At 42.2% G+C, this 66,332-nt stretch overlaps 1 protein-coding gene across 2 annotated transcripts; it reads right to left on the reverse strand.

The window, feature by feature from the left end:
• Positions 1-429: 429 nt before the first annotated feature.
• Positions 430-33,483, reverse strand: LOC147905043 (uncharacterized). Of its 2 annotated transcripts, none has more exons than XM_087389527.1 (5): positions 33,282-33,483; positions 32,502-33,193; positions 32,251-32,332; positions 11,134-11,236; positions 430-849 (listed from the first exon to the last, which is right to left on the reverse strand). In XM_087389527.1, the coding sequence occupies exons 1-5, from the start codon at positions 33,444-33,446 to the stop codon at positions 734-736; spliced, it is 1,158 nt and encodes a 385-aa protein (XP_087245653.1). In that variant the 5' UTR covers positions 33,447-33,483; the 3' UTR covers positions 430-733. The 2 variants fall into 2 exon arrangements, with proteins under 2 accessions (XP_087245653.1, XP_087245645.1); XM_087389519.1 differs by having other exon boundaries at positions 11,134-11,245; positions 33,282-33,482.
• Between the last annotated feature and the right edge of the window lie 32,849 nt (positions 33,484-66,332).

Genomic DNA, 66,332 nt, shown 5'->3' on the forward strand with positions numbered 1-66,332 from the left:
GGTAAAAACCCTTCTCGCCTTAGATTAGGTTGCATGACCAAACTGAAGACTTTCAGGAGGAAAGACTGACGTCTATTTTTTAACTTCTTTTGCAAAATGACATCTTTGGCTATGATTTTCACAATTACTATGCAGTATTCTAGGACTCATCTTCGTTCAATTCTTGTGGCTTATTCCACGGGCTTTGAAAGCATCAATGTCAATAAAACAGAAGGAATCCAAAAATATGATGGGACATATATAATTTTTCATCACTCGATCAAAAAGCATACTAAAGCACAGCTTTGGGGTCTCCCAAAGGTGAAAAGCAAAGAGAGGAAAGAAGTGAGAAAAAGAAAGAGGATTGGACAAAAGAAAAGGGAGAAGGGGGACATGTGCCAACGTGATTACTTGTCTAACGAAACATTTTAACTAAGACTAGAAAGGTCCTAAATTTTGAAAGTCCCTTAAATATAGCCCAACCAGGATTTTCAAACAAGAGAAACGGTCTTGGGAGCCAAAAATGCAGCATAGACATTATCTAGTATTGATCCAGTACCATGGACCATTCTGAAACCTTCCAGGGCCTCGGATGTATCAAAGGAAGATAAGAAGAAGAATAGAGAAAGAAAAGGGGAAAGGAATGGAGAGAGCAGGGGAAAGCAGGCAGGGGACAAGGGGGTTTAGAGGGGTAGCCATTAGTACGTCCCACCAAATGTAGATTCCCCCATCGCAGAACAGTAAATGACTAACATTAGGCAGTACTAGAAATACTTTCTGAAGATTGGACGTTTTTCAGACATGAAGGCCGACCAGCTCCATGATAGAAGTAAGCAATCATTCTCATTAAATCGTCTGATGTATAGTACCCTGTCAGAGAATGCAGCATCCCTTTTTTAAATCTCTCTCTCTCTCTCTCTCTCTCTCTCCTATATATATATATATATATATATATATATATATATAACAGCCACATACAAACCAAAAATAAAAGCCAGGAAAGTTCCTTTATGTTGTGATGACCAAAACTATGTGCACATGGTCAAGTAGCAAGTAATTGGCCCAAATTACACATAAAAACTGTTATTTTTTATTCTAGATATGTGAGTTTAGACTCTGCAAGACCAAAAAATTGAGCTTACTGCCTTTCAGCTCATTAGACAATAGTCAAGTTGACCCATACCCCATCATTTGACCTTCAAGATTATCCTCAACATGGGCATGTGCATGAGCGCTAGCACCATTATAAACGTAGATGTCCACATAAAGACAAGGATCCAACCAGGGTTGGGTGCGCCAAGAATGGAAGGGGAGAACACAAGCAGGCAGCCAACACACTCATTTTTAACATTGTGTCACTAGAGAATTGCATTAGCAAACACTTGGAAGTCACTTAGTGGTGTGATATTCCACGTCTTTTTATTTAAACTTTGTTCAAGTTATTTATGTTGGAGTCTCTATCTCAAAACTAAGCATCATCTCCCAAGTGAGGCAAAGATGATACCTGACTACGTTCGCACACACTTGGACCCTTAACACCATCACCCCCATTCACAAGGCATGAGATCTCATAAGCCTAGAAAACTACACGACCATTATGATTGGACATGCCGTGTCCAAGATCTATGTATCAGTACTTGACACAGAGGTTAGCTTGGTCGCCGAGCTTCGGGGACTCAAAGCCGTGGGACAAGCAAGCTTTCGGATAGATCACGGAACCATGGATCATATACTTACACTTCAAGGGGGTCATCAAGGAGGCAAGGCACGGAGACAGAGTGCCAAATGTTGCCTTGTGGATTTCAGCAAGGCTTTTGACACGATGCCGAGAGCCCAACTCATCAGATGTCTACAAGAGCTAGGATACGATCAAAAGATTACTTGGGCAGTCACGACACTGTATGAGAGTCTCACATAGGGTTCAAGCAGGTGCAAGGTGGACAGAGGAGATCATGAGCACCATTGGACTCAAACAAGGTTGTCCGTTATAACCAACCTTGTTTGGCCTCTACATAGATGAACTTGAGACCTTTATTGGAACCCTAGGAGGAGCTGGTTGCTCTCTAGCCGCATCCTTGCTCCATATTATCCTATAATGCAGATGACGTGGTCTTACTCTCCTCCACAGCAAAGGGTGTCTGGCAACACTCAAATGGGTTTCATACGTTTTGTGAGACACATCACTTGAAGTTCAACATTGACAAAACCAAGTTCATGATCTTCAACACGTCCCAAGAATCCATGCAAAGAGAGCATTTCACCTTGGACGAGCTGTCGATGGAGGTGGTTGGCATCCCAGACATACTTGGAGGTCCTTTTCTCTGGGCCCAATCTTCACAATATGACCAGCATTACATGGCCGACTAAGCAAGGGGTATGCCGCACTGGTCAGAATCGAGCGGCAGTGCTTTCACTCTCACTTCTTGGAGCAAGACTAGGACCCTTAACACCATCACCCCCATTTACAAGGCATGAGATCCCATGAGCCTAGAAAACTACACTACCATTATGATTGGACATGTCATGTCCAAGATCTATGTATCAATACTTTACACAGAGGTTAGCCTGGTCGTCAAGCTTCGGGGACTCATAGCCGTGGGACAAGCATGCTTTCGGATAGATCACGGAACCATGGATCATATACTACACTTCGGGGGGGCCATCAAGGAGGCCAAGCATGAAGACAGAGAGTCAAATGCTGCCTTGTGGATTTCCACAAGGCTTTTGACACGATGCCGAGAGCCCAACTCATCAGACGTCTACAAGAGCTAGGATACAATCCAAAGATTACTTGGACGGTCACGACACTTTATGAGAGAGTCTCAGAGAGGGTTCGAACAGGTGTAGGGTGGATAGAGGCACCATTGGACTCAAACAAGGTTGTCCGTTATAACCAACCTTGTTTGGCCTCTACATAGATGAACTTGAGACCTTTATTCGGACCCTAGGAGGGGCTGGTTGCTCTCTAGCCGCATCCTTGCTCCATATTCTCCTATATGCAGATGACGTGGTCTTACTCTCCTCCACAGCAGAGGGTGTCTGGCAACACTCGGAAGGGTTTCATACCTTTTGTGAGACACATGACTTGAAGTTCAACATTGGCGAAACCAAGTTCATGATCTTCAACACGTCCCAAGAAGCCATGCAAAGAGAGCATTTCACCTTGGATGGGCTATCGCTGGAGGTGTAGATGATTCACAATAAGCCTTCAGTAGTCCCACATCAAATAGTCCTAGCTAAGTTTGGAGCATCGCCACTATAGCTCGATGCAGCGTTTCAAGCTGAGCCTAAAACTGCCATACCATACTCTTTCTTCTTCTCTTTTGCAAGCCTCTTTGCATGTGCATGTCCAGAACCACTGCTAAAGGTATGACTTGGCTGAACTTTCTTTTTGCCATATACTTTGCCGAAAAAGCATGCTTCCCACCACGAGAGTGTGAAGTCATATTCTTTCACGTATGCTCCTCCTGCAACGAGAGTGCTCCAGAGACAGGTACAAAGCTCGTCTCCTAACAAAGGGCTATGCATAGTGGAAAAGCATAGACTATGATGAAACCTTTGCCCCGCTTCTCATATGACCACCGTTAGGTGTGTGGTTCGGTCCATTGGATTTGTGGAACCTAGCAGGGACGCCAAAGTAAGCAAGCTAAGAAAGGCCATGTATGGTTTTGAAGCAAGCTCCTCGAGCTTGATATGCAAAGATAGATAATTTTTTTGTTGGGAAATCTCAAGGTGTATGCCCTAGGCACACCATGGTTTCTATGTGTGTGTGCTAGAGGCACAGTTAGGTGTCCATAAGCACTCTTAGGTAATAGATGCCACATAGGATGATTGAGAGATTCTAGGAGCTGATTGAGGAGATGATTGTGGAGCTCAGAGGTCATCAATGATGTTAGTGATCATGTTAGAGGTGCCTACATATGGACCTCACCTTTCTTCATTCCATAATCAAGCATTCTCATTTTGTGTTCACTTCATGCTTTCCCTTTAGTTCCTCAACATGGTATCAGAGCACTATGATCCTCCTTGAGCCCATTTGTGCCACATCATCTTCTTCTTCTCCATCTTCTTCTTCTTCTTCATCTTCACCATTTCTTCCCAAAACTTGCTAGAGCTTGTTCTCCCTCGTCTTTCCGCCATTCTCCAAATCCTCTGAGCTGGAGATACCCCTCGTATGGGCGAACTTTCACCTGCAAGGAATTGAAGAAACATTGTCGCTGCTGGTCACCATTCCCCGAAGATCGTCGAAACTCCCTTCTGCGTATTCTATGTTTCTGCTCCACCTTTCTCTAATTCCTTTTAGAGGAAGCTTCTCCATACCTTGGACTATCTTGTGTTGAAATTTGAGCAGCAATGGTTGCATATTCGAGGAGAAAACGCGGAAAAACCAGTCGATCTTCAAGCTGCTAGCTATGGCGACATGACGCGGCATTTCGCCCTTCCTCCTCAGTGGCTCTTCTCAGGTATATGAGCTTTGTTTCTTCCTAGAAAGCCCTGTTTTCTTTGCTCTAAAGAAGGAGATACAAGCCCTCCAAGTTCAGGCCTCTGTTTTGAACAATTTTGACAAGGTTGTGAGCTTAATGCTACATAAGATGCTACTTTAGCATTTCTAATGTTTTAAAGTGTTGAATAGCATCAGTATAACTGTGGCTACAACTTTGCTTTAAGTTGCTATACCTGGATTTGTTTGGAATGCTTTCATTTAGCCACTTCTATGAAGCATGGAAAATGAAGCATCATTTCCATTATGATTTTTAGTATGCAATTTGGTCACAAAATGCTTATACTTTGCAGCTTTTCAGTTTTTTTTTCTAGCCCTGTAAGAGAGTAGACACTGCCCATTCTAGCCTTGTAAGAGAGTAGACACTGCCCGTTCTGAGTTAGACCCTCTCATGGCTACCATCTTGAATATGGATAAGTTCAATGGTAAAGGCTTTCACACATGGCAAATGAAGGTTAAGTTTGCATTGATGAGGGAAAACCTCTGGGGGCTTGTCAAATCGGCTTCAGCTGCTTCTTCAACAGCCTCTAATGCTGGAGAATCCTCAGCTCCGACACACCCGGCAAGAGATCCTGCTAGAGAGGAGAAAGCCTATGGCATCATTGCTCTTGCCTTAGGAGATGACTATATTCATCACATCTCTGACTTAGAGTCTCCTGCAGAAGCTTGGCAGAAGCTTGACATTATTTTTGGTGCTAGCTCTCACATCTCAAAATTGTCACTTAAGATTGCTTTCTTTGAATTGAAGATGGTTAGTGGCACTCCTCTGGCTGCCCATGTCAATTTTATGCGGAGTCTCATGACTCAACTTGCTTCTATCAACTCTCCAATCACTACAGATGATGCAATGACAGTATTGCTCAAAAGTATGCCTGAATATTATGATCATGTTGTTACCACTTTGAAAAATCTTCCTAATCCTAATCTTGAAGGTCTTATTTCTGCTCTTCAAGAAGAAGAAAGGCACATGGAACTCCGGAGAGGCAATGACACAGCATACCAGAGAAGCAATGACACAGGATATGCCATAAAATTTCAAAAGGGCAAGTCTTCACCTTGCAAACATTGTGGGAAGACTAATCACCTCTCAAAAGACTGCTTCAAGATCAATCCATGCAAACACTGTGGCAAAAACAATCACCATGAAAAGTATTGTAGAGCCAAAAAGGAAGCAACTACAAAGTCAGAAACTGCCAATCTACTTTCATTTGATGAGTCTCCACATGATGAAGATTATGCTTTTTGAACCATCTCCATATATGCTCAAGATCTCTCTTTTTATGTTGAGTCAAGGTACTCAGCCTGGATAGTCCTCCAAAATGAATGAAATAAACTATTGTGTTCTTTGTAAACACCTCTGGTCACCATACGATGTAGGCCATGTGTATGTGTTTTGCTCCATGGTACCTCCTGCAGACATTGTGTGCATGTACATGCAAGGGAGATAACCATTGGAAGGTCTTATGTATCCCTTTTGTTTACCTCACACCCTTGGGAACCCCTTGCTAGCATGAGATCCTAGCCATAGATTAATCCTTGACCACCATGAGATGGCATGAGAAACTATGAGACTAGATGAATCCTTGACATAGCCTGAGGCATTCCCTTGAGGGGGGGTTTGTTCGGATATCTCAAGGTGTATGCCCCAAGCACACCTTGGTTTCTATGTGTGTGTGCTAGAGGCACAGTTAGGTGTCCATAAGCACTCTTAGGTAGTAGATGTCACATAGGATGATTGAGAGATTCTAGGAGCTGATTGAGGAGATGATTGTGGAGCTCAGAGGTCATCAGTGATGTCAGTGATCATGTAAGAAGTGCCTACATATGGACCTCACCTTTCTTCATTCCATAATCAAGCATTCTCATTTTGTGTTCACTTCATGCTTTCCCTTTAGTTCCTCAACATTTTTTACCAACCAAGTGGAATGCAGAATAGTCCACATGAGAGTACCCTCTATGTCGGGAAGGGGGGGATTTGCTAATTTGTTCTCTATGTTGATGACATGTTGCTCACTAGTAATGTCGCAAAAATTGCAGACTTTAAGGCTGAATTACAGCAGACAGTTCAATCTCATGATAGTCACTCATAAGGTTGAGAGTCATAAAGTCCCTCATGCATAGCAAGGACTAGCTACTTTGACATCCTTCAATAATGTCATCACTGCCCAACAATGGGTGTAGCCCATAGTATAAACATATGCTCTCACACATACAAATCCACACACCCACACATACTTAAGCATCCATTTATACAAAGGTCTTCATACTGAGTTTCTATCGGCACTCCGGAGGGAAAGGGCAGCCTCAGCCATGACAAAAGCTAGCACTAAAGGCCTTTCTATAGTTTGGACCATTGGCACCATCATCCCAAAGTAGAAGACCCTATGGATGCAAGGAGCTCTCTGACCATTATGGTAGGCCAATTGATGGACAAGGTATGCAAGTTGGCACTAGAGACAAACATCAGTGAGCAAGCAAAGTGGGCATGTATGAGAGTAGAGGGTTAAGCAAGCTACAAACGAGATCACTCTACCTTGGATCATATCTTCAACCCCTGAGCTCTCATAGAACAAGCCAAAATGTGGAAACATAAGGTATATGACTGCTTCATGGAATTTCGAAAGGCCTTTGATTCGGTCCCACAAGCTCGCCCCAAGTATTGTACATGACGTCACAAAATGAAAGAGACTAATGCAATCATCTTGAAGGTGTGGTAGGACGGGAATAGAGGAGCTTCGCATGACTGGCTTGGTAATTTACAAGACGAGAATCCCACTAAGGAGTTTCCTTTGTGGACTATGAGATCGATTTTCCCTATCCAGTTTTCTACAATATAGGCCTGTGAGAGTCTCTCCTATGGGGTTACTGCTGAAGGACAAGGATCCAATGGACGATGTGGCATTGGGGAGTGCTAGAGGATTAGAGTTGAATGACTAGCAAGGAGACATGGGGCTGCCACATGGGCACAACATGGGCTGCCATGTGGGCAGCAGGGAAAGGGAAGTTCCTAGCAGAGAGAAGCCACCATGGAGGGCAGATCTGAGGCGAAGATGCCCAGAGGCTGTCCATGCTTGGAAGGGACGGGTTTCCAACAAGCAAGGCCTGCATGGACAGGGCGATGACATCAGCAGCAGTACAGAACAGGCGTGCTCACATTAGTAAGTGTACAGAGGGGTTCTGCAGGCTGTACCAACCTGAAACTAGGGCTGAATAGAGGGGGCAGAGAACAGGGCTGGATCAGCCTGGGCCACTGGCTGGTTGCCACGTGGCCAAGCGGGCCAATAAGAGCCTTCAAATGGGAGTCCTAGAGGGCATTTATAGCTCTCCCCTTCCAGTCGGCTGGTAGGGGGGATTCCAGTCGGCCCATTAGGGCTGGCTGGTCGGTTTTCTGAAGGGGGCCTTGAGCCCTATAAAACGGGCCCTTTGGGCCTCCACAAGGCATCACTTGAAGCAGCCACTAAACGGCATAACGAAGCATCAAGAACAGCAACAATTGGGCCTATATCTAGGAGGTGAACCAAGCTGAGGAGCTGCAGCCTTAGCTCAGCAAGGGCTCCACACCTAGGCTGACTACTCAGGCAGCAAGGTGGAAGGATCACTAGATAGAGAGTCTACATAAGCTCAGAGGAGCACGCGCGCTTAGAGATCTAGAGGTGCCAAGCACATAGTAGGAGAGCTTTGGTAAGATCGTAGGACCACGGTTTGGTGGGACTTCACATCTCTTTTATATTGTCTCCGGTTTGGACGGAAATATATCATTGTGGATTCTATATTTGTCTTGGATGCATTGTCTATTTACTAGCTTGCACACACATTTATGATTGTAAAGTGCACACAAGTAAAGAAGTTTGATACCGTAGTGAAACACTTCTGCGTGTAATTCCTAGAATGCTCTATCAGTTTTCCACTGCAGGATACCCTCTGATTGGATTTCATTTCTAACAAGACCCTCTTATAAACCAATCAGTTAGACTATTAGTTGGAATAGAGTATTCTATTGAAAGTCTCATGTTATCTCCAAGATATATATCTTTAAGTTTATCCAATGGCTTGATTGACTTAAACCGATCCCATTTGAAGTTCACCTACGTAGATTGCTATTGAATAAAAGCCCAATAAATGGACAAAAATAGTCCATTCTCTCCAAGGAATTCTCGTATTGAGGCCTCAAGAATCGTGATATCTGTGAAAGAAGCCTCCAATCTACTCATCATGCCTCCTAGACCACTACAGGGCCTAGGCCTAGAACTCCTCACGTTGAGTTGCTGTTTGAGGGGTGCCCTCCTCTACCCTAGAAAAGACATGGTCATCTCAAGGATATCCTTATCTTGCCCTCCTTGTCTCATGTGCACTAAAGATGTGTGTCTATCAAACTAGGCCCAGTATTCTGAAAAAAACTATTGAGTCATCCTATCTCCTTGTTGTTGCACCCACCTAGCTCTGGGAGATCGAAATGAGAACTCCACTTGTCTGGAATTTGTCACTTGCAACTCGAGTGTGGCACACTTACACTAGTATGTCAATGAATGGGAGCTAGGCTACTAACTTTCAAGTCTCTAAATGAAGGCATGATCTTGATGCAAAGCTCGCTCACACATGAAGAAGTCACAGACCTCGCTCCCACTTTAGATGGCCTCCACTATCCACTATTGTACTACTTTGGATGGCTTCCCACACACGAACAAGTCGTTGTGTTCCAAATATACTTGTGTACACACATCATTTGTGAGTTCATCTTGCTGCAAGGGCTTGACTACAGCAAGCAAGCCCTATTATCTCTAACAGTGATGTGACCCTCGATTAGGTGAAGGCGACACTCTTTGTAACACTGCCATTTTGGTGGGCAACTAGTTGTGACAAGGAGACCCGGGTCCACTGAATGTATACCTGTCCTATTATCTTTGACAATGATGTATCATGTGACCCTCAGTTAGGTGAAGAAAACACTCTTTGTAAAATTGCCATTTTGGTGGGCAACTAGTTGTGACAAGGAGACCCATGTCCATTGAATGTATACCTACCATAGATCACCCTTGCAGACCCATGAATCTCCTGTTGTATTAGGCATAGAAAAGGAAATTCAAGGACTACTAGTGTGTGTGTGTGTGTGTGTGTGTGTGTGTGTGTGTGTTTGGGGGGGGATCAATAGACTTACCAAGAGAGTGAAACAATTTAGTAGGCCGCATGTAATAATATTTATCATGCCCCTGAGCTACACATTGCATGGGCAATGAAAGAGCCATGTGTTTGTCTACCCACTTCAGTTTAGCTCGATCAAGGTGGGTTAGAATCTAAAAAGAGGAGTCTCTATGTCGATGTCTCGTTGCAAACTTTATGGATATATCATGTATAGTGCATCTCTTATTCTGGATCGCGCATGAGAGCATCATGACATTTAGTCTCCCAAATCAAGCACACTCGACCACTTGTATGTCGCGCTACTAGTTTGACTGGTGAGACAAAAAGGAGGGACTTTGCCTTTTGAAAATGGACCTGACAACATAGCCACTCCAACCTTGCTAAGGAAGCACGTCCTTTGGTCAACCATGCTAGGGTTGTTGGTTTAGGATAAGCTTTGGTCTTGTGAAGCAAACATCGACAATCTCAACGGGCCTTATTGCAAGAATGAATGACTCGTGATGGAGTTCAACCTTGTTAATGTTGAAGACCATAACGTTGGTTTAACAACATTGATTTCATGTTCCAAATGTCACAAAATGCCTGCAAGGCTGCCAAGCAACTCTATAAGCCCTCTACCATATATGAAATCAGCCCTACATCATCAACACAAAACAAGATGGGGATGTGAGGTATGTCAATAATCATCTAGGTCCTCCAAGAGCGTCCTACGAAAGAAGCCAAATCCTCAATGTAGAACCCAAAGAGGGTGGAAGATAGAGGACAGGTGTCGAATTGTGGATCGCTTGGCTCATGATCGTCTCCTTGTCAGCCATGTACACAAGAGAGATAGAAAAGGCATGCCTCTCCTCTATTAAACAGGTTATTATACCCCTAGGCCTCAAAAATTCATAAATATGATCTAACCCCAAAAAATTACCCATAAATCTTTTTGAAAAAATGAAAATGAAATGAAAACTGCCAATATTGCAAGTTGCAACATTGAACTTTCAAGTCAGTAGTAGCTATAATTCACACAAGAGTTGAGACAGGTGATAAAGACAGTATGGAGACTTGTTACTTGGTCCTTGCCCTTCGGCCCTATGTCCTAGATTCCAGGATTCACGTTTCAATCAAGACTATTCAACAAACTACAAACATCTAAGTTCGACCCCATATGAGCTCCCAAATGAGCAGCATAGTAGGATCATGGGCTTGCCTCTTACCATATGAGGCATTGTGGGCATTTCGGGACACCTCTTATCCATAATTGTGTCTATGTCAATGACGTATGCACGTGTAGCTAAGTAAATGTGTGTGCACATGCACGTGTGCATGTGTTTGCATTTGTGCACGCATGTGTATGCACCATTACACCATGTGTGGAGAACTTCATCAACATTTGTATATGCATAAGCATGTGCAACAATGAGTATACTTATCAGTAAAAGCATGGGTGCATGTGCGCATATACCCCACAAAGGAAGTTAATGGCATCTTTCTACAAAGAGTATCAATAAGCTGCAATGACTCACCAGTTTGCCGATGCAAAAGCTTCCCTGCCCTGATAAAGAGAAGCATAGGAAACTCTTTCGCTCCCATAGCTGCAATCAAATCGACTTCTGCTGACGCATTTATCTTGACAATCTACCCCCCCAATGTCAAAATAGACGACATAAGCCTTAAATATTGCAATAGGCATCAAATCATTCTCAAAATACAATTCATGTAGATTCAACTTTTCCACCTAAAACACCAAAATCTCCGATTTCAAATTTATAAATTTTGTAGAATAATAAATCAACAAACATTATTTACAAATGTGGTTTTTGTTGCTTGTAAACAATATGGTGTAACTAGATTACTTATTTTGGCCAAAATATTGGTGATAACTCTCTAGTGTTGTTCACTAAAGGACCCACCTGTGGTAGGCTTTTATAACCTTTTTCCATGGCCACTTTAAGGCCTTCCCCTTTGGTGCTTTGTAGCATCATGCATGAAGAGAAGGTCTCCCACCAAAAGCTCCAAATGAGTGTGAAGAAATGTTCCTAAGTCTTCCGTCTAGGTCATAGTCATCAACTGAGTTCAAAGTTTGAAAGGTGCATTGCACCTTGTGTTGGAAATAGAGGATAGAATCACTCACACCTCACACTCCCGATCGCAGCTCAAACAACACTCAATGAGACGGAGAGAGATAGCAAAAACTCTGATATATTGTTCCACAACAGTGGGCTGACAAAAGCTCAGGAGATGAGCGTACAAAACAGCCAACAGATGCTGTCCCAAATCCTGAGTCTACTCCTCTCCCTGTGCGCTTGCCTATGCAAGGCTTGTCTGTCATGTGCACAGATTGGTATCTGGCGTGTACTGGGTACGATTAGCTCACGTAGCCTGGGGAGGCTTAGGGCTAGGCAAGCTTGATTCTCGGGTTGAGTGGCAAGGGTACAACCAATTAGAGGTCTTCACTATTTTTGGCGCATTGGGCCCGAGTCTATATAAGGGGCCCACAGGTTCAATTCTCAAGGAGCCGATGGGAGCAAGACTCGTTCCCAGGTGCTAGGTCTGATCCTGGATTAAGTTGCCGATGCGCATCTACATCTTAGTGTAGCCCAAGGCCCAGCAGCAGATCCCAAGCTTCACGGCGCCACCTGGTGGTATGGGACACCAGGCTGGTTAGGATCTGGTTGGGAGTTCGTGCCAATAGCTTAGCTCGTGGCTCAGAGGGGACATCTCTTGATTCGGGAACGCATCCCGTAGATGTCATGGTTGGGTGGTGAGCAGCTTGCTTAGATTCCTCACGTTGGTGTGTTCTTGTGTTTGCTTGCAGATCAAAGGTTTCATGAGTGCTGGGGTCGTGTCAGTTGGTATCAAAGCCAACTCCTGAAGTAGGAATCTCTGTTGTGAGAAATCTGGGCGAATTTTTCTCCAGGTATGCCTCAGTTTCAAAATTCATGTTCATTGCCCTGCAAGTGTTTGATTGGTTCATTTGTTAAGGGTTGTGGTTTAGGATTGGGAAAGAAGGAAGGAGAAAGAGAGAGAGGGTGAATTCGAGGCTGATAAGAGGGGTTAGGTGAGAGAGAGTGAGAGGTGTAGCTTGGAGAGAGTGGAGAGGATTGTAGGAGAGGCGTGAGAGGAGCCACTTGGCAAGCGAGGGGCTGAGGAGAACCCTAGGTGATCCCGTGTTCGATCGGGGCTGCGCAAAGGTCAGGTGACGCCATGCAGCAGAGTGTAGAGGGGTGCATCATAGGCTAAAGCAGGATCGCAGCAAGGCTGCTGTTTCAGGGAGGCTGGACGCTAAAAAAAGCACCACCCCTCCAAGATTAGGAGGGTAGGCTTTCTTAGAAAGCTAAGCTTTCTAAAAGATGGACCTCCCACTTTATAGCCTGGCAAAACCACACCTCTGCCCCAACTTATGATTGTGCGCACATGAAGACCCCTCCACGCCCTTATTGCGGATCTCGTCACTTGGTACGGCTTGCAGCAAACGTCCGTACAGCAACTAGCAACGGGTGTACCGTATATCCGGGTTCACTGACTCGTGCTGATCGTAAGCTTCGCACCTCTTTCCATCGGCCAATCTCTCTTCTCTTTCATCACCTCCTATCTGGCCAGCTTTCCTTCTGCTCCAGTCTCCTAGCTCTGATCCCACCTATGGCTTCTCTTCTCTCAGTTTACTTCCTTCATCAAATCAGATTTCAGATATGTCTGATTCCGTAGACCCCGGGCTTGCTATGGGTGATTAGGATATGAACTACCATGCCGATGATGACCAAGGCCTCTACGATGATTTAATTACAAAGACTTCCTTCAGTGAATTCACCACTGCTCTCGATGAAAAGTTCAAGCGAGTTAATGTGAATCAAATGGAGTTGACACAACAACTCCAAGGGATTCAGACTTCACTCTCACTTTTGACTAGCACTGTTCAAGCGCTCACGCATGTGGATGCTTTGGCTTCAGTGTTAGGTCCAAATATCACTCTAGATCCTTTTCTCGGAGATCAGAAGTCCCGTACCAAGGAGGTGGTTCACACTTGGTTGCACAAGTGGCAAGTACACTTCCAGTTTCACCCTTACCCAGATGACAAGAAGATGCAGCTTGCAGCAGGGTATATGTCAGGGAAGGCTTTATTGAGGTGCAAGGAACTCGGACCCAAGCCTGTAACATGGATAGAGTTCGAAGAGGTCTTCAAGAAAGAGTTTCTGAAGGAGGAGGAAGATTACGATATCGTAGGCAAGCTCAAGGCCCTCAATATGTCCAAGCTGAACTCGACTTTTGAGATTTATCTTCAGAGGTTTCAAGATTTGCAGACCACAGCTACAAAGATGGATCAAGTGACCTTGTTAGGTTTCTTTGTAGATGGTTTGCCTAACTCGTACAAGCTTCAAATTAAGAACAACAAGGGTACCACTTTGCAAGAGGCCATGAACTATGCGCGCATCTATGATGATACCATGGCCGGCGCAAAGGGAACCACCATTGCCGACACGAGTGGGAAGAACAAGAGGAAGTTCTTCCAGCCTACCACTGGTACCGGGGAGTCGAAGTCTATAGACAACGCCTCCAAGAAGAACTCAACTCAGACGAAGAATGGAAGTTACAGAAAGGACGTTGCTTCATATGCGAGAAGCGGGGCCACACTCGGAATGATTGTCCTAAGCGCAAGAACCAGATGCAAGCGTCGGGACCGAAGCTCCATGTGGGTCAGGGTACCAAAGCTAAGGAAGCTAATCAAGTTTCAATGACAAGTATTTCTGTAAATGTCATTACATGCCCACTTTCTTGTAATTGCACTTTTAATAATTTGTTATTTGACCCCCATGATCTTTTCCGGGTTTATGGAGAAGTAAGGGACCAAAGAGTTCACATTCTCTTTGACCCGGGCAGCTCTCACAATTTTGTTAATTACAAACTTATGCAGAGGATGCGGCTGTCCACGATACCTAGCGATCACACCTACGAGGTGCAGCTTCCAACTGAAAAGCAGTTTTGGGATCGCAAGATTGACGCAATTTCTATCCGGATTCAAGACTACACAGCTGCTCTTACGTGCTATGTCATGCACTTGGAACATGTGGACTTGTTAATCTGAATAGAGTGGTTTAAAACCCACGATATTCAAATTGGATAAAAAGAACATACACTCTCTTTTCTGGATAAGGACACCCAATTTTGTATTCAGTGTAATAATATTCCCTCTTCTCAGGGACCTATTGTATCTGCGATGCAGCTTCGGAATATAATAAATACTTCTCATTATGATGTGTATCAGTGTGTTTTGATTCCGCTTTCTTCATTTGTTGTCTCTGTTTATAACAAAAATTATTTAAGCGTGTTTGAACACCGTGAATTGAGAACGTTGTTGGATGATTTCATGGATATGTTCCTTGCTCAACTGCCGGAAGGTTTACCTCCAAAACGGGCAGTAGATCATCGCATAGATTTAGTACCTGGGGCTCAACCTATTAGTATTCCACCTTATAGGATGAGCCAGCTTGAGGAGAATGTGTTAGCTTCACAACTACAAGATTATCTAAATATGGGCTATATACGCCCAAGTAAATCACCTTGGGGAACACCTGTCCTCTTAAAAAAAGAAGAAAGATAATTCGTGAAGATTGAATAAAGTGACAATTAAGAATGATAGACCATTTGGCCGGAGCGGAGTATTTTACTAAGATTGATTTGCATACGGGTTATCACCAACTCCGTATCTATGCTAAACACATAGATAGAACCGCATTCCGAACTAGGTATGGCCACTACAAATTTCTCGTATTACCTTTTGGTTTGACCAATGCTTCTGTTACCTTCCAGCAAATGATGAACGATTTGTTTCGAGATTTTTTGGGCAAATTCGTTGTCGTGTTCTTAGATGACATCTTGGTATATAGCCAAATGCTAGAGGATCACATTGGACACCTCCAAATTGTCTTAGTTATACTAAGGCAGCATAAGCTCTATGCCAAGATGAGTAACTGTGACTTCTTTATGAAAGAGATCATTTACTTAGGACACGAGATTTCTTCTGAAGGTATTAGCATTGATCTAGATCGTATCCAGAAGGTTTTGGAATGGCCGATCCCTTAAACTGTGAAACAACTTCGTTCTTTCCTAGGATTCACGGGTTTTCTACGGAAGTCCGTGCGTGATTATTCCAGTATCACGGCACCCTTGACCAACATATTGAAGGTCGTGGACGCAGGTCTACCCAGCCGATCTCTTGGAATGATGCATTGAACAAGACTTTTGAAATACGTTATCGAAAGGGTTCAATGAAGTGTGGCAGATGCCTTAACTCGAGTCAAGTTTATAAATGCTATGCCATTTACGTAAATATCCTCAGACCTCATTCAATCCTTGAGAAAACTTTGCGCAACTAATAGCCATTTCAGTTCTTATTGGCAAAAAGTCTAGGATGGGAGCTCCATGGTTGACCAAGACTCAAGGATTGTGCCACCTACGGTACAGTTGGCGGGAGGTTAGTGGATGATTAGCAAATGGCTTGTTGTTCTGGAATGGAAAGATGTGTGCCAGATGTTTTGGATCTTCGATCCAAGATTCTCTAGGAGTGTCATGATGATCCTAGTGCTGGACAACCAGGTATAAATCAGACTCTGTCTCTTGTGAAACATACATTTTATTGGCCTAAGATGTGTGCTTTATTGAAAACTATGTGGTACATTGCCAGGTTTGTCAAGTTACTAAGGCAGAACGCCTTAGAGGCATGGGGTTATTATAGCCATTGCAAATCCCGAGTAATAAATGAAAAAGTATTTCCATGGATTTTATTACGGGTTTTCCTAGAACACGCAAGGGTCATGACTCCATTTGGGTCATAATGGACCATCTGACAAAAATGGCTAGATTCTTACCTACTAGAACAACCATCTCAACTGTTCAGCTAGCTCACGAGTTTGTGGACCACTTGTTTAAGTTGTATGGTTTGCCGTCCGACATAGTCAGCAACAAGGACTCGAAGTTTACAAGTAACTTCTGGACACTTGTTTTTGAGAAGTTAGAAACTGCTCTAAGTATGAGTTCCTCAGATCATGCACAATCTAAGAAGGTCAACCAATTGATTGAAGATATGTTGTTTCTAAGAGACAGTCTTCATGGGAAGATTATCTCTCTATGATAGAATTTGCTTATAACAATGCAAAGCATTCAAGTACTGGTTACAGTCCTTTTATGCTTATGTATGGGTTTCAACCTAAGTCACCAATTATGGTTGGGTTAAAGGGAATCCAAAATGATGCTGCAAAGACATTCTTGTAAGACATGCAAGAAATGTTGCAGTTTGCCAAGGAGTCTATTAGAAGTGCCCAAGATCGGGACAGATTTTATGCTAATAGGCATCGTTCACCTAGAGAGTTCTGAAGGAACAATGGTATATTTGCATATTCTCAAGGAATCCAAGAGCCGAAGTACTGGTTTGGTTCAAAAGTTATCCGCCAAATATTGTGGCCCTTTCAAGATTATTAAAAGAATTAGACCAGTTGCATATAAACTAGAATTGCCTCCTGATGTTAAAGTACATCCAGTGTTTCATGTCAGCAGACTGAAAGAGTTACTGGGTGCGGATGATCAACTTGTTTCTCCTCAAGAAATAATAGAAGTTACAGATTTGACTATTATTCCACACGAACCTGAGAGTATTCTTGAATTTTGTGAAAGACAGATTCATAATAGCTCGAATAGCATGCTCCTCCTACTCCTCCTCCTCGGGATCTTCAATCGTCTCCTCCTCTTGGATGGTGACCTTGGGTGGGAGTAATGACGGAAGTTCAAGAACCTCTTCTGCAAGCTATGGCTCTGACTCCTCAAAGATCACGTCCCTTCTTCTTCTTTTCCAAGTCAAAAAGGCGATAGGTCTTGATTCTGTTGAGAATGTGAACGGCAGTGTTCATGGCTTAAACCCAGTAAGCTTTCGAGAGATTCCTCCCTCGCAACATGGTCAAACATGTCTCTGTGACCGTCCAATGCGTCCTCTCAGCAACTCTGTTCTACTGAGATTTGCGAGCTGTAGTGAGCGGTCTCTTGATCCCGTGCTTCTTGCAAATTCTATTGAACTCAGTAAAAGTGCGCTTCCCCTCTCTATCAATGTGGAAGGCTTTGATTACCTTTCCGCTCTCCTTCTCTAATTGGGCCTTTCAGTAATTTCTCATAAGCCTGAGACTTCTTGGCTAGGCCAAATACCCACGTCATGCAATTGAAATCATCGACAAATAAAAGAGAATACCGCAAACCTGCGAATGAATTTGTCAACATTGGGCCGCAAATGTCGGCATGAACCCACTCGAGCAGCTTCTTGGCCCGTGATGAGGCCTCCTGTGGATACTTGTCCCTATGTTGCTTGCCCTACAAGCAAGCCCTACAAACACGATCATTGCCTATAATGGGTGGAAGTCCATCCACCATCTTTGACTTCTGCATCTCGGCGAGAGTGCCATAATTGACATGACCGAACCGCTCATGCCACAATTTGGATCTGCCATGGTCCCCGTGCACCAACAGAGTGTTGAGCCGATATAGCGCATGCTCCTCGACTCCTTGAGCCACCACCTTTCCATTTGCCTTGGATGTGACAGTGACTTTGCCGTTGTCGAATAAGACTGACATATTGTGCTTGTCCATTTGAGTGACAAACAAAAGGTTCTTGTACAAGTTTGATACATACAGTATGTCATGACAAGAGAAATCACTAATCCGTGATTAGTAGACATTGAAAACATTCTTATATATTATACGCCAATGGTGTAACATGTATTTGTATTTATGATGGACACCGGCCGCTTTGTTATGGCGGTGGATCATCTGAGTAGATAGGACTAGTCGAGCTGGAGCCACTGCTTCAGACGGCATCAAATTTGGACAAGTGATACTTATTCTATTAATAAAAATGTGCACACACGTGTCTAGGTCCTAGGGGCAATAGGAAGGAAAGGGTGCATTAAGGTGCATTGAATGGTAGATGCATGGGTCATAGGCTAAGGGTAAGTGTAAATGGGAAGATGGAACTTGAGTGATCTCAAGGGACATTAATGAAAGGGTATCACCCTTTCATTGTGAATCTCACGTAGCATTCTTCATTCACATTGCATTCATCCGCCATCTCTCTCCCACCTTGCATGTAGGTCGAAATAGAACCAAGTACTCTCACGAGGGCGCTCTTCCCCATTGGAGGGCCAATTGGCATTCAAATTCTGCATGCATTGCACACGTTTGCATTCTTGAGAAGGTTGTTTCTTCACATTTGGTATCAGTTAAGGGACATTCCTTAACTTTGCCATCAATGTATCCAAACAGAAAATCCCACTGAGAAGGTTGCTAGTGGATAAGTATGTGAGTAAGTGACACATCATAGCAGCCAAGGCTGATTTCCCTGCATAAATTCCAGCATCATCTTGCCTTTATGCGCTAAAATGTGTATGTGAATATTCAGAATATTCAGACCACCATGCATTTTTGGTGAATAGAGGCGCTGCATCGTCGAGAGCAAACTGATGCTCTTACGACCATGTTTTGCTCATCCACTGGCCTTGCAAGAGCCTCAGCGCTCTTATTTTATCAGTTTTAAAGGATTCGGACTGTTGATGATGTTCTTCAACCTGATGATACCTTGCTATCTTTTCCTTCTGCAGTCAGAAAATATGGTTTGGGTCTGCATTATCGAACTTTATGGCAGTACCTTACGCAGATGCTTCAATCTTTCATACCGATTCCAAGCCTTGAACTTCAATATCCTCTTGAAGATTGGGCTTTACACTTCGTAGACAATATGGCCCTTTTCACTGTCACAGATGGCTCGCTCCGCGGGAATCTGTGAGCCACATCTTCCGGCATTGTCCTCACTCCAAAGATTTCTTATTCTTTTTGCAGCGGCTGTTAGTGGCCTGTTTTCCTGGTGCTAATTTTGGTAGGTGTTTCAAGATTTTCGGACGGCACCCTATCAGGCTAGGCTATGAGCATTTCTCCTATTGGGCTCGCTTTTGAGCTCTCCATACTATATGGAAGGATCGCAACCATAGAGTTTTTGGAAACCCTCTCTTTCATACTCTCTTTCTTTAGAGCATCATTAAGCCAATCTTTCTTTGATTGCTTGTGAGCCCATCAGATTAACAGTACTACATATCTATTGTATAATGACCTTTCTAATCTTGTAATTGCTTCCCCCTCCTTTTAAGGGGTTGCAAATTGTAATATAACTCTAATTGGACTTCACCAAAAAAAATGTGTGTGTGTGTGTGTGTGTCATATGACCAATGTAAAGTCTCAGCCCTTAGGGAATTACCATTCACAAAACCACGACCTTGCCATTTAAGATGAGAGAGTCGATTTCCAGTCCGAAACAGTGACAACGGGACAGAAGAGTGTGCGGGACGGAGGTACGAACATCAAGCGCGAGCGTACAAGAAGGCTGCGTGGAAAAGAGTCGTAGAAGGAGGCGGCGCACGGGCAAGGACTGCATGCAAGGCACAAGCCAAGAGAGCGGCAGGAAGGCCACACACGGAGAGCTGTAGGCGGAAGAAAGGGCACGGGAAGCAAGAGGCCTGCGTGGACGCGGAAAGGTAAGGGAGCCTGCAAATCTGTGCGCGAAACAGGCCTTCGGTAGGGACCCGCGCGGAAAATTGCTACAGTCTACTTGACTTTTGCTGTAAAATAAACCCCTTTTCTGAAATTACAGCAAGCCATTTTCTCTTGTATTACTAAAAGGAAAGAATGGAAGGAGGAGGGATATTTAATAATGAACTTGTTTCCTCCACTACCAAAAGGACATAGGGAGAGAACACCATCACCTCCTCCTGAAGAGGATAATGTAGATGAGAGTTACACGCATATTGACTATGATAACCCACGTATAGAATTACCTTCATCTCTCCTTCAAGAATCTCTTGATAGGGAGTTTTCCTTCAAAAATGAAGGGAGAGACGAGTTCATCCAAGAGCAAGGCGCTGAGTTTACGCCTTTAACTCAAAATCCCATACACATGGATTATAATCCAAGTGCAAGAGGAAGAGAGGAGTCTCCCATTGATAAGCTGGTTTCTCAACTTAGCCATATGATTGAACAGTCCATTATGACAAAATTAGGGACTAAGACAGCGCTGAATTTTGGGAATGACGATTTAGGTACCCCCTCAAAGAGAGCTCAATTCCAACCCCGAGAGAGAAAAGAGTTCCCAAAGTATGATGGAGCAAGAGAGGCCAATAAAATCCTCAATTGGATTCGCCATTTTGAGCTATATTTTGCTCATCAAGATAAGACCCACCATGAGAAGCTTGCTCTTGCCACACTGCATCTACAAAAGGATGCTTTAATGTGGTGGTCCTTATCACAAACGGGAAAAGAGCCTATTCTTCAATGGTCCAAATTTGTAGAGCAGATTAAGGCCACTTTCATGCCTCCGAGGCATGAAGAAGAATTGACCTTCCGCTTGAAAAGGTTGAGGCAATTCGAAAACGAGAGTAATGCTGAATTTACAGCTAGGTTTTAGAAACTCTCTTCAGAGTTACCTGAGAAGAGTGAGGATGATAAAAGGAAGAAGTATTTAGCAGCCCTAACCCCGAAAGTTGTAGGCCATCTTCTCCCAGTTCTAGTGATGCCCTATAGGCCCTGGTATGTGCCTTGTAGGCATTGGTATAGGCACTTAGTTTATTGTGTGCCTTTTATGCCACATAGGACACTTAGTCCTATGTGACACCTAGGACACTTAGTCCTAGGTCTAGGTACAAGTACTATGTACTTTGTTTTTACACATTACTCAAGATTGACGTGATGGCTGTTTCTTTTGACTCTTTGTACCTTACACTGGCTCTTTCATTCAACAATCCTACAGTGGCATTAGAGCAACGGTTGACTTGTCTCCTTCCCCCTGGATTTGTACCAGCGCTCCTTCATCCAGGACAATACTCACAGCCTACACACAGGACGTACCTCTGTATAGAAAGTTTCCATACCAGCTCTGTACTACGCTCCATACTGCGCCGTAGATCTTTCATACAGGCGTACCGAAGGTCTTGTAACTGCTTTGTCCTGCATTCCGTACTTGCATCGCCATACAATCACGTGGGAACGCACTTGCATCCATACAGTCGTACCTGTTATTCCGTACAACAAACGTACATGCTCCGTATAGTCTCCGTACATTGTACATGTGTCGTACATTGGATTCCGTACTACACTCAGTACTGTTCCGTACATTGGTACTTGTCCCGTATAAGAGCTATCCGTACAGTGGTACTTGTCCCAGGATTTTCGTACAGTCTTTGCACGCGTGAAGTCACATATAGGACATTCTCAAAATTTGGGGCTTTTGAGGGCTTTTGCTGTCCTTACCTTCCTTTTACTGTTTGAAGTCTTCTCAAGTCATTTCAACAGTTTGGAAAGCCTACATCTTGAGGTCTATACTTTGGGACAGGTGCACTTTTGCAGTCAATTTGTGGACAGCAAGTCCTAATTTTGCAGTTGCAAGCCTTGAGGCTATTTTTTGGGATTTGATCTGCAATTTCTTATTTGATTGCAATACATTGGGTCTGATTGGAGAACATCGAGTCACATTTGCAGGACATTGAGTCAAATTTTCAAACATTGAGTCTTTTCTACAGGACATCGAGTCAGATTCTCATACATTGGGTCACATTTGCAAAAATCTCTGCAAAATTTGGGGCTTTTCTGCATTTGCCCTCTTTTTGGCCTATTTCCCCTCATTAAATTGGGGCTTTTGCCAGATTTGCTGTTTTTGCAGTGAACATTGCCTAACACAGCCACATTTGGGTCAAATCTGCATTTGCCCTTTAATTTGGGTTGGAAATTTGCAGAATATTTATTCGCAGATATTTGCTGTCTTTTTTGGACAGCCAACTCTTTGCAGTGATAGCCTTGAGGCTTTTGGGTTTTCAGGCCTTTTTCAAGGTATCCCATTTGCAATGGCTGGCAACAATCAAGATCTATTTGGCATTCTTCGTGAAGACGATAAGTTGGATGGCACCAACTATCCGATGTGGTCTTATCTCATGAAACATATTCTTGTTGCAAAGCATTTGTGGAATATTGTTTCTGGGGTTGATCTAAGGCCAGCCAATGCTACAGTGGTTGCCTCTACTGCTGGTCCCTCTGCAGGGGGTACTCCTCCTCATGCCTTATCTTCTAGCACTCCTGCTACTGCTCCCCCAACTCAGGAACAATCAAGATGGGATGCAAGAGATGCGAATGCACATTCCTGTATTGCTTTATCATGCAAGAGAAACATTATTCCACACATCCGGTCTCACAGGACAGCAAAGGTATCCGATTCGCAATGAGGCACGTGTTGCATTTTTAAGAAGACAGCTGCAGGAAGTCAGTATGAATGAAGGTGATTCTATGGATGTGATTCTATGGATGCATATCTGACCAAGGTACTTGATACATTGAGGGACAGCAAACAAGATCAGCCTTTTGCTGCCCCACTTTCTTGAGTTTGCACTCCTTGCTACAGCTTGCAATGAAGAGCCTTTGTGCCATAAAGATGCTTTTGACAGCAAAGAGTGGATGGATGCAATGAGAGCTGAGTTACAATCCATTGCCAAAAATGACACATGGGAATTAGTAGATCTCCCTCCCGGCAAGCATGCCATTGGTACAAGGTGGGTCTACAAATTAAAAAGGAAATCTGATGGCAGCATAGATCAACACAAACCCCGTCTTGTTGCAAAAGGATATGCCCAACAACAAGGCATTGACTTTGAGGAGACATTTGCTCCCACATCCAGGATTACTACCATTAGGTGTGTCATTGCCATTGCAGCCCATCACCATTGGCAAGTGCACCAACTTGACATCAAGACTGCTTTTCTTCATGGGAAACTGCAGGAAGAAGTCTATGTCACACAACCTCCTGGCTTTGAGGTTGTTAATTCTGAAAACAAGGTATGCCGGCTTAGAAAAGCCCTTTATGGTTTGAAGCAGGCACCCAGGGCATGGTATGCCAAAATTCATGCACACTTACTATCCCTTGGTTTTCAGAATAGCCCCACAGAACCCACTCTTTATGTCCGTGGGAGTGGATCTGATTTTCTAGTGCTGATTTTATATGTGGATGATATGCTCATCACGGGCCCAGATACTCAGCATATTGCAGCTTTCAAGGCTGATTTGCAGCACGTTTTTGAAATGTCAGACATGGGACACCTCCACTATTATTTGGGCATTTAGTTTGCTCATGTTGAGGGAGGTATCATGATGTCACAGTCCGAGTATATTGGACAGCTCCTTGATCGTTTTCAGTTCGAGGATTGCAAGCCAATCTCTACTCCAGTGGACCCTGGCTTCAAATTCTCAGCTCATGATGGGAGCCCACCATGTGATATCACTCTTTATCAGCAGGCTGTTGGATGCCTTATTTATTTATGTCACACCAGACCTGACTTACAGTATGCAGCATCTCAGCTCAACAGATTCATGCACATGCCCAGTTCACAGCATTGGCAGGCAGTGAAGAGAGTTTTCACATATCTCAAAGGCACTCAGAATTCAGCCCTCTTCTATGGTGATCAGGGCTCACTTACCATGCATGCTTACACAGATAGTGACTGGACAGGACGTTCCGACACCAGAGTGTCACATACCGGCAATTGTTTTTTGCTTGGCAATTCATGTATCTCTTGGCTTGGCAAGAAGCAACCAACAGTTGCCACATCTAGCTGTGAGGCTGAGTATAGGACAGCTTTCACCGCTACAGTAGAGCGTGTCTGGCTTCGACAGTTACTTACAGATCTTGGTATTCGCTAGACATCCTCCACTATGGTCTACACTAACAGCCAGAGTGCTTTGGCCATTGCGCGTAACCCAGTGTTTCATGCGCGTACCAAGCATATTGAAGTTCACTATCATTATGTTCAGGAGCGGTTGTCAGTAGGAGACATAGAGTTGTCCTATCTTCCCACAGAGGACAACATAGCAAGTCTGTTTACAAAGGCACTTCCTCGTCCCAAGTTCGAAATCTTCCGCCATGCTTTACACTTGGTTCCCTTTGTTACATGATCTGACATGCCTTGTACATTCATAGGTGGCTATATCCTTTTGGATGAACATGTGCCACCATGATCAGAAAATACCAGGTATTCTCGGACGTTTCCAGAATACTTCAGCCCATACCATGGAGGGGGGTTTGTAGGCCATCTTCTCCCAGTTCTAGTGATGCCCTATAGGCCCTGGTATGTGCCTTGTAGGCATTGGTATAGGCACTTAGTTCATTGTGTGCCTTTTATGCCACATAGGACACTTAGTCCTATGTGACACCTAGGACACTTAGTCCTATGTGACACCTAGGACACTATGTACTAGTACTATGTACTAGTACATAGTACTAGTACTATGTACTTTGTTTTTACACATTACTCAAGATTGACGTGACGGTTGTTTCTTTCGACTCTTTGTACCTTACACTCGCTCTTTCATTCAACGATCCTACAAAAGTGAGGTATGAGGTTGAAATGTTCAACCCAACCACCTTGAAAGACCTCACTAAATTGGCTGAGATTGTTGAGAGGAAATTGAATCCTCGTAAACCCTTCAACAAAGGAAATGAGAAAGCCATTGTAGAAAATGTTAACAGCCAATCATGTCCTGGATGGATACCATTTCCTTCCATGACTGATGATGAGAAGAAAAAGCTAATTAAGGAGGGTAAATGTTTCGGATGTAAGAAACATAAGCCAGGGCATCCATGGCATAAATGTCCTACTCTATTAGCCAAAATTGCCAAAACCAATTCTGTAAAAGGGAAAGGCAAAGCATCCAAGCAGGAGGACGAGGCTTCTACCTCCTCATCCCAAGACTCTACGGTGAACATAGAACCAAGGGTAAATGCTATCCATTCAGCCAACACTGGTGTATGGATGTGTGATCTGAATAGAGTGTAGACATATTCATTGTGGAGTATAGACGGAGAAAATCCGTGTAGAGCGTCTGATAGGATGAATAGGGCTGAAATAGAAGAGTTGGAAAAAGAGATTGAAGGTCTATAGCTTCTATCGAATAAGTAGGTCTCCATCGCAAAATCATCTATAGCCAAAGTCTATCTAGTTCAATAACACATTTGGGTGAGAGAATCGTTTTAATACTAACCGGTTTGTTGAGAATATGTTTCAGCTTATTGAGCAGGTTACTATAAAAAGATTTCAGCAGCTTGGTATTCAGAAGAGAATTCTGAGTATGAAGAGATATTGAAGAAGCACTACAGTGGTACTTCTGCATTTTGAATATTCAGCATCAAGAGGAATCAGAACTTGAAGATGGGATTTAAGTTTTGATTCAGAAGAGATCGTGTACTGCCAAGAGAAGATTATGAAGAGGAGATGCAAATGCAGAAGTAAAAGAGAAGCATACGCAAGAGAAAGAGACAAGAGAGGATCCAGAAGAGAACTTCTGCCCATTCAAGTAGGAGGGAGTGCCATGACAAGAGAAATCACTAATCTGTGATTAGTAGACATTGAATACATTCTTATATATTATACGCCAATGGTGTAACATGTATTTGTATTTATGATGGACACCAACCGATTTGTTATGCCAGTGGATCATCTGAGTAGATAGGACTAGTCAAGCTAGAGCCACTGCTTTAGACGGCATCGAATTTGCACATGTGATACTTATTCTATTAATAAAAATGTGCACACACGTGTCTAGGTCCTAGGGGCAATAGGAAGGGAAGGGTGCATTAAGGTGCACTGAATGGTAGATGCATGGGTCATAGGCTAAGGGTAGGTGTAAATGGGAAGATGAAACTTGAGTGATCTCAAGGCACATTAATGAAAGGGTATCACCCTTTCATTGTGAATCTCATGTAGCATTCTTCACTCACATTGCATTCATCCGCCATCTCTCTTCCACCTTGCATGTAGGTCAAAATAGAACCAAGTACTCTCACGAGGGTGCTCTTCCCCATTGGAGGGCCAATTGGCATTCAAATTCTGCATGCATTGCACACATTTGCATTCTTGAGAAGGTTGTTTCTTCACAAATGTCGGCATGAATCAACTCAAGCGGCTTCTTGGCCCGTGATGAGGCCTCCTGTGGGTACTTGTCCCTGTGCTGCTTGCCCTCCAAGCAAGCCCTACAAACACGATCATTGCCTGTAATGGGCGGAAGTCCATCCACCATCTTTGACTTCCGCATCTCGGCGAGAGTGCCATAATTGACATGACCAAACCGCTCATGCCACAATTTGGATCTGCCATGGTCCCCGTGCACCAACAGAGTGTTGAGCCGATTTAGCCCATGCTCCTCGACTCCTTGAGCCACCACCTTTCCATTTGCCTTGGATGTGACAGTGACTTTGCCGTTGTCGAATAAGACCGACACTGTGCTTGTCCATCTGACTGACAAACAAAAGGTTCTTGTACAAGTTCGATACATACAGTACACCGAACATCAGCTCCTCGTTTCCTGCAATCATGATGAATGAAATACTATCAACACCCTTCACAGGGCATGTCCGGTTATCCCCCACAGTGACCTTGGAATCAAGATGTGTAACTTCCATGGTTTTGAACCACTCCTTGATGGACATGTGCTTTGAAGCTCTGTTGTCCACGTACCAACCTTCCTTTCCTTCACTAACTAAATAAGCGGAGCAATACTCAGTGATGATGAAGAGAGCACCGGTCGTGACCTTTGCCAATTCGGTCTTTGGCTCCTCCTTGGACTTGGACTCCTCCTTCACTTGAGGAAAATTCGCCACAAGGGCCCTACCATCCCATTGAAGGCAGTTTTGGGTTCATGTGGGGGAGGTGCACCTGGTAGAAGGGTCAAACATGGGTTAAGAGGGGGGGGATGGTTTAGGTGGTCCCTAGTGTAAAGGGAGCAGCCAGTAGGGGCTCTCTGCTGGCTTGCTCACCCTCCACCTCAACATACCATTGCCCCACACCTTCTAGGACTCTCATTGGTACACCTCAAATCACTCTCTAATCCCTTGAAATTAGGAAACACTAATTGGAGGCCCTTTTGAGACCCCAATTCTCCCCTAATGGTTTTTTAAAAATTTAATTTAAATTGGTTTAAAGTTTGATGCAAATCTTCCACTTTTGTCCTTCCTTCTTTTCCAAATTTTAAATTGTAACTAAATTTACAAACTCAAGTTCTCAGTTATAAACCTAAGTTAAATCTCCTTCATCCACTAACCGACCTTTCTTTAACTTGCTTGTCCAAAATTCTAATTTTGAATCTATTTATTCTTTTGAGAGTGGAAAGCTTCTTTCTCTACTCCTCACATTTCGATGGACTTTTCCATCGCTATCTTTTTATTCTCCCTTTTTGTTATGAGTTCCCTCTCTCCATCTCCACTTTTTCAAAAAATTGAAAATTTTGAGAGAGATGTGACTTGTCTATTTTTTGAATGTATTTTCTCCATAGTCTTGCCATTTCTTCACTTGGCCTCTAGTTAACCATGCTAGCTTGAGTTCGATTTGAGCAACCAAATTCTTCTTGCAGCACTCTTTAGCAAAATGACCAAGCTTCTCACAGTAGAAGCACTTCATCTGCCGCTTTTTCTCTACATCCTCGATCTTGCTGTTGTTCTTGGGGTCTTTGAGCTTACCCTTACCGGGCTTGTCCCTTGCCACGAGAGCCTTCTTCCGATTGAGTATATAGCTTTTCCCTAGCCTCTTCCTGCAATAGTAAAGGGCCAAGCTCCTCGAAGGTGAGAGGCTTGGTCCTCTATCCTGCAGTGATCATAGTCACAAAACTCTTGAAACTGCGAGGTATGTTCTCAAAGATGGATCTGAAGAGTGGGTACCACCAGATCCAAATTCATGAGCCGAATATCCAGAAGACGGCCTTCCACACAAAGAAGCCCAGCATGAGTTCAAGGTGATGCCCTTAGGTCTAACAAGGGGCACCCGCGTCTGTCACCCGTATGATGCTCCGGATCTTCAAACCTTTGATCGGTAAGAGTGTCTTTGTGTTTCTAGACAACATTCTGATTTTTTCAAAGGATGTAGCGCAACATGTGAAGCACGTTCAGCAAGTTCTTCAAGTTTCTGAAGCAGCTGAAGGAGGCCATCACCACAGCACCGCGCCTAGCATTGGCACAATGGGATCAACCCTTCGATGTACGGACCGATGCCAGTGATTAAGCCATTGGAGCAATTATGGAGCAAAACGGTCACCCAGTCACATTAGATGGACACAAGTTGATTCTAGCAGAGACTAGATACTCACTCTATGACAAGTAGTTATGTGCAGTCATCCATGCCCTCAAGACATGGAAACATTTTTTACATGGTCAAGATTTCACAGTCCACACAGATCATCAAGCCTTGCGGTGGCTTCAAACCATGCCCGCCGTTCATTGGTTTAACCAGATGGAGGCAGACTTTTCAGCAGTTTGGTGGCATGATCGAGTAGCAGCCCGGATCAGAGAATGTTGTGGCAAATGCTCTTAGCAAACGAAGAATGGTCACCTCTATCTCCATAGTGTAGGGGTCCTCTCTAGCAGAGATGCACAACCAGTACCATACAGATCCAGATTTCCAGACACATTGGTACAAGGTCGTTCTAAACGCACGACCAGGCAAGTATGCTTTACACATGGGTGGTTGTTCTTCAAAGGACACCTTTGTGTGTTGCCCCCATAATGTGCTACCATCCTCTATGATCCGCATGATCCTCAAGCAGGCGAACACAGAGAAGTTGCAGGCACTCTCGAGAAGATCAAGTGTAAACTTTTCTGGCCTCATTTACGCAGTTATGTTTATCAGTATCAGTATGTATCTCCTTACCAAGATTGCCAGCAAGTGAAGGTATCCCACAGGAAGCTACCAGAGCCTCTTGAGATTCTGGATCAGCAGATTAGCATGGATTTTGTTACGGACCTTCCACCAACTATTGATACACCAGGAACACCATGTGTCTAGCCATCGTGGATAGGTTTAGCAAACTTGTCATGCTTATTCCATGCAAGTGTACCATGAACACACAAGACACATCTCGTCTTTTTCTTAGATGGTGGTATCGCATGTGTGGCATATACCTAGATGAATCCAGGAACATTCCCAAACTCATATGCCCCAAATCATTGTGTCCATTCCAAATTCACCATTCATTTTTGGAGAGCCCTGTTCAACAACTTTGGTACCAAACTCAGTTCCTCCAATAGTTTTCATCTGCAATCAGATGGCGATACAGAAAGCTACAGCCAGTTATCGTTCGACATTCGGGTGCTATGTTGCAGATACTCAATCCCACTGGGAGCAGTATTTGCCCCTAGTTCAAGGGATCTTGAACAACTCCCATTCTTCCAGTGGGGGTTGGACTCCCTATGAAGCAGCTTTCGGCAAGAAATTCAAGTCCCTTCTCTCCAAGACATCCCAGAAGGTATACAAAGCCGATCGTATCATGGAGACCTATGAGCAAATCATGGAGTCAGTAAAGGACCGCATTGCCAAAGCCCAGGAAACCTACCGATCGCAAGCCAACAAGCACACGCGTGACGTGAGTTACAAGGAAGGGCACTGGATCATCATGAAGAAACGCGCCTTAAGCAGATTGGGAGGAAGTCTCTCATCAAAGCTCTGGCCGCTTTCCAATAATCAAAGTAGTGAATGATGTGGCCATGAAGTTGCAGTTACCTTCGACATGGACCATTCATCCAATTGTTCAAGTGTCATGGCTCAAACCGTATGTGGGTCTGCCACTTACAACAGTACCAGATGTGAAGCAGCCTGAAATTGTGGATAAGGAAGAGGTCATTGAACCTGAACAGATTTTACTTTATCGGTTCAAAAGAGGGACGTGCAATCAACAATGCTTGTATGCAGTCAAGTTCAAGCATAGGGGCTCCCACAAATCACCATGGGTGGAAGAGGATTTTTTCACGAATTATCCAAACCTCCTTGCAGTGTACAAGGCGGCCTTTTCCCTATCCTAGTTTGAGCTTCAGCAGAAGGGGATGTCATGGGCATCCACAAGCCCGTGGACATGCTGGCCATTGCCAGCACAGCAACCACGCAGGCTGCCACACAGACAAGGCCGTACAGCCCTGTTATGCACTGAAGAAAGTGAGATTTACTTTTATCATTGTTTTGTTTTCACAGTGCAAACATGTTGTAGATGGATCATACAGTTGTCTAGTTTGTCTATTTCTTGTGCATTGTTGCTGCTCAGCTTTCAACCACTTTTGACCATTTTAAAAACCATGACTCAATTTGGTCACAAGGCTGGTTCAGAAAACTATTTTTAGCATTTTGAGGTCATTCTTCATCCAAATTGAATCGTTTTAACCATCTTTGCAGAAGGGATTGTATTATCTTTGATTGTAAAAGGTAGTAGGCAATTGAAAGGACGGAGGCTTATGATCAACAGAATTCCAAGGCCCTGAACATTCCCACAAAATATCCTTTGCACAGGTATGCACTTTCAACTCTTGTGGCCACCTTTCTAGGCCCCACGGTAGCCCAATAGGATTTGGCTCCAATAGGGCACTAGTCAATCCTAGAAGGGCACTAGTCAGTCCACTAGAAGGATTTGGCTGCACTAGAAGTAGATCATCATGAACTACAAATAGGAGGTCTTTATATATACCTTTGTCATATTTAGATTTTTTGTTGTTCTAAACTCCAAAAATCAACACAGAAAATAAAAGAGAAAACGAACGAGAAGAAAAAAGAGGTATTTTGAAAAACAAAAGGAAGGCATACTTAGCAAGCAAAGCAACACTAATGTTGGAAAACTGAAAGGAAAGCAAATAGTGGACACAAACTCAGAATACTTGCATTACTTGGTTGTAGAATGAAGAAGAGTGAGGTCCTTAAGTAGGCACCTCATACATGCTCACTGACATCACTGATGACTTCAGAGCTCCACAATCATCTCCTCAATCTGCTCCTAGATTCTACTGGATACAAGGTAACTACTTTGATAACCAATAAGATATTCATTTAAGGATGGGGTAGGCACCACCTATATGAACGGTGAACCCATATTCCTCTCTATCTTGTCGTATTCCTCTTTATTATTTGTTTAATGTGGACACTAATCCAAACGCCAATATTTTTCATGTGCATAAAGGGGCTAGAAGACCGTAGATCTCTTTGGAACTGCCTCGTCTAAATTTTGGTCCAAGTTGGAAGCACTTCTGATACCAAAAAGTGCATAACAAGTTGGTTGATCGAATTGTGTATTCTTGGACGGTTGTATCGAATGTGGGAATCACAACATGCCATCAGCCTCTACCATAAAATGTAGGCGGATTGTGTACATCCTAGCAAGCATATATTTGAGGCTAATAAGACAATATCATAAAAGTCAAGTCCGAAAAATAGTCTGCTATACATATGTATACTCCATTTTTTAACTTGGATAGGTGAAGGATTTTCAACTAAAGCGCAAAAGTGCAAAAGTGTTAAATGACAAAAATAGCAACCCTAAACATATGGTTAACTTTGAGTTATTAAAGTAGTACGCGAGGCGGGGAGTTTAGCATTCTGCTTTTAGCTCCTGCCCCTTGAGACAATGTAGCTGCATTATTTACAGTTTGAAGGTGTTCACTTGCATTCATGAACTCTTTACTTGAAACTTTTGCAAACTTGTATTAAAGCTGTCATATACTTACATGTGTATTGGCTGTAAATGCAAAGAAGTCCTAACAAAATATTTCAAGAAACACATACCCGAGGAGGTAACCTATGGGACTCCCATATGCGGTTAACTGCAGCCTCCAACTCTCTAAGAAGATGATAACCCTCACGTGCTCTGCCCAATGCAACCATCGAAAATGGGCATAACGTCAAGCATCACCTAAGCTCGAGTGTTCAAGTGGATGTTGTAAACTGCAGCTGAATTCTCAACACGTACAACTTAACTTATGCAATGAAGAGTTCGCAAGACTATAAAGGTGGTTAAGTTTTCGAAATTTGCTCACTTCTTTCCATATCGTTCAAAGAGTAGAACTACCAAAGGGCTCGAATCACCAAAAACTGTAGTTGTCCAATCAGTGGAGTCAATCTCTCTCGCAGACCATTTATCCGGCTGCAAATCCCAGTCCAGATCTTCCACATCGTCATCGTCGTCATCTTGTTTCTTGACTCTCTTAATACTTGGTTTTTCCTTGAAAAAATCTGAAACTCTGAAACCCCATCCGTCGTCGGGTTCATCTAGCCAATTAGGATCTTCTTCATCTACCCAAAGTGGGTAGCCCTCGTCATCTTCATCACGATTCTTGAATCTCCGATCAAGATCAGCATCTATCATTGCCTGAACCTTCTCTCTTACATCGTTGCGGCTTGACCTGCCAGTTTGTGAGGTTTGAAATCCTTCTTTGAAATAATTCATTCCTGAATTCGCTGCAGCGTCACTAGAACTTTCTGCATTAGTGTCTTCAGTTCCCAACGGCTTAGGTGTCTTATCCTGCAAACCAAGTGCTTCCCTTGTTCTTTCACGCCTCGATTTGCGTACAAAATCAGCTGTACCACCAGAATTAGCTGCTTTTGTCTCCTGTTTGCCTGTGTCGTTTTTCTCTGACCTAACCGATGATTTGGTTTCGATAGGTGTGTGTCGTTTGCGTTCTTCATGCCGTAATGAGTCGTCTGAGGTTTTGGAAGCATTGCAATAGATCTACAGATACAAAGAAAGCTTCGTTCCAAATGCCGGACCACAAAATAAACCAGAACAATCAGGGAACGGCCGAAGCGCGAAATGTTACCTGAAAGCTGGAGGAACTGCGACTGCGGAGGAGCGCAAGAGGCAGCGGTGGGAAAGTGCGGAAGAAGAAGTGTGGGGGGGTGGAGGCATTGAATGAGGCAGGGTGTAACTGTGGCGGCTGCTGCTGCTGAGACAAGGGGGTGTGAAGGAAGCTTGCGTCCGCCATAGCCGTGGCAGCTCAAAGCCTGTCATCACAAATTTCAAAATATTTGTGCTGTCTCAGTCAAACTTAGGGGTTGACTATATTCATTCAATGCGTCTATTATGCCAGGTAATAATGTGCTAGAAAACAAGATGAATTTCATTCATGTGGCCTGCCAAGAGAGAGAAGAAGAAGGAGAAGAGAGAGAGAAGAAGGAGAGAGAGAGGCTTGCCCAAAGTGAGACAAGAGAGAGAAATGGAAGAGGAGAGAGAGGGAATGAATGCACTTCCAAAACAAGGTGAATTACATTCAAAAGGCCTGCCCTGTAGGTGTTTCCAAAGTTGTGCAGAGTAGAGAATGATCAGACTAATAAATGTAGTTTATTCCAAAGTTTTTGTTGAAATCTTGTTTGTTTATTCAAATATGGTCAATAGTGGATCCATTTTGTAGTTCTGGGGACTTTGATTAATTGGTCCATGTTGAAGTTTGTCATGAAATATTGTAGTTGGCCTAAGTTTGAGTATGTGGAATTATAGTTGATGTTGAAATCTCCTATGATAGTTGTTGGTGTGTTTTTGTCGATATATTCTGGTAATTGTTTGAAGATGTTAAGTAATGTTGATGTTTTTGCTTGTGGAGCTTTGTATACGTTTAATATTATGAAGATTTTGTCCGATTTGTCTTTGAATGTTGTGAGAAGACAATGGCAACCTTTTTCGAAGATGGAATTCTCGTGTATTAGTTGAAGGAAGCTTTTGTAGCAAGTTGCTATTCCCACTCCTAATTTCTTTTCCAATGAAACAAATGTCTGAAAGGCAATAGGCTTGGAATTGTTGTAATGTAGTTCTTGAAGGCACAATATTGTAGCGTACTGAATGCTGTTATCAACTTGAATGTCATCAATGTGCGAGTGGAATGATCGTGTCTTAAGTCATTGCAAGTTACATGAAGTTTCTTTAGGGTTTGCAAAATTCATTTGCAATGTATTCCATGTGCATAGTGTTCGCAAGCGTTCTATTTCTTTTAATACATTTTTATCCACTTTAATGTGCTTATTTTCTAATTTGTTAACAATGTAAAGATTTTGGGGATTGCGAATACGTGATAAAGCTATGTATGTAAGGCCATGTGTTTTGATTGATGATGGGTCAAAAGCGAGTGCTTCCATGGAGAGGCCTTGGGAGCGATGGATTGTTATTGCAGCAGCTGCTGGTTGTATAGGGAATCGCCTCCTTGTAATTGTGTTTCATTTGTTCTTCCCTACTTGGAATTCTCTTGTGATGCGATGTATTGAGTCCAATTGGATGGAATGTGGTCTTCGTAAACATGCTTGTTCTCTAGTCTCACTTGCTTTCCTATACGTGGATTGCTGAAGAGGATCCAAATGTATGGTGTTGTGTGATGTAGATTTGCACCTTTGAATATGCCATCTGCTCCATTGACTAGACCATCTGGGATGTCTAAATTTCTAGAGCAAAGTTCAATTAACATTTCTTCTTTCAATTGTAAAGTTTTGTGCAATCCTGCTGTGTTCTTGGAGTTGTCTAGAATAGCAATTGTTTTGTTGCATGTCTTGTGTTTTTTGTCTATTGCAAAGGATGACATGTTCATTACCATCTAGTAATTCGAAGACTTCTTTGTTGTGATGATCTTTGCAACATTTGTGTAGAACAAATGGGGAATTGATTTTTTGTCTAAAGGCTTGTTAAAGAAGTTGTTGTTCAAGTATGAGATATCTTCTAATGTGTGTTCACCATTTCTTGTTTTGTTCAATACTTGGATGTATTGAGGGTCATTTTGTCGCATTGGTTGTTGCAATTCATATTGCAAGACATTGGTTTGCCACCAATAAGATGCCATTATTGATGTCATAGTAGATGTTTGTGTGAAAATCCATGAGTCTTTGGTTGGATTAGCTTAGCATAGGTCTCCACATAGAAGAACATCCACACCACCAAAAGGTTTGGAGTGGTTATGCTTGATTTCGCGGAGCCTCATGTCTGTTGCTACCAAGGTACTATGCTGCTATGTCCTATTAAAGAGACCTCATCAAACGCAACAAGCTCAAGGTCTTTGTAGAGAACAGACAATTCTTGCAATTTTTCTGCACTCAAGCTTGTGTAGTGGCTTGCCATAAATGGCGAGTGCAATGCTGAATGGATAGTTGTACCGCCAATGTTGAATGCCGCTTTGCCTGTGTAGGCCAATAAAAGAACCCGTGGAAGTTCAACATTGGACATTTGTTTGTGAGAGTAATGTCTAAGTAGTGCTTGAACCAAAGCAAGAAGCATAAATGTCTTGCCTATGTCGGCATTTCTTGTTAAGAAAACATGGAATCTCTCATTGGCATTCACTCTTTTCTTCAGCATTATATCATCCAAAAGTAGTCGCTGTTCATAGTTGAGCATTCTTAGTGTCTTGAAAAATTCTTGATTTGGCACTAGTCTATATGTGAGCAATGATGTGTTGTGGAATTGATTTTGTCTTTGTTGGTTGTTTAGTTCAATGGCTAGGTCGTACTTGTCAATGTTGGCAAAAGATGACTTATTTTTACTTGTTGTTGATGTCATAGTTGTAGTTGAGCAAGAGGAATGATCTTTGGAATTAGTTTGTTAAATTTATTCTTGTTTATGTCTATGGTGGTTTTGTATGGGATGTACATGTCATGCCATGTTGTGGTATTTTCATTGAGAGTTGGTTCATTTGTGTTGAAGGGAAGGAATAGAGTGCAAAGTTCTCTGTAGTAGTTTTCAGGGTCTTTGCACTCATTGTAGTTGTTGTATCGGATTATCTTCTCCTTTTTCCTTTTCTTGGTTGTTTCACCTATAATTGTGTAGTCACTTGTAAAGGAGGCCAAGCAAATTGTGTGCAATGTAGCGTCTCATTTCAAGTATTTTGCAATAATGTCCTCAAAGAAAATATCAGTACTTGTGGGGTTGAGTTTTTCTAGTTGTGATCTTCTCTTCAGAAGAAGTGTATGATTGTTTGCTGTGTTTGTATTGATGTATTGGAATTGCCTTGTTGATGATGTAAGAGGCAAGGATAATGTCAAGTAGACTACTTGTTGTGAACTTATGTGTTGTGTATTCAATATTGCATTTCCAACTCTACGCAAACATTCATTGGTAGTGGCATTGCAAGCAATGCTTTGGTTGTATGTTGCTTTCACAGCTTCGGTGGTTTCTTTGTCTATTTTTGTGATGTATGATGTGCAATATGATGCTGCTCCATGAGGATTGACGATAAACTGAATGTCTGTGTTTGCTAACAATCTTGACAGAGAACTATTGTAATTATTCGTAAATATGTTAGTGGAGGATCTTTTGAGAAACAACGTTGGTTGTGTTATTGTTAATGTCAAAGTATCGATGTACTCTTCCTCACTTAACTGGATTGCATTTACGAAACTAGTGTGGCTTAGTGAGTGTGGATTCTTCGAGAAGGGTTTCCTTTATACACTTTATGTTTTTCTTAAGAGTGCTTGTTCTAAATTCTTATGGCAGAGGTGACAAAATCATTGTATGCACCATCGGCATTCTAGGAAATCCAAACCTATTACTTCTTTCTTGCTTAATTTTTTGAGGCATTCATAAGTGGTTGCCATAGTTTTTATGCTGAGGAAAGCGTAAGAAAGAATGTGGGTGGTCCAAGTTGTCGCAGCATAGCAACAAAGACGTTTTTCTTCAAGTGATAATTGTAATCTGCCGAAGTTCGGAGGTGCATAAAATCTCTATATCCTATATTGGACTGCAATATTTTCTCTATATTTGTATCCAATAGTGCATCCTTTACTTGCAATTGTCTCCCCCTGGTCTTGCCGCATGAGGATTTTCATTATTTTGAAAAACAAGTTTTCCACACATGGTGCGAAACGACCATCGACATTGAGAAGCTCCCATTGAACAATGTCTTGGTATGAAGTACATTCCGGAAGGTTGTATTGCCTTGCATTACCAAAGAACAATTTTGGAAATGACAACTCCTCGCAAAATTTATCTCTGAAAATACTTAGAGGAGAAAAACCTTCAGAAGGCACAACGACAATTGTCTGATCTTCAAAGTCTGCAACTTGTTGACTCGTGTAGATCCCATGGACTAAAGTATCTGTGATGAAGTTGTCATTATCTAAGTCATTTTGTCCTTTTGCCTCTTTATTATGTTCTTGCATCTCTTCTTGTTGAATGTTCTTAACATGTGCTTCCCATAATGAATTTAGTTTTACATTGAACATTTTGTATAGAGGAGTTTGGAGCATTTCGTTGAGTGCCACAATTGTTAAAGTTGGCTGAACAATTCCACTCATGTAGCTATGCTCGTATGCTAACTTTTGTTTTATTGACATAGCTATTGTGTCTTGTTAGCTCAAAAACCTAGGAAGGACGCTGCGCTCTATCAACATCTGCCAATACATTAACAACACTTCCATGTAATCCATATTGACCTTCATAAGTAAGTTATCTAATTTGTGAGAAGGGTATTCGAATTGAAATTAGTCTTTCTTCAATGGCATTTAGCTTCGCAGTATTTTGCAAAAATGGTGACATTTTCATGTTAAATAAAGACATCAATGGAATTTCGTTTTCTTTAAGTGATTTGAAACACAAGGAACATAATAGTTTATCATTGGAGGGATAGTTGCCTACTTTAATGTTATAAAACTCAAGTGTAATAGCCATTCTTGGAGTGAGCTTACTCATATCTTTTCGAAATTTCAACAATCCGCAACATACACAGGGAAAACAAGGAGTGTCTAAAATCTTCTTCTCATATTTTGATTGTAATGAAGTATTATTTCTTTTTCTCTTCTTGGAAGGATTACTTTGTGTCAACTCATATTGACTACTTTGCACAATGCCTTTATTTGAGACCAATGTTGGGTTAATGTAAGATTGTTCTTCTTGAATAGTAGAAAACGCTGTTTTTCTTATTTTGTAGATTTTGTTGATTGTACTTTGAAGCATGTAATTTCCTTCTAATTGGAGGCTTTGATGGAGGGACGCAATTGTTTTTGATGTTGAGTTTGAGTGTTCTAGGACAAGTTGCAATAATAATGTTTCATCTTGGTTAGCCCATTTGCAATAGGCACGATTATTAAACGTACGAATTAATGGAGTTATGGACCAAGGAAGAGTGGCTTCATTTATCAACAAAGAGTGTGCTTTTGCTTGTGCGACTTTACCTATTGTAGCTTTTGTGGTGATTGTTGAACCATTGTAGCATAGCAATTTAAATGGTTGCGAGAACATTGCATTGAAACGATTAAGGACATCTACAATTATAGCATAAGATGAGGATGATTTTTCCATCAAGTTTTGAACAATTCTTAAAGTCAACGAAGAATTTTTAGGCACACCACTTAAGAGGTGCCATGGAGTAGTGGTGATTTGTGAGGTTGTCACTATGTTCTCAAAAATTACATCTCACAAATGTTGATATGTAGTATTGATGTTTTCATTCAAAGGATGCTTATCCAAAAACTTAGATATTTCTTTTAAGTTTTTTTGTTGAAGCACTTCATCTAGCCCCATGGCTAGACAATTATCGAATAGGCATACATTAGAGGAATACAAGTCATTCATTGGATTGAAATGCAATAATAAAGCCAGAACTATTGACAGCAAAACTGCCACTTGGCTTTGTTGACTTCAACTTGCTACGTGCCAACATGAGGTTAGCCTCATAAAACTCTGTGAAAGGTATATTCAACTAAAGGACACTATCAATGCAAGGACCTTTGAGCTGAACTGGAATCCTCTCTCCTCCACCTTGATATATATCGGCACAGTTAAACAAGGCACTTGAAGAATTGTCTGAACGTTCTAGCAAGTGTAGTAGAAGGGTCACAAGGGATCTTTGCTGATGCACAAGCCACCACAAGATTCGCACTCGAACTTAAGCAAATCATCATTCACATTAGTAAAGTGGAGCACTCCAAACACCTACAAAAAAATGGAACTTGTAAGTATTTTGCAAAACTTAAAAAAGGGAGAAAACACAAATTTGTAGGGAAGATACCTTTGTTCCGTAACCCAAGTGAGCTACTTGGGTTGAAAAGGCCAACTTCAATTCATCTTTAGTAGGACCATCAGGGACTTAAGCAAGTATGGTGAAATCAAAGACACATATTGTTCCCTTAGCCTTTAGGAATGATACATTTTTCAACACATACATGACAACTCCCTCCTCATTAAACTCTTGGATTAATTGAGTAAGGGTGGACTTGCGCTCATTCACAAATGATAGCTATCACAATAGAAAAACAAGTTAGGTCAAGGTAAGAATTTGCTAGTTCAAAAATGTTGGATTCTTGCAGAACAATAGTTACTTACTGTAGCTCTATCTTGATCACGAGGTCCATTGGCAATGATTATCTGATCCACCATCCCATCATTGCTAACTTTGATGATGACAATGCCCATTGTGCCAACAACATTTGATACATTCCAAGTGCAAAGATTAACCATCTCTACTGCCCAAGGTACATATGTGCAAAGGGAATGATCCGGAAGCAATTGCAAGTTGCCTTCAAATGGCTCTCCTCTAATTATGCAAGTGGTTGCATCTACAAGCAAAGATAGCTTAGATGTCCCCCCTTCACTTGTACCTCTAGCCACCACAGTTGCCCCCTCAATCCTATAAAACTCTCCAACTTGTAAGAAGTTTACAAATTGGTGTACATAGGTGGAGGGAATAAGTAGCGTGGCAGTATGGGAACAATGTTTGTCAGTAAGATCACCTTTCAAAAAGGTTAAATACTTGGGATTTGGTACCTTGTAGGTTCCATACTTGCATAACAACTTCCCTTCAAAAACAAACCTATGCGATGCACACTCTGATAATTGAGTTATGGCAAGAGAGACTAATGAATTTCCCCCTCCTACATAATTCTCTTTGCTTGGGATCATTGCTTTTGCATTTGGAGGGAAATCATGCATAGTGTGAATGTCATTAGGTGCATTGTAAGAATTGACCTCCTCACAATCTTGCTTCAAAACAAGTTGTTTGCTAGCTACATTTTAAAACGAAATTATGAATGAGATGTTCAATTATTCATAGACAAATTGAATGCAATAATTTTAGTGAGAGTTGCAATGACAAATTATATTGGCTACATTGTTTGTTGTAAAATTTGAAAATAACATGTGCGAAGAAGTTTTGCAAAACAATTTAAACGTGTCCAAATGTAGATCACAATAGTGTAAGAAAATAATACAACGTATGTGCTCAACAGATAACAGGATCTCGTACGCAAGAGAGAAAACAAGATAGTATGGAGAATCAAAATTTTGATTACCATAGAATTGACACAATAGATGGCACTGCCTTCCTGCACTTGCATGTAGCCTAGTTGGCAGTGTGCCAACTCTATCTGAAGCCGTCCAGCCACCATCAGGCCACACATGGCCCCCATCTGGTGTCCAAAGTAGGACCTACCGGATAACCGAGCTACTCAAATGCCTTCTCCTCAGATGGGGGGCTTACAAGTAGAGTTAGTTGGTTCCCGCATAGTTACACGAGAGTGGAGCATTGATATCTAACACCCCCCTCAATGTCCACCCGCAAGTGAACTTACTTTTTCGGCCCAATGCCAAGTCGATGAAGATGCCTCTCTAGCAAGTCTCTTCAAAGAGCCTTCATGAAGATGTTCGCAGCATTCTCTATAGTCGGACAATACACCAAGTCGACCTCTCCATCCATGATCAGCTCACGTACAAAGTGATATTGAATCTCAATGTGTTTTGTGCAAGCGTGGAACACCGGGTTCTTTGCAATCGCCATGCAACTCTGATTGTCATGTGATAATTGTGTAGGCTTTTTCTGCACTGAACTCATGTCCCCCAAAATCCTCCTCAACCACACTATCTCGCAAGAAGCAAAGCATGCAAATTTGTACTCAGCCTCGGTAGAAGAAAGAGCAACTGTGGGTTGCTTCTTGCTGACCCATGACACAACTCCAGATCCAAGTGAGAAACAGTACCCTATCACTGATCTCCTGCTATCCACGTCTCCTGCCCAATCCGAGTCATAGAATCCGGTCAAGATGTTGCCCTTGGTATAGGTGATGCCATAATCAAGTGTGCCTTTGATGTATTTCAGCACCCACATCACTGCCCTCCAATGGTTCTCCCGGGGCTTATCGGAAAACCTGCTTAGTACACCAGTCGCAAAGCTGATGTCCGGCCGTCTGTTGCACAAGTAGATCAAGCTGCCCACAAGCCTTCTATACTTTGCTTCGTCCACCAGTGGTGATGAATCCTCGTTTGAGAGCTTCGCGTCAACCTCCATAGGGGTACCAATTGTTTTGCACTCAGCCATGCCAAATACTTTTAGTATCCCTCCAGCATATTTCAGCTATGAAATGAAGATCTGTTTCGGCTCCTGCCAAACTTCAATCTCCAAACAGTAAAGTGCCTTCTTTAGTTTGCAGACTTTACCTTCTGAACCGGGGATCTCAAAACCTGGTGGTTGTTCCACATATACCTCCTCCTTGAGATCTCCATTCAGAAAGGCGGATTTTAGATCCATTTGAAACACTGGCCAACTTCCCTGGGAACTAAAGCCAAAACACTGCGAATTGTGGTTAGTCGAGCGTTGTGGGAGCAAAAGTATCTTGATAATCAAAACCATGTACCTGTGCAAATCCTTTTGCCATGAGCCGAGGCTTATACTTATCCAACGTGCTGTTGGACTTGTACTTGATCTTGTACACCCACTTGGTTTTGATTACCTTGCACTTTGGTAGTCGATCCACAAGGTCCCAAGTGTTGTTCTTCATTATGGAGCCATACTCTGATTGCATAGCCTCCATCCACCTATCATCGCCTTGTGTCTCTTCAAGACATTTGGGGTCATCAGCATGGATCACTTTAGTCATCAAAGCATAGTTGACCAAGTGTTCCTGCGCCCTTCTTTGCTCCTCTAATCTCTTGGACCGGCGGTGTTCGGATGGTTCCTCCTCAATTGTTGGAGGTTCTCTGCCATCCAAATGCTGCTTTACCCACTTTGGGAATGGCCATTGCCACTATGGTTCTACAAGCTCTTCTTCATCTTCTTTGTCTTGAATCCTCCCAAGCACCATTGGGGGAGTTCGGTCTACTGGTTGTGGCGGTACTAGATGGATATCCTGGACCTGGTTGTCTGGGAAGGAAGCATCCTCCTCCAATTGATGCAGTTGTTCTAAGAAGACCACATCACGACTTACAATTACCTTCTTGGTAACAGGGTTATAGAGATGGTAACCCTTCGCCTCTTCACTGTAGCCTAAGAAAATACACTTCCGGCTCTTCGGTTCCCATTTGGTCCTGGTAGCATCAGGGACATGTACAAAACAGTCACATCCAAAAACTCTGAAATGTGCAACTGAAGGTTTCTTACCAAAAAAGGCTTGCAGTGGAGTCATTCTATTCACAGCCTTCGTGTAGCTACGATTGAGGATGGAAACTGCAGTGTTACATGCTTCAGTCCAAAAAAGTCTTTGGCAAATCTTTTCCATTCATCATACTCCGGCCCATTTCGCAGATGACGCGCATCTTGCATTCTACTACTCCATTTTGCTGTGATGTATGTGGCGGGGGTTTTTGCCTCTTGATTTCGTGACTTTTGTAGTAACTTTTGAATTCATTTGATGTGAACTCTCCACCTCTGTCTGATCTCAGCTTCTTCACCTTCCTCCCCAATTCTTTCTTGACCATTACATGCCATTCCTTGAACCTACTGAAAGCCTCGTCTTTCGTCTTCAGGAAGTATATCCATATCCTTCTATTGTAGTCATCGATCAGCATCATGAAGTAGAAGAAATCACCCAAAGCTTCCATCTCCATCTTTCCGTAGAGGTCCATGTGAATGAGCTCTAGAGGAGCCTTTGCTCTGCTGGCCTCTTTAGGAAAGGGCTGCCGATGCTACTTGCCCATCATGCAAGCTTCACATACATCGGGCAGATCTGAAATTTCTGGTAGGTCTGCAATCATTCCACTTTTATGCATCTCCTTCAAAGAACTAAGGTTTAGATGACCAAACCTCTCATGCCACAGCTTAGTCTTCTTCACATCCACTCGAGCACTAAAAGCTGAGAGTTCGTAAATGTTGTTGCGCCGTGTACCTTTACCAATGACCTTTCCTTGAAGATCCAGTATATGTGCACCATTCTTATCGAATTGAACTTTGAGGTCCCGATCCGTGATCATAGAAACAGACAACAAGTTCCTCTTGATATCTGGCACATAAAGAATATCGGACAATTGTTTTACAACTCCATCCGACTTGAGAGCAATCATACCTTTTTCTTTTGCTGGACATTTTGCATCATTGTCGACTGCTACCATGATGTCATTCCCTACCGGCTGTAGAGAGGTATACCAATCCTTCCGACTGGTCATGTGGCGTGATGCACCACTGTCAATGATCCAAGGTTCATCTATAGGTACATGAACTACCTCTGTGCAAATCTCCTTAATTGTGACGAACAGCTCTATGGGTACTGCCTGCGCCCTATTGCTGGACTCTTTCTTCACTTCGTTCTTCTCATCTGCAATCTTCTTGTGGCACTCATTCTGCTTGTGCCCTGCCTTGTTGCAATAGAAGCACTTGATCTTCTTCTTTCTCTTTTTATCATCAAAAGAAGATGGGTTACAAGAGTCCTTACCCTTACCTTTCTTTGATCCGATCTAGAAAGCTGAATCTTCTCCAGTCCTCATCTTTTGACGCATCTCCTCCAGAAGCACTGCATTGAAATCCTCAAAGTTGAGGGGCGGATTTCTGTTCTGCGTATTCAACATCATAACAAGATCGTCGTACTTTGGTGGGAGAATCCGTATGCACCTTCATGCTAGATTCTTGCTGGTGATGGTGATGCCAATCGCAGTTATCTGATCGTGTAGATTCTTCACCCTGATGATGAACTTCTTTGCCGCTTTAGACTCATACAACTTTTCATTTGCGAGTTGAGTCTTTAGATTCTAAATCCACGTCTAATTTGTGGTCTCATACTGATTTTTCAAGACCGTCCATGCCTCCTCCGCTATGGTGACATGTTGGATTAACACCTTGATGGAATCACTAACACTGCAGACAATAGAACATAGTGCATCTGCATTTCTTCTTGTCCACGTGAGAATCTCATTCGCAGTTGGTACTATCTATTGTCATGCATTGGCTTGATTCGGTCTCTGAACCGGCCTCACGTCCACCCCAGTAGTAGTGTCCCAAAGCTCATATGCGCTTAGGATGGTCTTCATCTTGAACTTCTAGAGAGGATAGTTAGAGCCGTCCAACTTTCCGCTTTCGCCGAACGGTGGGATTCGCAGTCTTGCGGGCTGGGCCATCTCTCACAATTTGCTCGCAAACAGAAACACACTACCAAATCTTCTTGCTAGAGTCCAGGCTCTGATACCATGTAAGAAAATAATACAACGTATGTGCTCAACAAATACCAAGATCTCGTACGCAAGAGAGAAAACAAGATAGTATGGAGAATCAAAAATTTGATTACTATAGAATTGATACAATAGATGGCGCTACCTCCCAGCCATGCGCTCCTATGAAAGAAGCTTCGATGGCGTGCTGGAAACAGTAGAAGATGGAGGCTGAATGCTAAGGAATCAAGGTTGCTGTAGCCAGTGATAAAATGGGTTTCATGGGCTTGCTCTTATATAGCCACCAGTCATAGTCGATTAGGCTCAATTGGGTGGCCGACCCAGTCCACCCAAAATAGTCGATTGGGGGTCGGTCCTGAAATAGGCCATTGACCATACGATAGAACCGGTGCGCAAAACCTGAGAGCCATCCGGGATCATTTGAGGCTCCAAACGGGCCCCGCAACCCGAGAGTGGGCTGCCCCGAGAAATGCTCCATCTACCCTCAGTGCAGTCAATCAAGGGATGCCTTCCCACACTTGCATGTAGCCTAGTTGGTGGTGTGCCAACTCTATCTGAAGTCGTCTAGCCATCAGGTCATAGATGGCCCCCATCTGGTGTCCAAAGTAGGACCTACCGGATAACCGAGCTACTCAAATGCCTTCTCCTCATATGGGGGGCTTACAAGTAGAGTTAGTTGGTTCCCACATAGTTACACGAAAGTGGAGCATTGATATCTAACAAATAGATATTCCAAGATACCATACTTTTTTTAAAACCAAAATATACCATGTCATAGTTTTCATAGATTTAGAACAACGACAAGCATGTTATCCATAAGTTAGTCAGAATCTATGTTAATAACATTGCCAACACCACTTGTTGGAAGTGGTGCACTAGGAATTGAGAGGTTCACATGTATGCAATTTCTTGACCGTGCAACATGAGTCATAATTTTACACCTAAAGTCAACGTATTGTGGGTGTTTCCGTACAAGCTTTTTCACTGAACATAAGAATAGAAAAGAATTTCAAAATCTAACTCAAAAAAAATGAAAAAAACCACAAAACAAAATAAGTAATGCAATCACCTTGTGTTGTTTAAGCTTCTTCAGCCACGGCTTGGAAGGAGCCTCCCAAGGAATGCTTGGATGATGTTTTCTTAATGGCTAAGCTTTTTAGCAAGTTTTCTTTTGGAGGCTTGGATTGGGAAGTCAGCAACAATGGAGTCATGGGCAAACACGTGGGGAAGTGTTTTCCATAAAAGAGCAAGCAGATTTAGCAGAAGAGGGGCCTATTAAAAACAAAACAAAGAACAAGTGTAAGCACAGCAAAATGGAAACATATCTTAACCATACACACAGTCAAGTAATAATCATTAGTAACTGTATTCTGCATTTTCAGAGCAGTGTAAATTGTGGCATGAGTTTCGAACAGGAAAAACGAATTTGCATGTATTAGAGCTATGACCAATTTGCAATATATCACGAGAAAACAAAAGGGCAACAGTGTCACAGTTCTATCAGGGAATTGCCAACTTAGACCCTACAAATTTTTGAGATTAAACACAAAGACAAATTTCGGTCACCAACATTAACAAGGCTACAAAAGTAACAGAAGGTCAGGATTTGGAAATGAAAATAAAACATTAGAAAAGCCTCTTGAAATTATCAAACAAAACAGTAGTCATATCACAGTTCTGACAAATAAATGCTATCGTGAATTATAGAGAATTGCTGAGATTAATGAGGAAGACAATTGCAGTATAGTCATTAGCACTTCAACGCTTTAGCAAGGCAGAAAACGAAGAAAATGTCCCTGTTAGAGTTTCAATGCTTAAGCAAATGTGACAATCTAAGAGAAGGTTACTGCCAGTCAAACAGAGTCCTCTATGAAAGACCACTTTATAAAACAAAGTTTGGAATGTCTCTCAACATCGATGAATGACAAAGTTCTCCAAAAAAATCACATCGAAAGGACACACACAAGGTTCCCAACATCAAGAATCGATTATTAAGCATAGGAAAACCATACTATTCAACTCCTCAACAACAATGTTGTTTTTCTTGTCCTCATCGGTAGCCTACAACCTTTTGATCACTGGTCTCACAGGACCCTTGCCAAACTCTGGCATGACGAGAGATTGGCCAATGTCAGGACAAAGTTTCGCAAGTCCTGTGAGAAAAACGAATGCACATTAGTTGAAGCAAGTCTTATGAATGCGTATAGAGGAACACAGCATAAGCGAAGTAGAAATAAATGAGAGGACGGATGCCATACGCAAGAACACTTCATGATTTCGTAAATCCAAAGTTGAATATTAAAGAAGAAAAGAAGTGAAGGAAGCGAAGAGAAGAAAATGGGTGATGCATGGCAGTACACCTCTCTCGAAAACACCACTATCTGTGTCCATGTACTCGAAGGAATCGTCCACTCCAACCATGAAGCCAAAATAGAGTTTGCACGTCGAGTGTGTACAAAATCTTGTGCCATGCACCTCAATATATAGAATACTCAGTATACAACAAGAAAGGCACGAGCTCAGACAGAGCAATTACTGAGGAGAAGCATGAGATTCTTCTCCACACCTCATGAAAACAATGCTAATGAGAGGTAAGTGCATAACGAAGTAGCGCCGAATGAATCTGCCAAATAATCAATAGCACCATAATATCTCAACACTGATTATAGCCTTCATAGAATGATCACTAAATGGTGCACAGAGCCAAGCAGGCCCAGCACAATCTCCCTTCACAAAAGAAACACAATCTGCAAATAAAAGCCAACAACAACCTACTACATAGGTTTATTGCAGAAGTGTAGCCGCAAAACGTCTCTATTGCAAAAGTGTAGATGCACGCCTCTGCGATTGGGAAACGAATCGTATGAAGGGAAATGATCGCAATATGCCTGTGTAATCATGAAACAAATTGAATGAAGGGAAATGAATCAAGGCAGGAAAATGACTCGAAAAACAAATGAAGGCACGAATGGCAAACGATATTCGCTACCATGCAAATCAATGAAGACACGAAGCAGCATTGAGGAAGAGCCCCCATATCACTGGCAAACTGCCACTAGAAAGGTGGTAGTTAAGACCAGTGAAGTGGTAGCTACTATTGGACCAACCAAATAATTACACGCAACAATGAAATTAGAAAAATAGAAAATTGTGAATTTCTGCTTTCCCATAGTTCAACGATTGCTAAGGCTCCCCCCCTAAGGTAGGCTAAAAAGCACACCCAAATTTGAAAGAGATGCTCTAAAGTCAACACACCAACCAATCAAAGAATTTGAAAAAAGAACAAGTCTAGAAAATGCTAGAAATGATTCTTGGTTTCTGAAAGTTGAACCTTCACTAAGGCTACCTAAAGGCAGCCGTCCTTCTGGCAAAAATGGAAAAAGACCATCTTAAGCTCCAAGGTGCCATTTCCTAGGACCCTAGTGTAAATGCCCCGTTTCTCAAGTCTATTATGCTCATTGTTGCAAATCACAAATGCAGATGTGGTTTGTGAATCATGATCTGCAGAATCCATATGGAATAATCTATTGTCTTTTGAGCTGCTTTACAATAGATTCAAGATAGCTATGCTACATAGTCTTAGAGAAATAGAATCCAATAAATAAGTAAGAAACAAGACCGTGTGTGTGCGTACATGTGCATGTGTGTGTGTGTGTGTACATGTGCGAGTGCATGCATGTGTGTATGTATGTGTGTGCAGGTGTGTATGGCTCCCACCCTCCATTTATGTGTGCATATATGCATGCACTATGTACTCTTCTCTCCACTTGCACTATGCTCATTTTGACTCTCATTGCATTAGCCCAATATGCAAATACAACCACATAAAACCCACGCTTAATATAAATTCATATGAATAAGTGGTGGTATGTCTCTTTTGCACATGTAATCCCTTGGCTTACACACAATAGAGATGTCAAGAGAAAGTTGAGTGTAATGGCAAACAAGAGCTTCAATAGAGATATGGAAATCTAATGTGGATCGTAGGCCAATGCTCACAATAGGAGAACAAAAGCCATTCCATATCATGAGTACTTAAATTCCAAGATTTTCAAAAAAGGTATAGGAAAGGACTAGTGCATTGTAGCTTATCACAACACATGGCAAGTGTAGTGAGGGACTGGATATTTTAGTGAATTCCATTGACATTGCCACCACCATTAGTATTCTCATCATTATCATTTGGATCACCTTAATCCAAAGTCTAGATAGATATGTAACACTCATTTAATGGCACCCTTCTAAAAAAATTATTTAGAATAAAATCACTCTTAAAGTTCCCATCTATAGCTAATGACATAAGGAGCTAGGTGGAGATTTTACAAGAACGTATATGAAGAGGAAACTCAAGATTGATTAAGAAAATGCAAGGATTATTTCCTCTTAAAGAGCACCATGCTCCATGGAGAGTATCAATATTTCACCAATGGGTGCTATCAAGCTCAAATAGTGCAAGCAAACTAGCTAATTATCCTACTAAAAATGCAAGCTTAGGTGACCACTTAAAGGGAGGAGAGATTTTTATTTGTTAGAAGGCCTAGAGAGTTGGAAGGATAATCAACATGAAAATTGTCCACCACACCAAGACCTCCAAAGTGGAAAATTGGCCATTTCATGACTTGATCATCTATGTCATGCGAACATGGGTGCGTAATGTGGAAATCTTGTTGATGCTACTCCATCTTGCATCATGTGTATGAAGGAGCCATGATAGACGGGTATGCTTCGGTTAAATAAAGACTTTTGAAGGATGATATATTCATGTTGACTAGGTCACCACCTTAGGCCAATTGCATGAGGCAAAGTGTTTGTGAGAGCCACCCCATCCTTACCCATGCCGCAAGGAGGGAGAGTAAGAGGGCTGCTATTGGCATTGGAGACCTAGCAATAGGCTGCCGAATGGGCATTTGTAGACATAATACGATAGGATGTGGGCTTCACTAATAGCCACCTTGTCGTCAAGTTTTTGCTACATGAATTCTAGATGAAGAACAATACTCCCTTAGTGAGGTCAATCCAATGCCCCAAATTATTGCACTAGACTCATGTTGCCTCACAACAGCTTCATCAGATCTCCGCGTCCAATGTTCCAATGCTAGATGAAATGAGGGATGTTGGGCGAGAGTTGCTTCAACTTTGGAGCCCTAGTCATGCATGGGGCAATGAGTTGAAAGAAAAACAGAATAGTTGGGCTATATTAAGGGTTGGTTAGACCTTTAAAAAAGGACCCGAGTTACAAAACAAAGGGGTTGACACCTCAAAAGCTCTACAAAGCAGAAATACCATGACCAGCCCCTTCAGTGCACCCTTGTCTAAGTCCCCTATGTTCCCTCAAATATTGAACTAGCATCACTTATGTTCTTAACAACCTTTTGATCATATCAAATACATATGAAAAAGTGCACCTCCTAAGACTAGCGTATTGCGGGCAGTGTCCATGGATCATGGATGAGAAAGATTGCACATTCACATCTAGACTATAGCCTCGATGCATTCAATGCACATTGGGTGGGCATAGGTGGCTCTAGTGTGTAAACACCGTGAGTAATGGGCAAAGGTGGTAGAAGATTGGAGTGTGGTTCAGGTCAAGCACCGAAGAGAAGTTGGAGGTAGGATGTAGACCATTGAGAGTTGCGAAGGCTTCCATTTTGGATGGGCACTCTCTCTAGAGGAGTCCATCAAATTTTGTTGGGCTCAAGCTCGCACCCAAGGCACTTAGATTTCTAGGACCATACCTACCACTACCAATGCTAGAAAAAAACCTTTTTTGGAACCAATAAAAAAACATTCTACTCTTTTATTCAACCTGGATTTTTAAATCTTGGCCAGTTCTCAAAGACTTCCATATTTTTTAGCTGGTAATTTCAAGCTTAGTTCATAATTTGGCCCTTAAATTAAAGACTATACATTTTACATTTCATATCTAATAGTTTCATTATAAAGCAAATAATCATTGTATTAGCATTTAAGCTTTAATAATACATTTTAAAATATGCAAAGATATTGATTTTTTCTCTAATTCACTCAATGAACTTGCAATTTTCAAAACACCCATGCCATTTTGCATGTCATTAAAAACAAGATTATGGCACTATAAGATGCTACATACCTGGGATAATCGCATAACTTCCATGTTGGAACAATCGTATGTTGACCTTGAAGATTTTTATGTGTTCTTTGCATGGTTCCTAAAGAGAAGATCCAAATTTTCGAAGTAAATATTATTACAAGAAATATGAAGCTATAGCATTCAAAATAGAAAATATAAAAAGACTTGCCATCATCATACTTACCTAGCTTGAATAGTACAAGAATATCCTCGGAGTCGCCATCTGTGAATCGTACTATGCAGCTATAAACGTTGCATAACAATAGAAGTTTTAATCTACAATTGTTATAACTTAAACACTAAATATTTTTACAAAGTATAATGCAATACATACATAATTCAATTCTTACAAACAATCTAAATGATTGTTTGTTTGTTGGCCTCAGACTTTTTTTGTAATCAGTCTTCCAAAAGGGGAAGTGATGCTCTCAAGGATCAAATTAGTGAAGACTAGGCAAAAGAAATGACTACAAAAGTAAAAGAGGAAATGGTGTGGTAAAAGAGGAAATTATGTTGGCCACCATTGAATAGATGCTTAGCGTTCCAAAATTCCTATATATCCAAAATGCCTATAAATCCAAAAATGGAGAACGTGTGGTTCCCTCATTGTATGGCCAACCGCATCGCACATGACTTTGCAATCTTGAGATATGAGCTTAATATAGAAAGAAACTAGACACTAAGGCTATGGTGTCCAATTTGGAATGCTCTAAGCCATGATGTCAACACAAGTTTCTATAAGATGAGGGTTGTATGACCCAAAATGGCAACGATATCAAAAGCACGAATCCTAGTATAAGTAACCCACATTTGCACCAAATGTACAAATGCAAATGCTAACCCCATCTTTGTGAGGAGATAAGTACCTCAACACTAAGAAATTAATTCTAATCCTTCACTCATAATATCCTTGAGCTCCCAATCTAGAAGACCTACAAGTACAATAATGCTCACCTAAAGGCTTGGAATCACAATATGAGTTTGAACTATAGTACCCAATGTACTATATAGAAAGTGCAAAATGCTTGTGTTGATGTATGCTAATGAGGTAAGACCAACTACAGACACACATTAGTTCTTTGGATACATGGCAAAAATTACCATATAGCTAAGTGCCTTGTGTGGAGGTTAAAGGTCATTGTACCTTTACCCCAGTTATGTACAATACTCAAACACATATATAAATGAATAAAAAAAAAGATTAGGGTGTTCTGCACCCACCAAAACTTGTGTGGCTCTTTGTTTCTCCCTCTTCCTCTTCTGTTCTTGCTTCCGTTGAGAGCACTCTCAACTGGTTTCAGAGCTCGGGTGATCTAGCTGAGCATGTGTGAATGCCTGGAAGCTCAGTAGCTCTGTGGGAGGAAGGAGAAGCTCTGTGGGAAGCTTTGTGTGTGACTTTGTGCGTGACTCTATGGGAGGAAGGAGAAGCTCTGTGGGAAGCTTTGTGCGTGACTTTTCTTACATCTGAGTGTGTGGAGACCTTGGAGGCACCTTTGGAAAAGTCACTTTGGTTTTGCAAAGTGGTTTTGAGAGCCTGTTAAGTGTTTTCAAAGAAAAAATCGTTTTTTGAGCTTTTCCCTGTTCCGTTCGATGATAGAGACTCCGTATTAACTTGTAGAGGCAACTATTGCTTGCTTTTGGTGTCCACTTTACTTCAGGAGCTTGAAAACACTTTCATTCTTGAATCTGGGATCATTTCATTGGATTTCTGACTCACTGTGTCAGTTTCTGCGTTTTTTTGTCCGAGTGTTGGAACTCAAGTTTGGAGCAACCATTTACAGATTTGTCACTTTTGGTAGACTCAGGAGGTCCTAAAACTTCTATGTTGCTCATCATTCGCACTCCAGTGGAGTTTACAAACAGCTGTGTTTCCAAAAACGTTTTTCAGTCCGTGTGTTGGACCCAGTGATTGAGACCACAGTTTCCAAAACCGTCTGTCCCATTGCGTTTCAGATGCCCAAATACCTCTACCTGTCATTTCTTACACGATTCGGTGGAGTATTTTTAGAGTTATAGATCTCTGTGTAATCGATTTTGTCTCTCTGTTATGCATTTTGCATTCTAAGATTTTGAAACCTTAGATTCATGCCACATGGTAGTGGATAAGTGTTTACTCCCATTTCTCTCATCGATTGGGATTTTGGAGTTTTGGCAAAAGAGAGATATTTGCAGATTTTCTTGCTGAGTCCGATTATGCAATGGCACCCATGTTTTGAGGCATCTCAGGTTCTATTTTCAGTAGAGGTCTTTTTTGTGGGACCATGATTTCTTGATCATACCTTATGTAGATCACTCTGGTTGTAGTTTGAGCCATGTGCACTCATTCGTGGTGTGCATTGGTTGTAGTGGATGATTTATAGGCCATTTGGATGCATTGCGATCCTTATTAGATGTGCTAATAGGCCCAGATTGCCTTGTGCGATGCTATTTTTCTAGACGCTTTGCACATGGATGCTATTTTATGCTGAGGGACAGCTTTAACACATTGTATGTGATGCACTGATACTGTTATGCTCTCTTGGATGAGATATTATTGATGCATATGCCCATGGATGGTGTTTATGCTTAAGCCATTTGGCACCTATTGGCATTTTGGATTGCCATTGCAGTTGGCATTTTCTTTTGGGCCAGATTTGCTCATATGGATGCATAGTACATGCACATGAGTCAGCTGCATCTTTTGATGCTTTGAGCTTTGAGTTTTGGTGATATTTCAGTCTATTGTGGCATATACATTTGGGTGCACCTGGTATTTGGTGTGATTCTCTCTTACAGGCACTAGCATTTAAGATTTTGCTTTATTTGCATCATGGTATCGTCTTGCATGTCTGAAAACGAGTTTTACAACATTAAAAAGTTTGATGGGACAAACTTTTCTTTGTAGAAAGAATAGATAAGGGATGTGCTTATTGAAAAGAAGTAGATTAAACCCTTGGTAGGGATTGAAGCTAAGCCTGCAAATATGTCTGAGGATGATTGGAATGAGTTGGATACATTAGCAAAGTCTACTATTAGACTTCATCTTGCAGAGTCAGTTTATTTCATAGTAGTAAATGAGTAGACTACGAAAAATTTGTGGAAGAAACTATGTGCCACTTATGAGAATGAAACTGCCTCTAATAAAGTTTACCTCATGAAGAGGTTGTTTGAGCTGCAGATGAAGGAAGAGGTCTCCATTGCTTCTCACTTGAATGAATTCAATATTATTTTCAGCCAGCTTCAGGCATAGAAGATGAATTTTGATGTGGAGACTAAGGCAATATTTCTCTTATGTTCATTGCCATCCTCATGGGATACCTTCCGTACATCTATCAGTAACTCTGCACCTGGTGGAGTACTGAAATTTGATGATGTTGTGGGTAGCCAGTTGGCCGAGGAGATTAGATGGAAGTCTATGGACGACAACAAGCAGGATGCAGCCTTAAATGTGCAAAGGGGCAAATCGCAGTTCAGGGGAAAGTCCCAAGAAAGAGGGAAGTCTGGTAGCAAATCCAGGGCATGGAACATTGAGTGTTACCACTATGGCAAGAAGGGCCATATGAAAAAGGATTGCTACAAGCTGAAAAGAGAGCAAAAGGATAAGAAAAAGAATGCAAATTGGGGTGCAAATAAGAAGGAAGAGAGTCCAAGGGAGGACAAAGGAAAAGTGAAGATCGAGGAGATCAATGCAGTCACACATGATAGTGACAATGACATTCTCTTCATGTCTAGTTTATTTGCAGACTTTCTTACCACTTCAGATGATGCATATTTCCAGAATTGGATTTTGGATTCTGGTGCTTCATTCCATGTTACTCCCCATAGGGAATGGTTCTCCACTTATGACAGTGGAAAGATAGGTTGTGTGCATCTTGGAAATGACTATGCATGTGATATAGTGGAAGTAGGTGACATAAAAGTTTTGTTTTGCAAATGGGTCTGCATTTGTTTTGAAACATGTGAGACATGTGCCTAAGTTTACCAAGAGTCTTATTTCAGAGGGTCAGCTAGATGATGCTGGTTTTCACATCACTTTTGGCTTTCAGAGTTGGAAATTCAGAAGGGCTCTATGCTTTTGGCCAGGGGTGCCAATTGTGGGACTTTATATCCCTTACATGTATCATGGGTGTTTGATCATGTTGTTGCAATAATCGAGCAACCAAGTACTTCTTTGTGGCATTGTAGGTTGGGGCACATGAGCCAGAATGGAATGAAACTCTTATGCTATTTGGGTTATGTATCGCATTTGAGTTTCTCTAATTTTGAATTTTGTGAGCACTATCTCTATGGGAAGCAAACTATATTGGCCCATAAAAGAAGGGGAAAGAAAGAGTTTGAAAAGCTTGATTTAGTGCATTCAAACGTATGTGGTCCCATGCCTACACGGTCATTAGGCGGGGTTGAATACTATGTGACATTCATTGATGATGCAACTAGGAGAGTTTGGGCTTATGCTATAGCTCAGAAGAGTAATGTGTTCCAGGTATTTCAGAAATGGCTGGCCTTGGTTGAGAATCAGTCAGGTAGAATGCTTAAATGCCTACGGAGTGACAATGGTGGAGAGTATCTCTCTCATGGCTTTCAGCATTTCTGTGATACACGTGGGATTAAGAGAGAGCTCACATCCCCTCATACTCTAGAGCAAAATCCAATTGCAGAAAACATGAACCGTACCATTCAAGAAAGGTTGCAATGCATGCTTTCCAATGCAAGTCTTTTTTGTGGGTTTTGGGCTGAGGCAATGAAGACTGCAGTGCATGTGATCAATAGATCACCTAGTAAGAGTTTGGATGGTGGTATTTCTGAAGAGGCATGGAGTGCCAAGATGCCCTCTTACTCTCATTTGCATATATTTGGGTGTGAGGCATATGCACATGTGCCAAAAGAGCTTTGAAAGAAGCTAGATCCTAAGTCTAGGAAATGCATCTTTCTGGGTTATGGTGAAAGTGGAGAGATCGACTATCGTCTCTGGGATCCAAAAGCAAAGAAGATCATACGCAGCCATGATGTAGTCTTTAATGAGAAGAAGATGCATAAGGCACCCATGAGGGATGTGGAAATGAGGAGAATCGCTTTCCAAGATGTGCATCCACCTGCATATGTTGATAGACAGAAGCTCTCCATGCACTAAATGAGTAAGAAATGGTACCACCAAGTACTCCCATAGGATACAATCAAGGGTAGATGATGGATCATCTATTGGTGGAAATGATGAGCCAAATGTGGCTGATATGCAAGTGGGACAGCAAGCTGAAATGCCCTTGAGAAGATCATCTAGAGTGGCTAGACCGCCTGATAGGTTTGTTCCAGGGGTAGACTATGTGATGCTTACTGATTGCGGGGAGCCTTCTTGCTATAGAGAGGCTATGATGCACGATGATCAACACAAGTGGGAGTATGCTATGCAATCAGAGATGAGTTCACTTATGAAGAATAAGACTTGGGACTTGGTTTCTTTGCCACATGGAAAGAAAGCATTGCCATGTAAATGGGTCTACAAAATGAAGGTCACAGGTGATGATATGCCTAGGTACAAGGCCCGTTTGGTCGTAAAAGGTTTTAAGCAAGAGAAGGGTGTGGACTTTGATGAGATATTCTCTTCGGTTGTGAAGATGACCACACTTAGATGCATGCTTGGACTAGTGGCATCAGAGACGATATGGAGCTTATGCAGATGGATGTCAAGACAACTTTCTTGCATGGGGATTTGCATGAGGAAATTTACATGGAACAGCCGGAAGGCTTTGAAGAAAAGGGCAAAGAGCATTTAGTTTGCAAACTGAAGAAGAGTCTCTATGGTATTAAGCAAGCACCTAGAGAATGGTATCAGAAGTTTGATGCTTTCATTCAGTCCCAGAGTTTTAGAAGGAGTGAAATTGATCACTACCTCTACACTAAAAGAGCTAAGGATAATAGCCTGATAATCTTGGCACTATATGTGGATGATATGCTATTGGCTAGCAAGAATACTTATGATCTAGATGCATTAAAGGCCAAGTTACGTGAGGCCTTTGATATGAAGGATTTGGGACTTGCAAGTCATATTCTTGGTATGCGCATCACATGTGATCAGAGTAGGAAACTACTTTGGCTTTCATAGAGCTACATAGACCAGACATTGCAATAGGAGTTGTTAGACAGTATATGGCTAATTGAGGAAAGAGGCATTGGGAGGCAGTTAAGTGCATCATGAGGTACATGAAGGTTACCAGGAGATGTGCATCTGCTTTGGTAGAGGAGACATGCATGTACTTGGGTACACAGATTCAGACTATGCAAGGCATGTGGATAGTAGGAGATCCACTTTTGGTTATGTGTTCACCTTTGTAGGTGGTGCAGTGTCGTGGATGTCTCGAGCACAGAAATGCGTTGCTTTGTCTACCACAGAGGCTGAATATGTTGCAGCCACAGAGGGTTGCAAGGAGGCTATATGGCTTGATCGGCTAGTGGGAGATTTGGGGATTCATACAGGTGTACAGACATTACATAGTGATTCCATGAGTGCTATTCAGCTAGCACGAAATCTAGTCTTTCATGCAAAGACCAAACACATTGAGGTCAAGTACCATTTCATCAGGGAGGTACTTGAGGACAAGCGCATAGAGCTTGTCAAGGTTTATATAGATGATAACCCTGCAGATATGCTGACGAAGAGTCTACCTAGTCAGCGGTTTGAGTATTGTCGTGTATTGATGTGCATTGGATAGTATGCTCACTGGTTGTTCTCCCTTAAAGGCACATTGTCCTTTAAGTGGGAGGTTGTGGGGGTTAAAGGTCATTGTGCCTTTACCCCAGTTATGTACAATACTCAAACACATATATAAATGAATTTAAAAAAGATTAGGATGTTCTGCACTCACCAAGACTTGTGTGGCTCTCTATTTCTCTCTCTCCCTCTTTCGTTCTTGCTTCCATTGAGAGCACTCTCACCTTGATAGGGGTAGCCCAAACATATTCCAACCTAGTGCAGGGATTGTGGAGTTGGACATGCATGCATGGATTGTGCACCAAGAGCAAAAAATAAATAGCCAAAAACTAATTTTCTTTTGCTAAATTTTGATGTCAAGAATAGTGAATCGGATCGAGGTCGATCATGTCGATCTCCATTTTCCACCATGTCTTCACCTATTTAATTTTCTCATCATGATTCCTATCATGATCAAGTCATTTAGATATAGAATCTTCTCCCTATCGACTTGATCATGATCCCTATCTCAATCAAGTCATTCAAATACAGAATCTTCTCCCTATCCTGCTCAATGGAGATACAAGTTTGCATCTAATCTACCTCAAATTAGGAACAATCTACTACTTGGTACCATGCGCACCACCTGCAAAGGTGAACACATAAATAGAAGTGGATCTCGTACTATGCACATGCCCTGCATAGTCTGAATCTATGTACCCAAGTACACACGTCTCCTCTACCAAAGCAGATGCACATCTCCTTGGTACCCTTCATGTACCTCATGATGCACTTAACTACCTCCCAATGCCTCTTTCCTGGATTAGCCATATACCGGCTAACAACTCCCACTGCAAATGCAATGTCTGGTTTAGTAGCTATCATAGCATACATAAGACTCCCAACTGCTGATGCATAAGGAACCTTGGCCATCATGGCCCTTTCCTCATCTGATTTGTGACTATCTGTATGACTCAGTTTCACATATGGAGGCATTGGAGTACTCACTGCCTTCCCCCCCTCCATATTGAAACACTGCAATACTTTTGTAACGTACTCTTTTTGTGAAAGCTAAAGGAGTTTCCTACTCCGATCATGCGTGATGCGCATACCAAGAATATGACCTACAAATCCCAAATCCTTCATATCAAAGGCCTCATGCAACTTGGCCTTTAATGCATCTAGCTCATAAGTATTCTTGCTAGCCAATAGCATATCATCCACATATAGTGCCAAGATTATCAGGCTATTATCCTTAGCTCTTTTAGTGTAGAGGTAGTGATCAATTTCACTCCTTCTAAAACTCTGGGACTGAATGAAAGCATCAAACTTCTGATACCATTCTCTAGGTGCTTGCTTAAAACCATAGAGACTCTTCTTCAGTTTGCAAACTAAATGCTCTTTGCCCTTTTCTTCAAAGCCTTCCGGCTGTTCCATGTAAATTTCCTCATGCAAATCCCCATGCAAGAAAGTTGTCTTGACATCCATCTGCATAAGCTCCATATCGTCTCTGATGCCACTAGTCCAAGCATGCATCTAAGTGTGGTCATCTTCACAACCGAAGAGAATATCTCATCAAAGTCCACACCCTTCTCTTGCTTAAAACCTTTTACGACCAAACGGGCCTTGTACCTAGGCATATCATCACCTGTGACCTTCATTTTGTAGACCCATTTACATGGCAATGCTTTCTTTCCATGTGGCAAAGAAACCAAGTCCCAAGTCTTATTCTTCATAAGTGAACTCATCTCTGATTGCATAGCATACTCCCACTTGCGTTGATCCTCACGCATCATAGTCTCTCTATAGCAAGAAGGCTCCCCGCAATCAGTAAGCATCACATAGTCTACCCCTAGAATAAACCTATCAGGCGGTCTAGATACTCTAGATGATCTTCTCAAGGGCATTTCAGCTTGTCGTCCCACCTGCATATCAGCCACATTTGATTCATCATTTCCACCAATAGATGATCCATCATCTACCCTTGATTGTATACCTGTGGGAGTACTTGGTGGTACCATTTCTTACATATTTGGTGCATGGACAGCTTGCTGTCTATCAACATATGCATGTGGATTCACATCCTGGAAAGTGATTCTCCTCATTTCCACATCCCTCATGGGTGCCTTATGCATATTCTTCTCATTGAAGACTACATCATGGCTGCGTATGATCTTCTTTACTTTTGGATCCCAGAGACGATAGCCCATCTCTCCACTTTCACCATAACCCAGAAAGATGCATTTCCTAGACTTAGGATCTAGCTTCTTTCGAAGCTCTTTTGGGATATGTGCATATGCCTCACACCCAAATATACGCAAATGAGAGTAAGAGGGCTTCTTGCCACTCCATGCCTCTTCAGGAATACCACCATCCAAACTCTTACTAGGTGATCTATCACATGCACTGCAGTCTTCATCGCCTCAACCCAAAAACCACCAGAAAGACTTGCATTGGAAAGCATGCATTGCAACCTTTCTTGAATGGTACGGTTCATCTTTTTTGTGATTGGATTTTGTCTGGAGTACGAGGAGATGTGAGCTCCCTCTTAATCCCACGTGTATCACAGAAATGCTGAAAGTCATGAGAGAGATCCTCTCTACCATTATCAATCCGTAGGCATTTAAGCGTTCTACCTGACTGATTCTCAACCGAGGCCAGTCATTTCTGAAATACCTGGAACACATCACTCTTCCGAGCTATAGCATAAGCCCACACTTTCCTAGTTGCATCATCAATGAATGTCACATAGTATTCAGCCCCGCCTAATGACCCTGTAGGCATGGGACCACATACGTTTGAATGCACCAAATCAAGCTTTTCAAACTCTTTCTTTCCCCTTCTTTTATGGGCCGATTTAGTCTACCTCCCATAGAGACAGTGCTCACAAAATTCAAAATCAAAGAAACTCAAATGCGGTACATAACCCAAATGGCATAAGAGTTTCATTCCATTTTGGCTCATGTGCCCCAACCTGCAATGCCACAAAGAAGTGCTTGGCTGCTTGGTTATTGCAACAACATGATCAAATACCCCTGATACATGTAAGGGATACAAAGTCCCACACTTGGCACCCCTGGCCAAAAGCATAGAGCCCTTTTGAATTTTCCAACTCTGAAAGCCAAAAGTGGTGTGAAAACCAGCATCATCTAGCTGACTTCTGAAATAAGACTCTTGGTCGACTTAGGCACATGTCTCACATGATTCAAAATAAATGCAGACCCATTTGCAAAAGAAAACTTTATGTCACCTACTCCCACTATGTCACATGCATAGTCATTTCCAAGATGCACACAACCTGTCTTTCCACTGTCATAAGTGGAGAACCATTCCCTATGGGGAGTAACATGGAATGAAGCACCAGAATCCAAAATCCAATCCTGGGAATATGCATCATCTGAAGTGGTAAGCAACTCTATAGATAAACTAGACATGAAGAGAACATCATTGTCACTATCATGTGTGACTGCATTGATCTCCTCGATCTTCACTTTTCCTTTGTCCTCCCTTGGACTCTCTTCCTTTTGATTTGCACCCCAATTTGCATTCTTTTTCTTATCCTTTTGCTCTCTTTTTAGCTTGTAGCAATCCTTTTTCATATGGCCCTTCTTGCCACAGTGGTAACACTCAATGTTCCATGCCCTGGATTTGCTACGAGACTTCCCTCTTTCTTGGGACTTCCACCTGAATTGTGATCTGCCCCTTTGCACATTTAAGGCTGCATCCTGCTTGTTGCCATCCATAGACTTCCGTCTAATCTCCCCGGCCAACAAGCTACCCACAACATCATTAAGTTTTAGTACTCCACCAGGTGGAGAGTTACTGACAGCTGTACTGAAGGTATCCCATGAGGATGGCAATGAACATAAGAAAAATATTGCCTTAGTCTCCGCATCAAAATTCATCTTCTGAGCCTGAAGCTGGCTGAAAATAATATTGAATTCATTTAATTGAGAAGCAATGGAGACCCCTTCCTTCATCTGCAACTCAAATAACCTCTTCATGAGGTAAACTTTATTAGAGGCAGTTTCTTTCATAAGTGGCACATAGTTTCTTCCACAAATCTTCCATAGTCTGCTCATTTACTACTGTGAAATAAACTGACTCTGCAAGATGAAATCTAATAGTAGACTTTGCTAATGCATCCAACTCATTCCAATCATCCTCAGACATATTTGCAGGCTTAGCTTCAATCCCTGCCAAGGGTTTAATCTGCTTTTTTTGAATAAGCACATCCCTTATCTGTTCTTTCCACAAAGAAAAGTTTGTCCCATCAAACTTTTTAATTTGAAAAACTCCTTTTCAGACATGAAAGAGGATGCCATAATGCAAATAAAACAAAATCCCAAATGGTAGTGCATACAAGAGAGAATCACACCAAATACCAGGTGCACCCAAATGTGTATGCCACAATAGAGTGAAATATCACCGAAACTCATGTCTCAAAGCATCTGACTCATGTGCATATACTATGCATCCATATGAGCAAATCTGGCCCAAAAGAAAATGCCAACTGCAATGGCAATCCAAAATGCCAATAAGTGCCAAATGACTCAAGTATAAACACCGTCCACTAGTATATGCATTAATAATATCTCATCCAAGAGAGCATAGCACTATCAGTGCATTACTTGCAACGTGTCAAAGTTGTCCCTCAGCATAAAATAGCATCCATGTGCAAAGCGTCTATAAAAATAGCATCCCACAAGGCAATTTGCGCCTATCAGCACATCCAATAAGGACCGCAATGCATCCAAATGGCCTATAAATCATCCACTACAACCAAATGCACACCACGAATGAGCGCACACTGCTCAAACTGTAACTAGAGTGATCTGCATAAGGTAGGCCCAAGAAATCATGGTCCCACAATAATGACCGCTACTGAAAATAAAACGTGAGATGCCTCAAAACTTGCATAATCGGACTCAACAAGAAAATCTACAAATATCTCTCTTCTGCCGGAACTCCAAAATCCCAACCGATGAGTGAGAAATGGGAGTCAACACTTATCCACTGCCATGTGGCATAAATCTAAGGTTTCAAAACATTAGAATGAAAAATGCATAACAGAGAGACGAAATCGAATACACAGAGATCTATAACTCTAAAAATCCTCCATCGAATCACACAAGAACTGATAGGTAGGGGTTTTTGGGCATCCGGAACGCAATGGGACAAACGGTTTTGGAAACCGTGGTCTCAATCACTGGGTCCAACACATGGGCTGAAAAACGTTTTTTGAAATAGAGTTGTTTGTAAACTCCACCGGAGTGCGAATGATGAGCAATATAGAAGTTTTAGGACCGCTTGAGTCCACCGGATTTGACAGATCTGCAAATGGTTGCTCCAAACTTGAGTTCCAACACCTGGGCAAAAAAACGTAGGAACTGACACAGTGAGTCAGAAATCCAATGAAATGACCCCAGATTTAAGAATGAAGGTGTTTCCAAGCGCCTGAAGTGAAGTGGACACTAAAAGCAAGCAATAGTTGCATTTACAAGTCAATACGGAGTCTCTGTCATCGAACGGAATAGGGAAAAGCTCAAAAAACGACTTTTTCTTTGAAACCACTTCACAGGCTCTCAAAACCACTTTGCAAAGCTAAAGTGACTTTTCCAAAGGTTCCTCCAAGGTCTCTGCACACTCTGATGCAAGTAAAGTCACCCACAAAGCTTCCACAGAGCTTCTCCTTCTTCCCACAGAGCTACTGAGCTTCAAGCATTCACGCACGCTCAGCTAGATCACCCGGGCTCTGATACCAATTGAGAGTGCTCTCAACGGAAGCAAGAACGAAAGAAGGAGAGAGAGAGACAGAGAGCCACACAAGTTTGGTGGGTCCAAAACCCCCTAATCTTCTTTTTCATTCATTTATATATGTGTTTAAGTATTGTACATAACTGGGGTAAAGGCACAGTGACCTTTAACCCCCACATAATCCAATCTGTTAGAAGGCTTATGGCAAATGATGCTGGGAATAGCCAAGAGGCTTTACAAGGCTTGGAATGATGTGCACAATGCCAAGAAATAGCCAAATAGGCTTTACAATGATGGCATGTGTATGTGAAATCAAATCATGTGCTATCTACCCACTAAACAACCGGTCAATGTCTTTGAACACTTTGAAGTCTGCTCACTGAACTATGAAACGTTAGGTTTCAGGTAATGTGATGATGTGAAACCGCATGTGAGCATTGGGACAGACACCGAGTAGGAACTATTTAGGAATTTTTTGCATGGCTTCGATTGGTTGCTTTGGAATTCTCTCCACTAATCTACTCTAAACTAGACATAGACCAACCATTAAGCAATGAAAAAGCAGCAAACATTTCATTTTCTTTGTTCGTTTTAAGTGTTTGGTGAGATGCATCGATGTAGAGGTTGATGTGCATGTAGGAAGTGGATTTGTTGTTGAGGCTCAAAAGTGTGTGATACTTGCACTGAAATGTGTGCATGATTTGACGAGCATGCAGAGCATAAAAAAATTTTTCTTTTTGGAGCGCCCTCAAATTCTTCCTGGATCAAGAGATACGGCTTGATCTAAATGGAGGGGCAAAAAGGGTGAAAAGTGATGATGTGGCAACTGTGTTCACATGGAGAAATTGTGCCTATCAAGGGGTGTGCCTGTGAAGCCCTCTATTCAGGTGGTAGGTGTGGTCACATGCAAGATGCACAAGGTGCTAGTGAAGGGGCAACTGCATTCTTTTGGATGGAGACAGAGGACGATAGAGATAACAGAGGAGCCTTTAAGGGTGACGCTAGGTCCTTACACCTGTACTCTGCTGCTCCCATTAACCCACTAGATATCTCTTTCGACTTACCTCACCATCTATATGAGCCAAATTTTCTTTTGGAATTCTCTCATGACTTCAGTGCACGTGCTTCTCCCTAGCTACCACACAACCTGAATATTTAGACAACCTTCGCTTCCCTGCACTTGTTGTTAACCCTATTGAAGAATGTGAAGCACCAACTTCTCGCTATGGAGCTCAACCAAGTTCCCGCGGTGGTGGGAGAGGAGGATCTGTGTGCCCCTCTTCTACGCATGCAGCTCAAAAGCCACGGGGTTGCTTCTTTAGTCTTCCCTGAGGAACGCGTGCTTCTCCTAGCACTCCTAGTCCAGATGGGTCCATGGCTGCCAAAGAGCTACACAAAGCCCACCCCGCTCAGACTCCCCAGCGTAAAGACATGATTGAAATTGGTGAAGGAAGAGTTGTATGAGCCTCTACTAGCCCTGCCTCCAAACAAACACACACTCTAAGTGGCGAGGGAGGAACCTTACAAGCTGATAAAGAAATAAGTAGTGAAGATGGAGCAAATGCAAACCGTGATGGTCTGCCCTCAGCCAGTGGAAGCTCTTCAAGTAAAGACCAATAAGGAGATAGGAGAGATATTAGGCAGACTCTGGGAGAGTTGAGGCTTACCACGACCTATGAGGAAGAAGTTGAGGACCTCCTACCACCGGGCATCGTAGAATCCAAGCATGCTTCACAACCAGATGTTTGTGGAGCACAATAGTCTAATGGAGAGGATCAAACAGATAGAAGGTAATACTATAATGGCTTTCTTGGATGATAATTAGCTTCAAGACTCTCTAGTATGGCTAAGAACCCATGCCTTAGTGGGCTTTCTGCCTAGGGTCAGGCCTCCCCTTACCTTCATTGAGTCTTGGATTAGGATGAATTGAATTAGGAAAGGGATAAATGTGTTGAATGTAAGATTCCTAAAGAAAGGCTTTTTTGTCTTTCTATTTGAGAAACCTAAGATGGCTTCTAGAGCAATGCAGTATGGTCTTTGGACTATTAGGAACTAGCCCTTGTACTTAGAATGGTGGTCCAAGGACTTTTCCCCTGATGCCCCTAGGTCAACCAAGATCCCTATTTGGGTGGAGCTCCCTGATTTACCTCTTTATCTATGCAATAAACTTCCCTTTTTATGTTCTGGTATGGGAGAAGTACTAGGTGTAGAGCAAGAAAACTTTATTAATCCTCGAGACAACAATCCTGAGATCTGCATTAAGATGGACATAGCTAAGGAGATGCCTAAGACTCTCACTACAATCGAAATGGTAGTGTTTTCAGAGAAGAGCCCCTCACCTATAAAAATCTTCCTCATTTCTGTTTTTTATGTGGGTTGTCCACTCATGTGGTTAAAAACTACCCTTTAAAGAGATCCAAAGCCAAAGTACCAAAATCCAATGCGCTAAGAAATCTTCTCCTACTGAAAAGTGGGTACCTAAAGTTCAGAATACCCTTGCTAAAAGCCAACCCACTACTCAGAATATCACTAGAGTTAGTGATAAAGAAAAGGATCTCATACATCCAACAACAATAAATAAAAAAATTTTTGATCCTTTGAAGGATCAAGAAGAGAGTCAATAGAGAAAATGCCATGGAAGAGGTAGAAGGTAGTGAGGAAGAGTCAAAGGATGATCAAGGAAAGGGTACTCAAATCATGGCACCATCTCAAGAGGACACTAGTCAATGCAAGGCATTCACAATGGCACAACACAAGAGAAGACAATCCAAGGCTGCTACAATATAAGTGAACAGTCCCAACCCCAGAGCTAAAAAGGGGCAAAAGAAGAATGTTAGGTAAAATGTTGACCTTCTTGACTCTCAATGTTAGAGGGCTTATCGACCCTAGCAGAAGTGAAGAGCTAGCTTTAGGTTGAGAGCTAACTCTTTATCACCTCTATTTTTAGCATTGCAAGAAGTTAAGGCTTGTAGGAATACTCTTGAGGATAAAGATAGCATCACACAAGT

This window comes from Dipteris shenzhenensis, chromosome 2 (assembly GCF_047967505.1).
Source record: "Dipteris shenzhenensis isolate YYH24624 ecotype China chromosome 2, Dip_SZ_1.0, whole genome shotgun sequence".
Taxonomy (NCBI): domain Eukaryota; kingdom Viridiplantae; phylum Streptophyta; class Polypodiopsida; order Gleicheniales; family Dipteridaceae; genus Dipteris; species Dipteris shenzhenensis.

Coding starts and splice junctions, on each gene's coding strand:
- LOC147905043 (XM_087389519.1), bottom strand. CDS start 33,446: ATGGCGGACGCAAGCTTCCTTCACACCCCCTTGTCTCAGCAGCAGCAG. Junction 33,194..33,281: donor GCAGTTCCTCCAGCTTTCAG/GTAACATTTCGC, acceptor TTGTATCTGTAG/ATCTATTGCAATGCTTCCAA. Junction 850..11,133: donor GCTTTTGCATCGGCAAACTG/GTGAGTCATTGC, acceptor ATTCTCTGACAG/GGTACTATACATCAGACGAT.